Raw genomic sequence first — 72,089 nt, 5'->3', positions numbered from 1 at the left:
GTCAGTTTAGGCCAGCCCTTGGGGGCTACATGTTTGGATTTTGAAAGTCATTTTATAGTCCCGTCTTAACTTATCAGTTTAAGACGGCCCTTGGGGGCTACTGATTTGGATCTTAATGGGATAAATTGGCCCTGAGAAGCTACAAAGTGAAGACTATTATTAAGTCGAGGCATACTCAATTTTTCCCTATCCTCTAGACTTGGCGGCTATATGAATATATAAAGAAATGGGTTAATGACATACCTCAAAACGTTCCTTCATAAGGCCCACTAAACCGGCCTCCATGTCACGGCTGGTATGGAGGCGGCTTAAGTAGCCTACGTGGATGTCTCTTGTGCTGAAGCCAGCATAGCTCTCTAGGTCCAGTTTCCATTTGTCCTTGTCGGCGGTTAAAAACTCTTCCTTGGTGATGTGTTTTTCTAAGACAATAGGATTCCCCGGCTCTGTATAGCCTGTGTCAGTAATGATGATGTCTTCAGCAACCTTATGAGAAGGAGCCTCTTCAGCAAGCTTGGCAGGGCTGGACGGCTTAGTTCTTGGCGGTCAGGACTACTGGCTGGTTCGGCCTCAGTATGAGCCGGCTCAAGAACCATAACATCCACTTGTGGTGGCGGATTGCGAACATCGTCAGACTCTTGAGCTGTGGCATCGGGGATTTCTGGCATTTGTTGCTCCGGCTCAGGGACTTGAGGATTTTTTGAAGAGCCGCCCAACTTTTGTTTCTTGCCGGATTTGGCCATGCCTCTGAAAGAAAAATTTAAGGACATGAGCATATCATATTGATCAACAAATGAAACAAGTACAAGTACTCACCCAGGGACAACCTTGAAGGCAGGCATCTGAGTCTTAGAAAAGTCTCCAGATGATGGAGGTGTCTTCTGGTAATTAGAGTTGGAAGGAGTAAGAGGTTGACGAATTTGGCCGGCTAAGGATAAAGAGAATCTGGATTATATACCACCTTGTGTTGACGCTTGCGACGAACAGGCGTATTTGATAAGCCGGGATTCAGGTCTTGAGAACCGTCACTCCGGGTTGGGTGTCTTGCCTCATGTTGCTGTTTCTTCAAAATAAAGTGGGGATCCAAGTAAGCAAGAGGGTGAGAAAACCTTACTTTCCGGATCACCTGCTGAGGTTTCTGTCTTGGCAAGCGCTCTGAGTCAGAGGAAATGATATTTACCTCTGTGGAGTTTGCCTGGCTGGTCTCCACATCATCCCGAGAGGAATCAGCGTCAATAAGTTGCATAAATAAGAAGCCAAGGGAATCAACTTCTACCTCCGACTCATCGTCCAGGGCGAATAAGTCTGCTGCATCCGGTTTCTTACCTTTGGTCTTTTTCGGAGCCTTGGTTTTGGTCTTGGCCTTTTTTGCCATTTTATACTGCGATTTCTTATCCTGTAGCTTCTTGTTCCAGAAGGAAGAGCCAGCCTGAAAACACAGATGACAATGAGAAGTGATGCAGTTTATGAAAAAATGATAAGTAAAGTAAAGAATGGCTTGAAATACTTACGTCAGGAGCAGGGTTGAGAGTGCAAAAGGGGTTTAGACCTGTCTTGTTGCAGCTTTCGAGGCTCTCCCCGAGTAATGATTTGCTCATTTCATTGATATCTTGGTCTTCAAGACGTGTTGAATTATACCTCTGAGGGTCTTTTACATGACATGTGTATTCACACATTAAGCCGGGGCGGCGGCTCAAAGGCAAGATTCTCCAGGCGACCCAGCATCGGACCAGATCGACTCCATTTAAGCCATTGGCTAATAAAGCCCTTATTTTTGAAAAAAGCTGGTGCATACTTGGCTCGTTCTGCGGCACTGATCCGGTCAGGGAGTGGATGTCTCGGGCTGAGCCGGCAGGTGCGGAAACCCGGCAGAGGATTTTCACCCGCCGGAGAAGTGTCTTGGCAATAGAACCAAGTTTGATTCCAGTCTTTGGGATGACTGGGCAGCGCTGCGGCAGGAAAGACGGTGTCTCTTCGTCTCTGGATTGAAATTCCACCGAGTTCGATACAGGGCCCGTCTGTCATCTCGGTCTGGTGATTCAAATAGTACTATTCTCTAAATAAGTCAACGTTGGGCTCTTCGTGAAGGTACACCTCGCAGAAGACTTGAAAGTTGCAAATATTGGACACATAATTAGGGCCGATGTCTTGAGGGTGTAGCTGATAAAGTGCAGAACATCTCGAAAGAACTTTGAGTCGGGTGGTGAGAAACGACAGAGGAGGTGGCCTGCAAAAATTATGACTTCGCCTTCATTGGGTAGAGGCTTAGTTTCGGTCCCTGGAACTCGCTAGTGGATGACGTTCTTTGCCGGCAAGACACCATGGCAACATATTCATTCAGAGACTGTTCAGTGACAGTGGAAGCGACCCAATCGCAGGAGGTGGTAGTCTTAGTCATTTTTGCCAACTAAAACCTGAGAGTGAAGAATTGGAAGGTTGATATTGTGATGGCAAACCGCCCAATAGTTAAATAAAAAAGTTCGCTGCTCAATACTAGTTATGCGTACAAAATTGACTATTATGAGGGATGGAGATAAATAAGCATGGTTAAGCTGGCGAAGCAACAACAGGTTATGAAGTCATGATTACTGATTGGAAGATACTGGAGGCTTAAACATTTATGAATAAGCCAGCTGGCATTTGGGGGGTTACAAAGGTGTCATTTGAGCCGCCTATGCGTTAGTGATCAATACAGTGTCTATAGATCTGAATTTGAGCGAAATATCGCTAAGTGCAGAAAAAACAAGTTTCACAGTTCCTGATTATAATTTTTGATCTGTGGCAGTTCGAAAAACAGATGGAAATTGCTAAACCTAAAAACACAAAGGACGAACTACTATGTTGGGGAGTGAATCTCAGATGGAAGGAATGGATCTATGGTTGATAGCATATGCTAAAGTAATCGAAGCGTGGTCTCGGTGGTGCATCTGGATTCAACTAAGCAACATGATAGATGAACTACAATGCGAGCGCGACGAACACCGATGAACACTGAAGAACTAGGGAACCCTAATGCAGATTGGAAGCAGGGGGAGATGCGTACCTGGTGATGCTGACGGACAGCGAAGGGACGCCGTAGTTTTCTGGTCGAATCAGGTTGATGCAGCGGCCAAGATGAACTTGTTGGTTGCGGCGGCGGAGCTCCGGTGGCGTCGATCGTCGCAAGGAAGAAGAAGAAGAGGAGGAGGCGGGGATAAAAAGTGAACAAGGACCCCCCGAGCCTATTTATAAGGAAAAAGGTGAACAGTAAAATGGCATGCGCGGGAGTCAAGGAGGCATAATCATTATCTTAACAACAGAGGCGCCTCGATTCTCGGAATGGTTGATTAATGCAAAGATTTGTTGTGATGTCATATGATTTTTCCTGAGATTCATGATATGGCATCACCTTTTGTCATGGCGGGTCAAGAAGGTTTATCAGATTAAGTACAAAAAGATTCAAAAAATTCACCAACCGAAGGATGAAGATTGACATGAACAGGTTCAAATCAATCTGGGGCCTAATGTTGGGGATATAACCCCGCGGTGTGACCCGCCCAGCAAGGGCCGGTTACACAGTTGGCGACTTATAGCAAAGGGCCCAAGCAAGCCCAAGAAGACAACACCTGTAGGAGGCGGTTCATGAGCAGGCTTATCGGAGGCCCAAGACCCGGAGGCGACTCAAGACCCAAATGTGTGAGCCGCCATGATGATGACTTGCTTGGTAAGGCAAGGAGATTTAGAAACCGAGTTGGTTACGTTGTATGATCCGGCTCGGACTCTTGTAAGCCGCCGGACCTCGACCTATGTATATAAAGGCGAGACCCGACGGCGGGTTAACTCAAGAAACGACTGATCGAGAGATAGGTCAAGCGTATTCGCTCCCTTGTAATCGAAACTCAAGCAATACAACTAGAAGCAGGACTTAGGATTTTACCTCGTTTTGAGGGGCCGAACCTGGGTAAATCCTTTGTGTCTTTTGTCCCATTCAACCCCTTCGATCTAACCTACATTGCGATGGCTCCACACCTAAGTCCTTTCACAAGGGCATCTGCCATGACAAAACCACGACAGTATTCGTACATATATACATATACTAAGCCATCTACAAACATCTAGTGAAAAAAATCAATCTATGAAAAAAAAGATGAACAAAATTTGTGTGTGTGTGTGTGTGTGCACTACCGGCGGCGCGGCGGCTTCGATTCGAGGGAGGAGAGGGGCTCACAACAGGCGAGGTCAAGGCGAGGCAACGACGAGGTCGAGGGAGGAGAGGGCCGGCGAGGTCGATCGAGGCGACGGTGACGGCGAGGCGAGGCGACACAGCAGCCTGGCGGCATCCTCTGGTTCGGCGTCGTCGAGAGAATGGATGATTTGGGGGAAATTTTCGAAGTGGCCGCTTATATACAAAGACCTTTAGTCCCGGTTGAAGCCACCAACCGGGACTAAAGGGGGTGTTTTTGAAGGAAATATGCCCTAGAGGCAATAATAAAGTTATTATTTATTTCCTTATTTCATGATAAATGTTTATTATTCATGCTAGAATTGTATTAACCGGAAACTTAGTACATGTGTGAATACATAGACATAAGTGTCCCTAGTATGCCTCTACTTGACTAGCTCGTTTATCAAAGATGGTTATGTTTCCTAACCATAGACATGTGTTGTCATTTGATGAACGGGGTCACATCATTAGGAGAATGATGTGATGGACAAGACCCATTCGTTAGCTTAGCATTATGATCGTTACAGTTTCATTGCTACTGCTTTCTTCATGACTTATACATGTTCCTCAGACTATGAGATTATGCAACTCCCGAATACCGGAGGAACACTTTGTGTGCTATCAAACGTCACAACGTAAATGGGTGATTATAAAGATGCGATACAGGTGTCTCCGAAGGTATTTGTTGGGTTGGCATAGATCGAGTTAGGATTTGTCACTCCGTGTTTCGGAGAGGTATCTCTGGGCCCTCTCGGTAATGCTCATCACTATAAGCCTTGCAAGCAATGTGACTAATGAGTTAGTTGCGGATGAAGTATTACGAAACAAGTAAAGAGACTTGTCGGTAACGAGATTGAACTGGGTATGTGATACCGACGATCGAATCTCGGGCAAGTAACATGCCGATGACAAAGGGAACAACGTATGTTGTTATGCGGTTTGACCGATAAAGTTCTTCGTAGAATATGTAGGAGCCAATATGAGCATCCAGGTTCCGCTATTGGTTATTGACCAGAGATGTGTCTCGGTCATGTCTACATAGTTCTCGAACCCGTAGGGTCCGCACGCTTAACGTTCGATGACGATTTGTATTATGAGTTATGTGTTATGATGACCGAAGTTTGTTCGGAGTCCCGGATGAGATCACAGACGTGATGAGGAGTCTCGAAATGGTCGACACATAAAGATTGATATATTGGACCATGTTATTCGGACACCGGAAGTGTTCCGGATAGTTTCGGGTAAAAAGGAGTGCCGGAGGGGTTACCGGAACCCCCCGGGGGAACTAATGGGCCACCATGGGCCTTATTGGAGAGAGAGGAGGGCCGCCAGGGCAGGCCGCGCCCCCCCTTAGTAGTCCGAATTGGACAAGGGAAGGGGGCGGCGCCCCCTTTCCTACTCCCTCTCCCTCTCCTTCCTTCCCCCTCTCTTCCTTGTGGAGGAATCCTACTAGGACTAGTAGTCCTAGTAGGACTCCCTCTCCTTGGGCGTGCCCCCTAGGGTCGGCCGGCCTCCCCCTCCCTCCTTTATATACGGAGGCAGGGGGCACCCTAGAACACAAAAGTTTCTCTTAACAGTGTGCGGTGCCCCCCTCCACAGTTACACACCTCGATCATATCGCCGTAGTGCTTAGGCGAAGCCCTTAGCCGGTAACATCATCATCACCGTCGCCACGCCGTCGTGCTGATGGAACTCTCGTCCTCAACTGGATCAAGAGCACGAGGGACGTCATCGAGCTGAACGTGTGCTGAACACGGAGGTGCCGTATGTTCGGTACTTGGATCGGTTGGATCACGAAGAAGTTCGACTACATCAACCGCGTTACTAAATGCTTCAGCTTTCGGTCTACGAGGGTACGTGGACACACTCTCCCCTCTCGTTGCTATGCATCTCCTAGATAGATCTTGCGTGATCGTAGGATTTTTTTTTGAAATTACTGCGTTCCCCAACAGTTTTGGCCAGGCAGAGCGGCGGGAAGCCAGACCTTTAGTCGCGGCTGGTGGCTCCAACCGCGACTAAAGATGGGTCTTTAGTCGCAGTTGGAGCCACCAACCGCGACTAAAGGTGGTGTGCTGGCAGGCGAGGTGCGCGTCGATGTTTAGTCCCACCTCGCCCAGCAAAGGGCATCCGCACTGGTTTATAAGCCCCGGCGCGGTAGCTATTTCGAGCTCCTCTCTAAGCAGGCCTTTGTGGGCCTATTGAACCTGTGTTGCCATGTGGGGCTTACTGGGCCGTGCGGGCTGATACGTCTCCAACGTATCTATAATTTATGAAGTATTCATGCTATTATATTATCCATCTTGGATGTTTTATGGGCTTTATTAAACACTTTTATATTATTTTTGGGACTAACCTATTAACCCAGAGCCCAGTGCCAGTTTCTGTTTTTTCCCTTGTTTCAGTGTTTCGAAGAAAAGGAATATCAAACGGAGTCGAAACGGAATGAAACCTTCTGGAGAAGTTATTTTTGGAAGGGAAGCAACTCGGGAGACTTGGAGTGCACGTCAGGAAAGCAACGAGGGAGGCACGAGGCAGGGGGCGCGCCCTCCACCCTCATGGGCCCCTCATGGCTCCCCTGACGTACTTCTTTCACCTATATATACCGATATACCCTAAAACCTTCGAGGAACAGAATAGATCGGGAGTTCCGCCGCCGCAAGCCTCTGTAGCCACCAAAAACCAATCGGGACCCTGTTCCGGCACCCTGCCGGATGGGGAAACCCTCACCGGTGGCCATCTTCATCATCCCGGCGCTCTCCATGACGAGGAGGGAGTAGTTCACCCTCGGGGCTGAGGGTATGTACCAGTAGCTATGTGTTTGATCTCTCTCTCTCTCGTGTTCTTGATTTGGCATGATCTTGATGTATCGCGAGCTTTGCTATTATAGTTGGATCTTATGATGTTTCTCCCCCCTCTACTCTCTTGTAATGGATTGAGTTTCCCCTTTGAAGTTATCTTATCAGATTGAGTCTTTTAATGATTTGAGAACACTTGATATATGTCTTGCGTGGGATACCCGTGGTGACAATGGGGTATTCTATTGATCCACTTGATGTATGTTTTGGTGATCAACTTGCGGGTTCCGCCCATGAACCTATGCATAGGGGTTGGCACACGTTTTCGTCTTGACTCTCTAGTAGAAACTTTGGGGCACTCTTTGAGGTTCTATGTGTTGGTTGAATAGATGAATCTGATATTGTGTGATGCATATCGTATAATCATACCCACGGATACTTGAGGTGACATTGGAGTATCTAGGTGACATTAGGGTTTTGGTTGATGTGTGTCTTAAGGTGTTATTTTACTACGAACTCTAGGGCTGTTTGTGACACTTATAGGAATAGCCCAATGGATTGATCGGAAAGAATAACTTTGAGGTGGTTTCGTACCCTACCATAATCTCTTCGTTTGTTCTCCGCTATTAGTAACTTTGGAGTGACTCTTTGTTGCATGTTGAGGGATAGTTATACGATCCAATTATGTTATTATTGTTGAGAGAACTTGCACTAGTGAAATTATGAACCCTAGGCCTTGTTTCCTAGCATTGCAATACCGTTTACGCTCACTTTTACCACTTGTTACCTTGCTGTTTTTATATTTTCAGATTACAAAAACCTATATCTACCATCCATATTGCACTTGTATCACCATCTCTTCGCCGAACTAGTGCACCTATACAATTTACCATTGTATTGGGTGTGTTGGGGACACAAGTGACTCTTTGTTATTTGGTTGCAGGGTTGCTTGAGAGAGACCATCTTCATCCTACGCCTCCCACGGATTGATAAACCTTAGGTCATCCACTTGAGGGAAGTTTGCTACTGTCCTACAAACCTCTGCACTTGGAGGCCCAACAACGTCTACAAGAAGAAGGTTGCGTAGTAGACATCACGGGCCTGCATCCTGGCCCAACTAGAAGTTGGGTTTCTAGTCGTATGCAGGCCGTGGCGGCCCAGTAGGCGGGCTTTTTTTAATTTATTAATTTATTTATTTTTTTGTTTTCTGCTTTATTTATTTTCTTTTGTTTCTGAGTTGTTTTTTTCTTTATTTAGAGTTTCTTAGTGAATCTTTTTTGCTTTAGGTCAAAAAAATTATAAACTTTCTGTTAGTGCCAGTAGTTTCAAAATTTGAATAGTTTAAATTTGTGTGAATCACTAGTTTTGTGAATAACTTTATTTTAAAAATAGATTTTTCAGTGATTCTTTTTTCCGTTGTTTAATATTTGTGTGTTTTATCATTATATTCAATTTGGTCATTCTTAGGTAATTTAAAAAAAATGAAATGCCTTTGTAACAGATGAGTTTTCGTCCGAAACCCTGATACTTCGAAAGAGATTGTCCCTTTTATACACGAAGTGCATCCAGTTTTTGCTGTAACCCTCTCAACTTTTTAGCACATGCTAGGTGGGTGAAATGATGATACCATGCCAACTTTCAACCTTTTCAGAGTTCATTTGTAGTGCTTTTCAATTTCAGAGTCATTTAGCTCAAAAAATCAGTAAATGCATGAAAAATAGCAAATGATGTCAGAAAGGGTTGAAAATTGATGGCGCGGCTTTGAATGGTGCATACTAAATGCAAAAAAAGTCTGGAGTTGAAATACTTTTAAAAAATGAAATGCCTTTGTAACAGATGAGTTTTCGTCCAAAACCCTGATACTTCGAAAGAGATTGTCCATCTTGTACACGAAGTGCATCCAGTTTTTGCCGTAACCCTCTCAACTTTTTTGCATATGCTACGTGGGTGAAATGATGATACCATGCCTACTTTCAACCTTTTCAGAGTTCATTTGTAGTGCTTTTCAGTTTCAAGGTCATTTAGCTCAAAAATCTATAAATGCATGAAAAATAGCAAATGATGTCAGAAAGGGTTGAAATTGATGACGTGGCTTTGAATGGTGCATACTGAACACACAAAAGTATGGATTTGAAATAAGTTTAAAAAAATGAAATGCCTTTGTAACAGATGAGTTTTCGTCCGAAACCCTGATACTTCGAAAGAGATTGTCCATTTTGTACACGAAGTGCATCCGGTTTTTGCCGTAACCCTCTCAACTCTTTGGCACATGCTATGTGGGTGAAATGATGATACCATGCCAACTTTCAACCTTTTCATAGTTCATTTGTAGTGCTTTTCAATTTCAGGGTCATTTAGGTCAAAAAATCAGTAAATGCATGAAAAATAGCAAATGATGTCAGAAAGGGTTGAAAATTGATGACATGACTTTGAATGGTGCATACTGTACGCACAAATAGTCTGGAGTTGAAATAAGTTTAAAAAAATGAAATGCCTTTCTAATAGATGAGTTTTTGCCCAAAACCCTGATACTTCGAAAGAGATTGTCCATTTTGTACATGAAGTGCATCCAGTTTTTGCCGTAACCCTCTCAACTTTTTTGCACATGCTATGTGGGTGAAATGATGATACCATGCCAACTTTCAACCTTTTCAGAGTTCATTTGTAGTGCTTTTCAATTTTAGGGTCATTTAGCTCAAAAAAATCAGTAAATTTCATAGTTCAGAAGTACCCTAACTATTACAAAGATTCCGTCCGGTTTGTCCGAAGTGGGATTCCAGATATATAAGTCCGAAAACTCACTAAAGAAGAAAGTGATGATAGTGAAGTCGATCACATCCCAGAGTGGGATCTTTGGGTATAAAACTTTTTCCGCGTGTGTCCCTTTGCGTCGTAACCATGGACAATCTTCATCATTTAACTGGATGCTCGGGTCAATATTCACTATGAATGGAGCAATTTCATGAAACTTTTCATAATCTTCTGACATGTCTGTCTTGTCCTCCACTCCCACGATGTTTCTTTTCCCTAAAAAGAACTATGTGGCGCTTTGGCTCATCGTATGATGTATTCGCTTCCTTATCTTTTCTTTTTCTCGGCTTGGTAGACATGTACTTCACATAGAAAACCTACACCACATCATTGGCTAGGACGAATGGTTCGTCTGCGTACGCAAGATTGTTGAGATTCACTGTTGTCATTCCGTACTGCGGGTCTTCCTTTACCCCGCCTCCTGTCAGATTGACCCATTTGCACCGAAACAAAGGGACATTCAAACCACGTCCATAGTCAAGTTCCCATATCTCCTCTATGTAACCATAATATGTGTCCTTTGGCCTATTTGTGTTTACTGCATCAAAGCGGCACCATTGCTTTGGTCGGTGCTCTTTTTATCTTGGGCGATCGTGTAAAATGTATTCCCATTTTTCTCGTACCCTTTGAAAGTTAATATATTTGAAGATGGTAACTGGGACAGCAAGTACAGGTCATCTTCAACAGCATCGTCATGCATGACACGTGTCTACAACCAACCGGCGAAAGTCCCCATTTGTTCACGTGTAATCCAGTCGTCAGACTGCTCCGGGTGTTTGGAGTGTAGAATATTCTTGTGTTCCTTGATATACGGATCCACCAAGGAGGAATTTTGTAGAACTGTGTAGTGTGCTTGCCCCAAGAATGCCCGTCCATACATATTATTGTTTTCGGTCCTAGTGTGCCTTTTCCACCCAGTCTGCCCTCATGCCGCGATTCACGAACACCAATCGGCTTAAGGTCAGGAATAAAGTCAACACAAAACTCAATGACCTCCTCATTTTCATGGCCCTTGGAGATGCTTCCTTCTGGCCTAGCACGGTTATGAACATATTTCTTTAAGACTCCTATGAACCTCTCAAAGGGGAACATATTGTGTAGGAATACAGGACCCAGAATGGCAATCTCTTCGACTAGGTGAACTAGGACATGCGTCATGATATTGAAGAAGGATGGTGGGAACACCAACTCGAAACTGACAAGACATTGCACCAAATCATTCTCTAACCTTGGTATGATTTCTGGATCGATTACCTTCTGAGAGAATGCATTGAGGAATGCACATAGCTTCACAATGGCTAATCGAACATTTTTCGGTAGAAGCCCCCTCAATGCAACCGGAAGCAGTTGCGTCATAATCACGTGGTAGTCATGAGACTTTAGGTTCTGGAACTTTTTCTCTGCCATATTTATTATTCCCTTTATATTCAACGAGAAGCTAGACGGGACCTTCATACTGAGCAGGCATTCAAAGAAGATTTCATTCTCTTCTTTGGTAAGAGCGTAGCTGGCATGACCCTGATGTATGCCGTCTTTTTCGTGCATACGTTGCTGGTCCTCCCGTGCCTCCAGTGTATCTTTTGTCTTCCCATACACGCCCAAGAAGCCTAGCAGGTTCACGCAAAGATTCTTCATCACGTGCATCACGTCGATTGCAGAGCGGACCTCTAGGTCTTTCCAATAGGGTGGGTCCCAAAATATAGATTTGTTCTTCCACATGGGTGCGCGTCCGTCAACGTCATTCGGAACAGATTGTCCGCCAGGACCCTTTCCAAAGATTACTTTTAAATCCTTGACCATATCATCATCACCAGTACGGTGGCGAGGCTTCTTCCGGTGATCTGCCTACCTTTGAAATGCTTGCCTTTCTTTCGACAGGGATGCCTGCTCGGAAGAAATTGACGATGTCCCAGGTACACATTCTTCTTACATTTATCCAAATATATACTGTCGATATCATCTAAACAGTGCGTGCATGCGTGGTATCCCTTGTTTGTCTGTCCTGAAAGGTTACTGAGAGCAGGCCAATCATTGATGGTTACAAACAACAACGCATGTACGTCAAATTCCTCCTGTTTGTGCTCATCCCACGCACGTACACCTTTTTCATTCCACAACTGTAAGAGTTCTTCAACTAATGGCCTTAGGTACACATCAATGTCGTTGCCGGGTTGCTTAGGGCCTTGGATGAGCACTGGCATCATAATGAACTTCCGCTTCATGCACAACCAAGGAGGAAGGTTATACATACATAGAGTCACAGGCCAGGTGCTATGATTTCTGCTCTGCTCCCCAAAAGGATTAATGCCATCTGCACTTTAACCAAACCATATGTTCCTTGCGTCATCTGCAAAGTCATCCAACTTTCTCTCGATTTTTCTCCACTGCGACCCGTCAGCGGGTACTCTTAACTTCCCGTCTTTCTTATGGTCTTCTTTGTGCCATCGCATCAACTAGGCATGCTCTTTGTTTTGGAACAGACGTTTCAACCGTGGTGTTATAGGAGCATACCACATCACCTTGGCAGGAATCTTCTTCCTGGGGCGCTCGCCCTCAACATCACCACGGTCATCGCGACTGATCTTATAGCGCAATGCACCGCATACCGGGCATGCTTTCAAATCCTCGTACTCACCGCGGTAGAGGATGCAGTCATTAGGGCATGCATGTATCTTCTGTACCTCTAATCCTAGAGGGCAGACAGCCTTCTTTGCTTCGTACGTACTGTCGAGCAATTCGTTGTCCTTTGGAAGCATCTTCTTTAACATTATCAGCAACTTTTCAAATCCCTTGTCAGATACACCATTCCCTGCCTTCCATTGCAGCAATTCTAGTGTGGTGCCCAGCTATTTCTTGTCATCTTCGCAATTTGGGTACAACAAGTTCTTGTGATCCTCTAACATGTGCTACAACTTCAGATTCTCCTTCTCACGTGTGCGGTTTCTCTTTGCATTGGCAATGGCCCGACCAAGATCATCAGCGGGCTCATCTGATGCCTCTTCTTCAGCTTCTTCCCCCATTGTTGTACCATCGTATTCAGGGAACCCTTGGCCAGGATAGTTGTGGTCATCCTCTTCTTCTTCATTCTCTTCCATTAGAACCCCTCTTTCTCCGTGCTTGGTCCAACGGTTATAGACGGACATGAAACCGGACTCAAACAGGTGGACGTGAATGGTTCTTGAGTTAGAGTAATTGTGATCATTCTTACAGACAGAACATGGACAACACATAAAACCATCCGGCCACTTGTTTGCCTCAGCCGCAAGCAGAAAAGTATGCACGCCATTAATGAACTGGGGAGAGCATCGATCATCGTACATCCATTGCTGGCTCATCTTCATTACACAACACCGAAAAGACCAAATCAATACAAGTTCATACACACTTATTCTCATAAAACAACATACAAACTCTATAGCTAAAGCATTTAAATGCAACAACAAATGCGATCAAGATCGCAACTAAGGTAACAATTGATCCAACAGCATAGTGATACCAAGCCTCTTGATTAACGGCATATTTTTTAGTCTTTCTAATCTTCAAGCGCATTTCATCCATCTTGATCTTGTGATCATCGACGACATCGGCAACATACAACTCCAGTTTCATCTTCTCTTCTTCAATTATTTTCAATTTTTTCTTCAAATACTCGTTTTCTTTTTCAACTAAATTTAACTTCTCGACAAGAGGGTCAGTTGCAATTTCTGGTTCACATACCTCCTAGATAAAAATATCTATTTCAACTTGATGGGCATAATTGTCATAAACACGAAATGCAACAAATAGTTATAAAAGAGAATATACCACATCCGAATCATAAACCGGACGAGGGCCGACGGGGAGGAATATCAAAACCATGCCACTATGTATAACAAACAACGTATGGGTAAGAAAATTATACAAGTAACTATCTAAATCACACAAACATGATTTTCTTTTTATAAGAAGGATAAGAATTACAAGAGGCTCACCAAGGTGGTGCCGGCGACGGGACGGTGCAGGCGATCGACGGTGGTTAGGACGGGGACGGGAAGGCACTAAGTAAACCACACCTACACATGCAAACTAAGAAGTAAATTTGAGCTCAAATTGCATATAAATCAAATAAACTCCCACATATAAATACTCCCAAACTAAAACCCACAACAATATACTTATAGAGCATTGCAAGAGCTAATCTAGCAATGAGAGATGAAAGGACAAAGTTGCTAACCTTTGTGAACACTTGGATGGATGGGATGCCTTCAAATCTTGACAATTTTTTGCAAAAATGGAGGATGAGCTCGAGCAAGAGGGGAAGAACAGAGAGGAGAGGAAAGGGGAAGAACAGAGGGCTCGGGCTCGACGACGGGTTTATATATAGGAGCCTTTAGTCCTGGTTGGTTATACAAACCGGGACTAAAGGTGCACCTCTAGTCCCGGTTCGTGACACGAACCGGGACTAAATGTGCCCGTGGGCCCCCAGCCTGACACCAGACTGCCACCACCCCTTTAGTCCCGGTTCGTGTCACGAACCGGTACTAGAGGTTCAACATGAACTGGGACTAATGATGCCCGCCCCCTAGCCGTTGGAACCGGCACTAATGGTCACATTAGTACCAGTCCGTTTCCAAACCGGGACTAATGGGGCTCACATAAGGTCGTTTTTCTACTAGTGATATATGACCTTTCTCATGTAAAACCACATGAACACATTTGTGTTAAAGACAAGGTAACTCATTTTTATATAAATGTTACATATATTATCGTTTAATTGGGCAAATTACGATAATAGATGTAATTAGCCCTCTTTACATCTCAGTTCTAGCATTGTACTCATCTAGGTTTCAGCTAAGCCAACATGCATCATGCTTGATGTATGGCCTTATACCCTCCATCGATGGATACGCCTAGTCATGATTTTTTAGCTTTGTTGTGCTTCACTTAGATACTTTAGGAAGTTGTTAAATTAGTTCCTTAAGAAATCTTCACTATTATGGCCACTTAGTTTGTTACTTGCCTTGTTATTTTTTAGCGAGACAAAATAAAGATATGGGAATAGTTGATGAATCACCATTGATATCAACTCTCATCTCTACTATTAAAGAGAAGTCTGCATTCGACTTATCATTGTACTGGTTGTATATTAGCTTCACCACAACAATAATCCTACCCTAACAAAACCTGTTGGCATTAACTTATCGTGCTCCTCTCTCTCCTACTTGGCAACAAAACCGATCTGAATTCAGAAGAACAAAATCCTTTATCTCTGGCCGACCTCGCTCACTTGTCCCTGTTCAACACACTTCCTATATCTTTTGGCATATTCCTTCCACCGCGTGTGATCACGATGTCAGTTGAGCTTCCTTGGCTCGTATCTCCATTTCAAATTGAATCGTCTCATGCTTTCTCAAAGTTCATAGCCACACATCCTTTACACCCTGGTATTATGATGATCCTCTCTAATCTCTCCATTTTTCTCGAGGGCATTTAGTATTTGGGGAAAACCATCCAAATTCAAACAACCTCCATGGAACGCCTAATTGATGACTTATTTTCATATTTTAAATCCTCTCATTTGGATTATTTGAGTTGATGGCTTTATTTTTCATATTTAAAATCCTCTCAACCTTGTGGTGATAAAAGTTTGCAAGCATTCATATCATAATCAATGTGCATGATGAAGAAAACTGGGAGTGTGCTGGTTGACCACTTATTTTGGCCAAGAATGGCGCGTGACATGGAGTGCTACATGTGGCAATGCGGGGATTTTTTACAAAGCTAAGTTCCGTTTGAACTCTCAGGTGTTCTATGCGAGTATATTTTTATGGATTTTGTTCTTGACTTATCACAGACTAAGAGCGAGAGTGACTCCCTCTTAGCCCCGTGTTTGTGGTAGTTGATCTTTTTAGTAAAACTAGTAAATGTGTACTTGCAATGCATGTTGGTATTTATTAGAATATTAATTGCATGCTCATATTAGGGAAGATATTAATTGCATGTTAACTATATGTGATTCTCGCTCATATTAATTTGGTATGATATTAATTACATGTTAACTATATGTGATTCTCGCTCATATTAATTTGGTATGATATTAATTACATGCTAAACATGTTGAGCGCTCGCTATTGGAGTAATCTAAGTCATTAGATTAACAAGATTTGATGGCCGAGATTAGTTGGATCTGCCTCTTTAAGTCTTTTTATATTGGTATATAGATATTGATGACACATTTTATCCCATGTCGAAGAGTGAGGATGCTTCACACATTGTTGAATTATTCTTTAGGGAAGTTATGTGACTATATGGAGTACCGCACACACATCTTATATATCTAAGGAGTTCGTTCTCACTATTTTATTTATCTTAACATGCAAACTATCCACCTCATCACATATTCCCCACACATGTTACCTCCCATTTAAATGTACATGCAAGTCATCCACATCAGCAAACGCTTGCAACCAATCAACGTTTCACTTTTCACCACATGCATGCTCTCCATATCATCAAGCGTCATGGAACCATTCAACTTTCCATTTTTCACTTTCCACCACATGCAAGCCTTCCACATCATCAAGCACATGAAAGTCATCCACGTCATTAATTTTAATTTTATTTTTTTATTTTGCAATAGTAAATAATTGAGCTTGAATGTCACAAGACAATATAACATGCATCCACCTCCATTTACCTCTAGGTTGACTATGGTGCAGTACTATTCTCATATATTTTAATTTATTTTTGATAAGTTTATTTCTAAAAATTTCCACAGCAGCGCGATGGGTGTTATCTAGTTGTTTTAAATCGGGACACTAAGTTCTTGAGCTACTTTAGGGGACCTTTGTGGGGAAACTTGGAAGAAGGAACCTATTTTCCACGGCATGCCACCCACAAATTGATAAACAAACCGAATTTGTAAATTGAACATTGTCCATGATGCTAAGAGCTGTCCTAAAGAAGAATTTGGAGATCTGGGATGAGTGTCTACCTCAAGTGGAGTTTGCATATAACATGGCGGTAAATTCAACCACTAATTTTTACCCTTTTGAGCTTGTTTATGGGTTAAAACCTATTGCTGATCTTTTTCCATTTCCTGTTTTGAGAACGAACCAACTTTGCAAGTAAGAATGTTGATTTAGGCAAGCAACTTCATGAGAAGGCAAAGGGAAGAGGATGTTGTTGAGCAAGGAAATTTGGTATGGATACATCTACTGAAGGACCATTTTCCTGAGCAATGCAAGTGCAAGTTGTCGCTCACAGTGATGGCCTATTCAAGGTGCTTGAGAAGATAAATGACAATGCCTACAAGATTGATTTTCTAGAAGATTATCGTGTTAGCCCAACCTTCAACGTCTTTGATCTTTTCTTATACCTTGGCCCTTTAGAGTTGAGGACAACTCCTTTTCAAGAGAGAGATGATGAGGATGATATCACAACCATTCACACTACACCAATCATCAATAGATCAATCACAAGAAGTCACACGAGCAAATATATGATCAGGTGCAATGTCAAAGAGGGCCTGCAACATCTCAGCCCATGAAGAAACAATGTTTTATTTCGAATAAACATAGCTAGGAGTTAGGGGGAAACAAGTTTGCTGCTAAAAAAATAATGTCCCGACTCCGACGAAACAATATTTGATGATGAAATAAGCTAACTACACCTTACAAGAGAATTCTAGAAGTTACCTCATCAATTCCCTAAGCTGGTTTGGTTTCACACCTAAGCTAGTTCGATTTTCACACTATGTTGGTTCTCGAAGTTAGTTAGCTTTTCACACATATTGGAGGGTGTCCCCAATATAAATAGATTAGTGCATCCATTCGTAGAGGACTTTTGGTATTTCTATTAACTAGTAAATGAGCACGTGCAATGCACGTTGATATTAGGGAGAAAATTAACTGCACGTTGATATTAGGTAGGATATCAATTACGTGTTAATTATGAGATTAATATATATGTTAATATTTGGTATGCTATCAATTGCACGCTCAACATGTTGAGAGCTCACCATTGGAGCAATCTAGGTCGTTGGATTGACATGGTTTGATGGCCGAGATTAATTGAATCTGCCTTTTTGGGTCTTTTTATATTGGTATAGATAGACAAAGACATAAGACTCATCATGAGATTGGAGACTTATTGCTACCCTTATTCTCGAGATTCCATGTGGAGTTGCTCATAATTTGTGCTCCACAACTTAAGGGTGGTTGTGTGGGTTAGTGTTCGTGATTTCCCTTGCAAAGATTGCATCAATCCCGTGCTCCACGTCTTGAACTCGGATTGCATGCTATGGTTGGCATCCTCCTCGTTGGGCCACCATCTCTCTTTTTTGGCAACTTGCAACTAGTTATCCCTCCGTTCATCGATCCTACGTCGTGAAGAGGGGGCGATAGTTGTCCCTCCATTCATTGGTCCTACACCATGAAGAGGGAGCGACAATTATCCCTTCATTCATCAATCCCACGCCGTAAAGATTGGGTCGCCCGCTCGTGCTTCTCTTCTCTAAAGACAGTTGCGCGCCACTTTTTCTCTCTACCAAAATTATTTCGCAGGGACTTGCCGTGGTAAGAGGTCTTATGGCTCACAAGAGCTTAAGTGAGCGCACCAGCTAGATACCAAACTTGAGACATGAACTTTCTCTGTTTTTCGTTTCTTTACCTTGACAAGAACTTGCAACGTCTCCATGAACCCGACACTCCAATTAAATTGCATAGTATAGTACTGCAGATGAACATAAAGCATGTACTCCCTCCGTAACTTAATATAAGACGTTTTTTGACAGTATGATATCAGTATATAGCCAGTGAGTAACATAAAGTTTGCATGACAGCAAAAGACCCATGCATCTTTCTTGGACCAATATCTCATTAAAGAAGCGGGAACCCTGATACGAAAACAACACAAGGCATCCCTTGATGAACTGCAAGAAACATTTTGCATGGCACTAAGTAAAGTGGTGGTTAAATTTCTCTCTGTCTCTCTAGCTAGCTAGCAAATACAAAGGCTGGCATCTATCATTCATGCAACTCACCTTTGCTGCTTGCATTGGCAAATGGCACGAGCTCTTCAATCAGTCAAACACCACATTAGCATCTGACATACGTACAAAGTCCTCTGCCTTTATAGGTGTATCGTCACGTCGGTAGACGTCGTAGATGCAGTCGTCAACCACAGCACCTACACAGTCACTTGCCTCGCGGCTGTGTGCGATGATCCCATTGTTGGTGAATGACTTTGAATACACTCCTTCTCCACACAGCATCTTCTCAAACTCGATGTTGCGCCCACGGAAGCTCACCCTTGTTGGGTGTACAATCCTACTCCCATGGTACTCACAGTACATGCAACGGACTTGTTCTGCCATGCAAATATACAGAGACATCATGTTATTTATAGTTAGTTTTGGATGGTAGAGTGAACAGAAATTTACTTATACATTCATGCACAGCAATTAGTCATCGATAAGGGAGCAAATCAGGAAGCCTTTCTACACTGTTCGTGTCAGAAAATCTTTGTAATTCATGGCGCTCAGGGAGCAAGGGGTGAGCCGTGAGCGGCGTAGATGGTTGGGTGGTGGGTAGCAGCGTTCATTGGATGATGATAGAGCTGCTAATATTGTCGTCCTATAAGACTGAAATATACTTACACTTGCAGAGTTCATTGAACACTTTGTTAAAGGTGTATTCTGAAGGTGGTATCTTATAAAGAAGCCTATGCTGCTTGGTGACTGAATCGGAAACCTCATGCTGTACAGAGGATGAGCTAAAACATGTGGTGTCACACATAACAGTACTTTATAGGGATGACGACTTATAATACCTATGGTGTGTACATAATACAGTGCTTGACGATGGCTTTCTTCTAGAAACAAAGTTCACATAGGGTGCAGTAGTGATAATCCGTCTTCAGAAAGAAAGGATACTTCAGATTTTTCAGTTGGCATTGTCTTACAGAATACAGATCCCAATGGGATCACCTAGTATGAATATGAACATGATTATTTTCTTCCGTCAAAAAAAGGACCACGGCAATAGCTCGGGTGCTAAAGCTTGGTTTTCACCTTTTATAATTATCTACTAGTACTGAACTGTGCCGCTGAACTGAGCGTCTGCTATTCCATTATTTGGTTTGCTCTGTTTTGAATCTCCAGAGGCTCCAGCATGTGGAAACAGAGTTGGTGTTATTTTTGGTTAGACATCTTGCCTTTTGGCATTTTCTTGATTATTATTTTTAACTTCTACCAACTCACTTCAGTAATTACCCATTGTGTTCAGTAATCTGTCAGGACGATTCTTCCACCTCTGGTGCAGAATGAATCATTACTCGTAGCATACATACCTCTAAAGACGGACATGGCAAATAGGTGCCTGACTTATCAGCTTGATACAAGACAAGGAACTATATATCTGATTGATGGAGAACATTACTAGCAAGGGCAAAACAGCAACATACCAGTGCCTGGAGGCAGCACACGCACAGGGCAGCACAAGCGCACCTCTGTGCCATCATTGGCACATTCAGCAAAGAAGAGCGTCGGAGGTGTAGCAGCAGATTGGGCAGCAAGGAAGTTGATGTGGGAGCAACGGTAGTAGCCTTTGCCAGGCCTTGTGCACACAGGACCATCAACATACTCATTGGCACCGCAGATAACATGAAGCTTGTAACTTGGTACCTTGAATCAGTAAGACAAAAGAAAGGTTAACTGGAAACATGGATTGTTTTGCAGAGAGAGCAAAGTCTTAAAGAGAAGGAACCAACCCCGAGTTCATTGCTGTATGAGTCCATTGCAGATTTCGCCATTCCGACGAGCCTAGCATGCTGGTCCCAGAACTTGTTAATCCGATGTTGCACCCTTATGTGAGCCCACCGGTCTAGAACCTTGATCTTTGTTTCTGGCTGCTGCTGGTGTTCTGATAACATGCAGGAATACATCAAGGATTCAGAGAGGTGCTCAGCATCCTCATGGGAGAGCACGGCATCACCCATGAGACGGTCGGAGGCCATCCGCGACACTGAATTAGACGGCCTGAGAAGCTCTACCTGGTCATGAGGCTCAGGGTGTCGAGCTGCTGCAGCCGCAGCAGTGTAGGCTTGTTCGACAGTGGCAGATACCACCATATCATCATCATTATTATCATCATCAACTAGGAGGTTTGGATCAGCGAGTCGGAGATCAGCACCGACAGCCTGCAGTCGTCGAATTGCTTCATCAGGTGTGAGGTGTGTCGCGGCACACCGGGTGCAGAGAAAGGAAACAAGACCATATAAGGATCGGACAGCGATCCGCAGAAGGCCTCTGGTGCTAATCGCCGATATCTCGACATTCTTCGCTGGAGGGTAGGCTCGGTTATACCAGATGGTGTTGAGGATGATGTTGCCGACCGGATCCAGCGGGCCGTAGCAGTGCCCGGCCTGAAGCAAGCTGTGGTGGTAGTGAGATTGCAGCTTGTCCTTGGGCAGCCTAGCCAGTGCCTGAAGATAGTATCCATGGATGGTGGTGAGAAGCATACGCCAGACGGCTGCCCGCTCAAGAAACACCTTCTTCTCCAAGACGATGGGAGAGAGGTCTGGACTGAGGTCAAGGAGGCGAGCAGAGGCGAGCTCCCATGATTTCTCCAGGCTGAAAACTGAGGTGGGCTGAGAGGGATGGTTCCTTGAGCAGGGCATTGTCTACCATGGCAATGGCAGTGGCAAAGGACTCGTCAGAGTGATCGGAATTGGCCGACGATGGCAGCACGGCGGCGACATTGTTGAGATCAGAGTGCGAAAGCAACTTCCACCCTAGCGCGAACTGGCTGGGATTGGGGTGCTGGGCGGAGGCCGCGGCGCATCTTAGGGCGGTCTCGACGGCGGCCGCGGTGGTGTCTGACGCGAACCCAAAGCTCCGCTCCATGCCGCGGCGCTTGATGATGAGGTGGGCGGCGACGAGGGGATCCAGCCGGGCCTCGTTGAGGTACCAGATGGCCATGGCGTTGGTGAGGTGGGGGAAGAGGGCGGTCAGGAAGGCGACGAGGCCATGGAACGACCGCCGGTTCATGTCCCCGATCAGATCTGGCTCGCCCAGCCGCGCCCCCGGGAGAGAACGCTCCTCCTCCGCCTCCTCCTTGGCGTCGACGGCGGCGCGGGCGATGGAGGCGCCGGCGACGATGTTGGAGACGGGGTCGAGGAGGCCAAAGCAGAAGCCGGCGTCGAAGACCCCGGGGAGCTGCCTCGCCCGGCCGTAGCAGCTCTGGATCTTGGCGAGAAGCTCCGACTGTAGCCTCCCTATCTCCCCGCTGTTGAAGACGAGCTCCTCGTCCCTGAAGTTGCTCGGCCCGTAGACCCTCAGCGCGGCGAAGGGGGCTGCTGCTTCCATGGACGGAAGGATACTTCGGTTGTCCCTGTCGAGAATTTCAGAGACCGGGCGTGCGTAAGGTAAGGCGAATCGTGACGGCCGGCGACGAGGAGGAGGTCGGCGGCGGCGGCGCTGATGGCGACGAGAGAAACCCACGAAATTGTTAGGGCCGAACCAAATTATTTTAGATCGGCCCAGTTTTTTTTTTTTTTGAGAAAATCGGGTATTTGCCACTTTCAATACGAGGTTGGCTTCGCAGAAACCCCATCATGCCGTTTTTCCTTTTCCATTGTTTTTCTTTTTTTCATTTCCTATTCATCCAGATCCGTAGACCACCTAGCGGCGACTACAAACATTGAAGCGGGCCGAAGGCGCGCCGCCGTCATTACCCTTCCCTCGCTGGAGTCAGGCAAAACTTGTTGTAGTAGACAGTCGGAAAGTCATCGTGCTAAGGCCCCATAAGACCAGCGCCGCGGAACAACAACCGTCGCGATGAAGAGTAGCGTAGATCGAAAGGATCCAACTAAAAACACATGAAGGCAAACAAATTACGACGAGATCCGAGCAAATCCACCAAGGACAGATCCCTCAGAGACACACCTCCGCACGCCCACCGATGATGCTATACACACCATCGGGACGGGGGCTAGGCGGGAAGAACCTTATTCCATCTTCAGGGATCCGCCGCGGCTCGTCTTCCCGAGCAGGACACAAACCCTAACAAACGCGAAGAAACAACTGAAAAGAGAGCCCTCCCACTGGCAAGGGCCGAGATCCACCTCGCCGCCATGCCCTAAGGCCACCGAAGACGACGCGGACCGACGGCGACACTCAACCTTATCTGATGCATGTGGAATGGTTGGGGTAGGATTGCTCTGAAGTGCTCGTCCTTGTCGCCACCGTAGCTCACTGATGCATGTGTGAGCATGGAAACTCGTCGCCCTAGCTCTCCCACGCCTGTGCGAGCAACCGTAGCTCACCGTCGCCTCGCTAATGCCCCCACAGCTTGTCGTCGGTACTCGTTCATGTCAGCAGTCAGCACGCGCCGGCTCAGATCTCCCTCACCTCCCTGATGCCTCCGCGAGCCACCGCAGCTCACTGCCCACGCCCTACGCGAGCAACTGTAGCTCCAACGGCGTGATGGCGGCAGCGGCTGGAGGCCCTTTTGGTGGTCGTTGAGGAGGAGATGGATGCATGTGCAAGTGCTGAAAATGGAGAATGCAAGCCCTATAAGTCATGTTCTTAGAGTGCAGTTTGGCAATTGCATTGAGAATACCATGTCATGTTTAGTTTCACGGCCAGGATCAACTGAGCAACCTGTTCTGCTTCAAGGACAGGTGATGGAATTGTAGCTAGAAGTGGAAAAAACATGTAGATCTCAAATTTCAGTACAGTGGCAAGGGAGATGCATATAAACACTTCAACCATAGTCCATGATGCGAACAACCTGTGGTTGGATGATTAGAGGGACTGTGGTATCCCCAGCCCATCAGGGTTCAAATCCTGGTGCTCGCATTTATTTCTGGATTTATTTCAGGATTTCCGGCGATGCGCATTCAGTGTGAGGAGACGTTTCCGTCGACGACGAGGTGACTACGATGACTTCGTAAATTTCAACATGATATGCCGGCTCAGTGTTTCGGAGGTGCTCATAGGGGTAGGGTGTGCGTGTGTGCGTTCATAGGGGGTGAGTGTATACGCGTGTATATGAGCGCTTGTGTCTGTACTGATGTTAAAAAAACCATAACCCATAGATTGATGCAGGGGGGATTAGTACATTAGAAAATCAAGAGGCCAGAGGTGATCCTCCTTTTTTTTATAAAGAAAATCAAGAGGCCCACGAGAAAATCACAGGGAGAAGCTAGTTGGTTCCCAACACGACCTCGGAATCACGCCTACTTGGCACAATTAGGAAAACATGAACACAAGATTGACTTTGCGGTCGTAAACGTAAACAGGTCAAAAATCATGGTCATGTTGTAACAATGCATATATGTAGCTCAGAGAAAGGGGGAACATCAAATCATCCATTGTAGGAAGAGGAGCCATCGCCATGATAGTTATTTGTTTCTCTATCTAGCACAAATTGTTTATCACCAGATAGTTTAGGCATTTCTATAGATTAATGAAAGAATGCAAAAGGATGAGACATATATAGGCTTCAGATATCTAATTCGTGACTCCCAGAAAGTAAAGCAAAAATTTAGTGTGGCGAATGGTTAAATGCCTGTTAACCACCAAACTAAACTACTAGTGTGGCAACTAGAAATTAAGAGATGCAAAAAAATCGCTGGTGCACTTTGCCTGAATGTAATCTGTATCCAATGGTATGTACATAACACCACCGAGGGAGAACAAATCATCAGCTTGTAAAAAAGACAATATCAGTGGCGGAGCTACGTGCAATGCTAAGGGGACCATGCAGAATATAATTTACATATTCTAAAATTGTCACCGTGTACATTTTGCAGAAAACACCCCCAGCTTCCCCCGACACAATCCACACTCCACACCGCCCATTCCGCCCCACGTCGCCTTGCCCCTCCCTTCCCACCTCCTCCCACGCCGGTGCGACCTTCTTCCCCCATGCCTCGTTTGAAGCTTGGAATTTTGCCGAAGGTTGGATTTTTGCGCGGCGGCCTAGCGAGGCGTCCATCCCCGAGGACCCCTGGCCATGGCGGCCGCCGTCCATGTCTACCTCCTCCGTCAGCCTCCTCCGTCTGCCGCCTTGTCGACCCGGTCTCTTCTCCTCGCCGTGGCGCTTCCCCCCTCCCGCCTTCCCGTCTCCGCTCCTCCCTCCCCATCGGCACCTGCCAACTACCCGACGATCTGGACTCCGGCGACCCCTGCTGGCCCCCTCGTCCGACCACCTGCTCGCCGTCAACCATGAAGCCCGCCCCCTCCATGGACATCGTCGACCCAAGCACTGGGAAGCACGGGTGGTCAAGGTGGAGGAGCTCACCGCCGAGCTCGCCGGAGCACTACGCGCTCAAGGCGTCCACAACTCCACGTGCTCAAGTCCAGAGCTTGCCGGAGCTTCAGATCCAGAGTAAACTCAAGTTCATGCTATAGTTCTGAACTGAAGTTCATTTGTACTGATAGATGTTGAAGACAGTAGACAATTAGCAAATGTTGAAGACAGTAGAGAGATTTGGACTGAATTTTGCTCAATGAATATGGAAAATTATGGTGCACCAGAGTAGGGAAAATTTAGCTACTGTCTGAGCTTTTGTGTAATCTTGGTCAATGTTGAAGACAGTAGACAGATTTGGACTGATATTTTCTTTAGTAATCTTGGTCAATGTCAAAACTGTGAAAACTGAAAACAAATTCAGTAATCTTGGTCAATGTCAATAAGAAACCAGTAACTACTGAAGTCAAAATTCAGTAATTTTGATCTTTTACTGCTGGAAAGTCTGATTTTTTTTATCTTTTATGCTGCATTGCTGAAAATTGACAGTAATTTTTCATGTATTGGAGTGAAGGCTCAATGCTGCATTGCTGACTGGCACATCAGGGGCAAGCAGCAGACCATAAAATTACAAATGATTTCTCCGCGGAGCGGAAGATTGGTGGAGGTCCATTCGGAAACGTTTATAAGGTTTGGTTATTTTACTTTAACATCTTCTAACCTTTCCACCAATGTCCATTTGGAGTACTCACATCTTTGTATCTGTGGGATTAATAATACAGGGTGTTGTGCCAGATGATGGCAGAGTGATTGCGGTGAAGAAACTTCAGGAAAACGCACAGATGCTGCCTGACAAGACATTCAACAATGAGGTTCAGAACATTAGGGCATTATCTTTAGCTTTTTCTACATTTCCATATTTGGAGCTAGGACATTTTGATCTCCAAATGCTAGTTTGACATTTCACTAGCAATTCTGAAATACTCATGCTAAAGATTGCAGGAAAATGCTTTTCTCTCTATAGTTTGAGCCACATCTATAGTGTGATCATTTAAATTCAGGTCATGTACTCCTGGGAGTTGTCTGAATTTTTTTGTTAGAACTTGGGAGTCGTACATGACCTGTAGAACATCTAAAGTTCCGTTAGAAGATTCTGTAGTTCAAGGTTTGGTCTTCGGCCCTCTGTTTCTGCTATCCGCTGATCTTAAATGTGTGTAGTTTGCTCCATAGCAACTACACACACTGTCAAAACTAACAAGATGTTATACTGTTGTCAAAACTGAAAACTGAAAACTGCTGTCATTTTAACTGAATTTCTCTGAAGACATAATTGCAGTGGCTAGTCCTGGATATTGGTGAGAATCACAGTCTTGTGGTTGAAATTCTACACATGGTAAAAGTTCAGTGTAAATGTTTGAAATTTTGTTTGAAGCTTCAGTGTAAATGTTCTATTTTAAGAGTACAAGATCACTGAATACAGTTTCGTGGGGTCCTATTTTTCAGTGTAAATGTTCTATTTTCAGTGTAAAATTTTGTTTAGAAGGGCCCCTTATTTTTTCAGATTCTTCTATGATCAATGCAGAGACTAATGGAGATAATAGCTAGTGCAAAGGAGTCTATTTGGATAGTGGAAGGGGAATCAGATTGCCTCGGGGGACAAATTTGACTAAGGTAATTTATTTTGAACCTACCACTGTTGCTCTGTTGATCTGCTGTTAGTCTTCTCCCGGCTCTCCTCCCTCTGCTCCTAGTCAGAGAGAATGCCAATGTGATATGGTTTCAGTCAAAGAGCATCTGAAAATTCGTGTTGTTAAATTCACTGAAAATTCAGCTAATTTGACTTTATTGAAACTAAATTCAGTTAACTCCTTACAGCAAATTCAGTTAACTCCTTACAATAATTTGGAATTTGACCACAAGTAGCTGTCAGCAAGAATGTTCCAATGAAACATTTTTTAGATGACCCATAAGACTAACTGAAAATATTGGAAATATACTCCAGCCTTGAGTAATCTGGTGGAATCATATTAATTGTTTCCAAAATAAATTGATAGATTGTGGACTGAAATTATTTAGAAATAAGATAGCAATTGAGATAAGATAGCAATTGATCTAGCTGATTATATCCATCAACTTTCAGAAATGCATGTTCAAGAAACAGGATTGTTTCGTTGTTATGTTATCTAGAAATGTCTGAACTAATCTAAACATGTGACCACTATAATCTGTTCATCATTCAACAGCAGTGCAATACTTGAAACCACTATACATGTTTCTCAGCAGCAATGTCTGAACTAATCTGACCACTATAATATGTTCATCATTCATTCATCATTGAGCCGTAGTTGTTGTTGCTGCTACAATTTCAGCAAGCAAGCATTTCATCAAAGCCACACATACACAAACATAAGTTCATCAAGTTCATCAAAAGTTGGGAGCACATGCAGCAACACTGAATTTAAATGTGTACACTGAACTTTTACAGGCAGCAGCACTGAACTTTACCTCTTGCGGCACAGGCGGGCATCAGCAGCGGCTAGGGATGGGGTGGCAAAAGGCAGCGGTGGCGAGGGGCGGGGCTCGATCAGGCGCCCGGTCGTCTCGCCGCTGGGCAGACCCGCGTGGCCCTGCCAGCCGAAGCAGCCAGAGAGAGGAGCGGCGGCCGCGGGCGCGAGGAAGCGGCCTGGGACGTGAGCAGCAGCACGCACTCCTGGTCCAGGCGATCGACAGCCAGGAGAACACAGAGCTCGAGGAGGACGAAACGCGCGGAGGAGATCGTGGCTGGAGGGGGACGCGCGGAGGTGCTCGTGGAATGAAGGGAATGCGCCAGCGCGGTTCCTCAGCGGCGGCGGAGCAGTTCCTGGACGGCGCACGTCCTGGCCGGCGTAGGTGAAGAATCGTACGACGGCATCCTTGGCGACGCGTGGAATCGCGCAGGTGCAGGTGGGTGGCGGCGGTGGAATCAGAGGCGTAGGTGGCGGGCGGCGGCGGAATCAGAGGGGCAAGTGGGCTCGTGCTGGAGAACGGCGGCGAAATCAGTTGGGCGGCGCCTGCCCAGGCGATGCGCGGGGACAACGGAGGAAGAAGATGGAGACATGGTTCTATTTGAGACAGTTTGAAAACTCCGAGGGCATTTTTGCAAAAACACTAGTACACTACGCGGTGGACAACTTTTTCCGGACGGAGGGAGTATATAACACCACCGAGGGAGAACAAATCATCAGCTTCTAAAAAAGGAGTAAAATGCATCAGTGCACCCTAAACTTGCTGGTTAGGACCAAAACGGTCCTCAAACTCTGTAACTGCATCATTACAGTCCTAATACTTGGTCATACGGTGTGAGTACGGTCCTCGAATTTGGTCCATCGGTCCTAGAGTTCGTGCATCATACGAAATCGCTGTACAGAGCCGTATTGGGTCGGCCACGTCGTCCGTTTGTAGGGCCCACTTGTTAGTTTCTTCAGCTCTCCTCTTTCGCAGCTCCCATTCTTCATTCCTTGCTGTGCCTTGCTGTGCCTTGCTGATTATTCTGCTGCTCCCAAGCTTTTTGCCTAGCAGCCTCCTCAGCCTCTTTAAAAATTCTTTAACCCTCCTGCCTCTCAAACTCCTCTGCTTGATGTATTAGAAAAGCTGCCTCCTCCTGCTGGTGTGATGTATTTGCAAGCATTTTTTCTCCTGTGCAATCCTTCTCTTCTCTTCGGCATTTTTTTTGTTTTGCTAAATCGGCATTTCTTTTTCTCTCATCCATCATTTGCCTTTTCTTCTCTGCCATTTGAAGTTTCTCCTCTTGGGCCTTTCTCTTTTTTTCCTCAATAGCTCTTCTCTTTTCTTCTGCAGCAAGTCTCTTCTCCTCTAGTATAGCTTTTTTCTTTTCCTCAGTTGCTTGTTTCTTAGCTTCCAACTCTTCCTTTCTCTTTTGAGCCGCAAGCTTAATTTTGTCCTCTTCTTCTTTCAACTTTGCCATAGCTGCTTCAAACTTTGCTTGGTCTGCAACTTCTCTTTTCTCAGCTGCAGCTCTTAACTTTGCCAGTGCTAGAATCTCTCTTTTCCTGTGAACAACCATCGAGGAAAAGAATAGGCCTACAAGCTGATAGGAAGCCCCTCTTGCAAGCATCAAAGGAAAAGTAGCATTTCTCAAACTTACCATCTTCATCAAGGTCTAAATAAAATGTACTTCCTGAATTGGATCTCCTTAGCTCATTTGCATAGTCCCACAACTTGTTGTACTGTGCTATTTCATCACCATATATAATATTGAAAGCTAGTCCTCTGGCCCTCCCTAGTTTCCCCCTTTTAATTGTCATGTTACAATCTTCTTGCACAAGTGCTGCCAATCCCTTCAAGGTTATCTTCTCATTAGCTCTTATTTTCTCCACATACTTGTCAGCAATGTACTTGGCAGTAAATGCCCTCACTTGCCACTTCTTGCTACAATGATGCACACCATTGAAGGTTTTCACCATAACTGAATTTGTCCTTTTGTCCAATGAGGCATAAAGATACCATGGACATCCATCCTTACACTTAGCACCAATCCTAGTTTTATCATTCTTGGGAAATGTGATGCTCACTTTCTCTTTCACACTATACTCTCTGATTGCTCTTCTTAGCAAATCAACTGATGAGAATAGTTGCCCCACATGAACTTTGGATCACTGCCCCCCCCCCCCCCCCCCCCCCCCCAAGCATCATTGCTAACTGAACTATGCAGAATATAATTTACATATTCTAAAATTTTCCTAGTACAGTTGGACTAACAGTAAGCTCTCTCTGATGTGCAGGTTTATACAAGTAATGACATTACCAAAGGTACATGTTGAAGAATATGTGTAGAAGGATTGGAAACAGTAAGCTGTCTCTGATCGCCGCCCATTATTTTTTGATCGCTGCATATCACCACCCTTATAGTATCCAGTCCAATCCGCTGCGTATACCGTGCATTTCTGGCTGCAGCCTGCAGCGTCCGCCAGATCCGCAAACAGGCAGTCGTGCGGATTTGGAGCCCTTATCACCATGTTTGTACTTATCAGGTTGTTGAATCAAACCATTCTGGAAGCACCGTTTCAGTAATGGCTCTTGTTTAGTATAACTACGGAGTATGTTCTAGATACATTTTTTCGATAAAAAAAGATAGAAGACAAAGCAAAAACCTGCCTGAAATCATCCACTCCCTCTGTCCAGAAATACTTGTCGCACAAATAGATAAAATTGGATGTATCTAGAACTAAAATATGTCTAGATACATCCATTTCATCGATAAGTATTTCCGGACGGAGGAAGTACATGATTAATTCCATGTAGAAGAGACATTCTACACCGGCGTAGAGCGGCCATCGGCGGCAAGCGACGTCCAAACAATGGGCGGCGCACTTTCAAGCAATGGGCAAGCAAGAGAAGCCCCACGGAGCGCTAGAAGGAGAGCCGGTGGATCTTGGGGAGGGCTTGGCAATTTTTTTTATTTTTTTTGCGGGGGGAGGGCTTGGCAATCTGGGATACCGTGATCTCGTCGGGCGGCACGCGTTGAGTGGCATTGTGTTGAATCAGATGCAAAACAAAGTAGTACGTGCACACAGCCCAGAGTAATTTAGTCCTTTCATGTTCTAGAAAATGAAAGAAGAAAAAGGAAAGCAATGAAAATGGGAAATGACATGGCAATCAAAGTGCACAGGGGCTGGGTGGCATTTTTGCGAAGCCAATCTTGACGGTGGCAATTTTGCGAAGCCCAGTATTGAAAGTGCAAACTGCCGATTTTCTCGGTTTTTTTAGGTTCTTTCTTTTAAACAAGATTGTTCTAATGTTAAAAATAAACTTTGAAAATAAAAAATAACATTACCTCGGTACTAGAATATAAGACGTTTCTTAGGCTAAACTAAACTAGCCTATAAAACGGCTTTGATTTTGATACGAAGGGAGTACTATGTAGTAAGTTATACCGAACATCAAAACATAATTGCCCCTACAAATTGGCTTAACTATAAAAAAATTCATTACAAATATTGTTGTTTGAAATTCATTATTTTTATATTGTTCTTTGAGTTTCTAAGCATTACAAATATTATTTCAATAAATAGTAATACTTGGACAAAAATCCTTTAAATTCTCAATAAAATGTTGAAGAACTTGTTTGTTAAGTTGATTGTGTGCCCAATAGGTCGGCGAAGCAGCAACCTCTTTTAGCAAAATGACAAAACCTTTTTTGGAAAAGGAGGTCGAACCCCCGACCTCCGATGACCTGGCTTTATTAGTTCAAGGGATAAAATACAAACATGAACAATAGCCAAACAATAAACACACTTGGTAATTTGATAGTTAAATCGAAGGTTTCTCTTGTAGCTTCACCTTTCACTTGTTATTCATGTGTACAGAAGATCAAACTTGCATAAAACGGAGTAACCTCAAAGATTTTCAAGAGCCATTCACCCCATGATGACCTAAGATCAGGGACTCGGGGACACAACTCATGAAAGACACATTATCAAATTGTTACTTAATCACTTAACTATATGAAAATAAGACCGTTAGATAAAAACAAGCAAATCTATCTAAAATAAGTTGTCCATGTGATATTGAACACCATCACCGGGACACACCGAAGCACAAACGACGATCCACCAAATCAAGAGTCGATAATCCGAGGGACAAAGAAACTAAAGTAGAAATTAGGAATGAAAATAGAGAGCGAAACTTTTCGCTCCATTCCAAAAAATATGTGAATAGAGCGCAAATATGAAGACGGAAATAGACTTTTTATAGAACAAGGAACAATACTGTGGTTGAAGCAGGGGAGGATGGAGTAGGGATGGATAGCAAGACCCCATCCACCCTCTCCTCACCTACCACTTCCCGCCCTCCCCTCCCCCACCTCTGTTCCCACTCATCCCACTCCACCGCCGCCTCTTCCCTTTATGTCGATGAGCACTCCATCGTCTCTACTTCCTTCACCTGATTAATCCGTAGGCGTGCGAAGGCGCGAGGTTCGGATCGGAGAGAGCTCGCCGCAACGACCCATCCCAGGCCCACGACGGCGGGGAGGGCAATGGAGCAGGTGGTTGGGACTAATTCCCTGCCTCGGGCAGTGGACTCACATCTGAATCGACATTAGCTGCAAGGCAACGAATGCCGAGCGGGTGAAAGTTCAGCAGGATGGACAGAGCAATGCCGATGGATGCCATCTATTGGGCCATGGAGGAGGATGAATCATCGCGCGGGAGTACAAGGCGTGGAACTGCACCAATATGCTCTTCCCCTCCACAGGTTTGAGTCTCCATGGTTGGGAGACTTGGATGAGGTTCTATTTCGTGGTTTAGATACATCATCATTCTTCTTCAAATCTTGTGATCCGCTCTCTCGTTTCCGGGAATTTTCCGTTTGGGTTTGGCACTTGGCATATGGGTCTTCCTGGATGAGCTTGTGTGTTGTGTGTATCGCACATGGTCCGGACCGAACCACGTCGGCCTGTCGAAAATCGACCAACTCAGTCACCATTACATTCATGAGTTTCAGAGTTTGCAGTTGGGATCGATGGGATGAGGGGCGATCCCGGGCTTTCCCCGGGAGTCGCCGCCGATGCTACTTCAGCCCGGAAAGAGAGTTTGGGGCGAGCTGAGCGACAAACCTGCCCGCACGAAAATGACGCTCCACTTCCCCCGGAAACAGGGCTCGCGCCGGCGGCTGGTCTGTGCGTGCGGCGCCGACGCCGCCGAAACAGAGAATGTACGGCGCCGCGGGACTCGTGCCGTGGCGTGCGACCTGGGCCTGCCTAGAGCGCTAGGGTGGTTACCAACTCGCCACGTATTGGGCATGAAGGCCCGCAGTCCACAAGCTGCAAAGCCCATAGCTCAAGGTGTATTATGTTCGGGCTACGACAAGTTCATGAAAAGAGATGCCCATGAGAGATCGGCCAATCTAAATTAATTAAATAGTTGAATTTCCATTAAATAGGTTCATTGTTTGACTTCGATGAAAAAAATTTGTTCATGTTAATATGGAGCAATGTCAGGATGACAAATAGTTGATTTTCCATCAAATGGCTTGAAGGGATACTAAGATTTTAGAAATGACAACAAATATTTCATGTGTTGAAGCAAAAAATGGTTCTATTTGCTAATTGTGCAGAGAAACAAGATGTGATTATCTATATTTATATTTATTACTTGCTATCGTGGCATGTTAGTGTTTGTTATTCTAGACGTGGAAAGTGCATATGATGGCCGGGCTCCAGGGTGCCCGGTATTATTTTGCAAAGAAAATACAGTTTATAAATCTTAAGAAATTTGGAAAAGTATACACATAAGCATATACGTGTAGTATATATGTACACAATTCCATGAAGAAACATATATCTTCATATGTGATGTACAAAAAAAAGACAAATACTCCCTCCGTCCTAAAATTCTTGTCTTAGATTTGTCTACATACGGATGTATCTATTCACATTTTAGTGTTAGATACATCTGTATCTAGATAAATCTATGACAAGAATTTTGGGACGGAGGGAGTACATAGATTAAAATGAGCTTTTTCTCTGTTGTATTTTGGGCTAGATTCTTGTCTTTTTCTATATCCTGCAAATAATCGTATCATTTTGATGATTTGCACATACTTAGATAACACATATATGTATTTGTAGAAAAATAATACTCCCTCCGATCCATATTAATTGAACTAAATCTGCATCAATTAATATGGATTGGAGAGAGTAATATTATTCCCTTTTTTCTTTGTAAAACAGTTTCTCTGGAGCTCGTCCTATGAAACGCCGGTCTCATTCTAGACCACCATATTTGTATTTTATTGTGCAATATAGTGTATTCTAACATGTACAAGCTAGAATCTTCCTTTATTTTTTGGACGTATAAGTACAAATATTTTTAATTGCACATCAGCATTGCTCCAGGTACCTTAAGTAACAAAACATTCTCCCTGATACATAACTAAACATTTTTTTATTTTAAATATAAATATTTATTAATGAAAATAAAGTTTTTATCATGTGACTATACTTTTTTGTTTTTATAAACTCTATATTTAAGGTAGTTGTCCTAGGACCAAAAATAAAGTACTAGTAATAAATATTTATAATAATAAAAGTATAAATATAAATATAATTTTTTAATGTTGTTATTTTTAGTAATAAATAACAAAAATAAGGTATATGTTTTTTCATTCTTGTGGTTATGTACATGTCTTTTTTTTTTTGCGGTTGGATATTTATAACTCTGCTGTGCATGTGTTGCACGGGCACTTTGCCAGTGCAACATGATTGAAGATTCGTGCTGATTCTTTTTTTTTTAGCACAGTATTCGTGCTGATTCTGCAGCGTTCCCTGGGACTGGGATGGGAGATTCTGCGCTGCGCTGCGCTGCATCATGATCTTCCAGCCCCGTTTTGGAGCGCTGGATCCTCTCTCTCGCCTGTTTTCCGCCCCAGATTCATTCATTCACACGAAACCGTGGGCTCATTCATCGTCCCTTCCGGCTCCGACAGGTCAGCAGACCCGGCACGCACGGCGACAACCCAACCCACTGGCCGGAGTTGGCGGAAGAAAACGGCATGCAACGTCGACCTCCGGCTCTCCGCCAGCCGTACCGGAGGGAAGGGTCGGCACTCCTCCATCCTTATCCGGTGCCACGTGACCGGGCCCCACGGGAATCCCGCCGGCCACTCCCCGACCGCCACGCCGGCCGCCGGGTCCCGCTCCGGCGGGCCACTGTTCCGAGGGGAAGCACCGCGTGGCCGGGAAACTCCACGTCAATCCACATCCGAGGACCAGAGATTCCGGGCGGGGACAAAAAACGCCCAGATCCAACTTGTCATCACATTCAGAGTTAGGTGCACATCCAGATCCATCACCCCAGCCTCCATGAATTACCACCCCAGCCCAGGGGTTAAAACTTAAAACGCCATGATCAACCACCCAGCTTCTGCCACTCTTTCTCCCAAGGAATTCACTGCCATGATTCTACCAACCTTGGCTGAAGCTCACTGATCACACAGAGATATACTCCTAGATATTTTATCTGTCAGCACACTCATCGGTCGTCAAGTCAAAGTGGGATCTCACTTCTCAGCAGCACCAGTCACTCACCCGCTGGTGGGCCAGCGAGCTCTTGCCTCCCATGCAAGCATGCCAATCCAGCTCAGGTCACTGACAATGGACATGGAACGATCCCAGCACCTCCAGCTTCACTCCCTATAAATGGAGCCCTCCTGCCAGGATCTGCAAGAGAACACAGTTAGACAACATCCACACAAGAGAAGGAAACTGTAAGCGGTGAAGAGTAGCATCCATGGCGTGCATCAATACCTTGCAGAGCTGCTCCATGTTCAAAGGGGCCAAGGCTGAGGCCAGGAGGGGCAGAGCCAGCGGCGGCGGGAGCTTCGGGTGCCGGGCGTCCACGTTCATGGATGGGAGCGGGCTCCGGCTCGGGCTCGACGAGAACCCCGACGCCATCATCTCCGGCGAGTGGCCCGAGAACTTCTCCCTCCTCAGCTACGACGACCTCCGCGCATACCTCCAGTCCCAGCAGCAGCAGCAACAACAGCCACCTTCCCATGCCGGCGATCAGGTGCTTCTTCTTGCTGATCTTGTAGTCTCTCTCCATCTCCTATCTTGATGCTTCCTCTGCCTGCTGATCTTGTAGTCTCTGTCATCTCCTCTCTTGATGCCTCTTCTTCTTCTTGACCCCTTGCTTGACTTTGTACTTGGTTGGCTGGTTGCAGCAGCGGGGGCCGCTCCTGCGCGAGGCCATGTCGACGCCCGTGCTGATGGTCACAGCGGAGCAGGCGCTGGTGGAGGTTGAAGGCCAATTTCAGCTCGTGTCAGGCCTCCCGGTTGTCGACAGCGCTCGCAGATGCATCGGGGTCGTCGTCAAGAGCGATCGCGTGAGGGCTTCACATGGGGTCAGCTCAGCTCCTCCCCCTTCTCTCTTCATCTGTTTTACACGCAACTCTTGCCGCCTTTCGGGTCCGGCAGACGACGAAGAAGAAAAAGACAGAAAAAGAAAACACACCCCACCCACATATACAAGTTGCTACCTCAGTATCACCATCTTGTGTTAGCTAATCTAGTTGCTATTTGTTGCAACAGTCGAAGACGAAGATTGCAGATGTGATGACATCTCCAGCAATCACGCTATCATGCGATAAAACAGTGACCGGTAATTGTTGTTTCCACTCATCATTTATTTTCATATTTGTTTCCAGTTAATTTAACAGTACGCAATCGTGTGATGCCAACAGATGCCGCAGCTCTGATGCTCAGGAAGAAGATCCACAGATTACCGATAGTAAACCAGGACAATCAAGTAATAGGTGAGTAACAGAAAACACGACAAAACCGGCAGTAAAGGACTTATATATACTACTCCCCCCGTCCCATAATATAAGAGCGTTTTTTACACTAATGTAGTGTCAAAACGCTCTTGTATTATGGGACGGAGGGAGTAGATCTGTATCATCCCCTTAACATCGACTATTGTTTGGAGTATGTTTCAAGCTTAACAGGATATTCTAAACACTGCTAACAGGTATAGTTACCCGCGATGACGTTCTTCGCGCGTTGGAGGCCATGCTGAAGTTTTAGAGATGCAGGAGTCCATGCCCGGTACTTGTGGATTTTGTAAATATGTGTGTCCGCGGTACTTTTGAGTAGCAGGCAGATCTATAGTCTGTAAAAGTGTTGTAGCCTGTATCGCAAAAATAAGCCTGGGAACTTTTAGGAGAGCTTTTCCTTGTAAAGAAGCATGCCCGGAAGCTTCTGCTCTGTTATGTACCGTATCTGGTATCTGCGCATGAAAAATGTTTCCATGAGCAATGACTTCCACATTCCACAGTAAGATTAACTAAAAATCATAATAATGTTTCAGAAGAATGGAGGCAATATGCTTTTAAAAAGGACTTGCCTAAATTGATCATGAAATTTAATTACGTGCAGCCACGCGTGTTCATAGACAATGATGGTATAGCATATGGTTTCCAGAAGCAGTACAATAGTTTTATCACCAAAGATGTATAGCACGGTGTAACTTACTAAATAAAATATACGACTTCATGATTAACAACGAGAAGTGCAAACGAAGTTCCTTTGTCCTAGACACTCAACAGACGAGGACTATATGCCTTTGGGCACTTCATTTTTCGAAGAAAAAACAGTGCCTTTATTTATTGGACATACAACATCTTTGAGCACTTCAGGTAAATGAGTGTGCCATACGAAAACTACAGCAGGACAATGAAAAAGAAAGGAGGGGAAAAGGCCAATGAATGCCCATACCAGGGAATATAACCAATTCAAATGTGAAGGAACTATAACTATTTAAATTTCCAAGTAGAACTGAGATGAGAACGTACTCATTATGTATCTCATTGCAATCTGAGCATCAAAAATGATAAATCACACTTGACTTGTCGACACCTCTACTTGTTGACCTTCTCCGGATGCAGTAGAACTTGTGCTTCCTTCTGAATCGGAAACGATTTTCATCTCTAAGTTTGGAATTACAGGTGGCTTTATCCTCCGAGTAACAGTCATGTTCAGTCCCTTAGTTGTGTGAATCGTTGCTCCAGTTGTCATCTCGACCTACAATAGAGCTATGATAAATATATTTTATCAGCTATGATGAATCAGAAAGCTGGTGGGAAACATACCGGAGGTGCTCCTGGAGCCATCTGAAAATCAAATCGCTTGACAAGCATTGCTGTTGCCACCACAGTCTGCACAGAAATTGCAGAAAGTCAGTGACTCTCCCAATAGTCGCGGAACAAATGACTGTGTGGGCAGTGCATCCTCGTGGCACCGGAGAAAAAAAAAGTCTCATATCCCAAGAAGCAGAAAGAAAGAAGGCCTTAACACAACTAAACCAAATTACTAATTACCAGCAAAGTTCATGAAATCGCAAAATGCTATTTCAATATTATCAGCTGAAACCCCAAATAATCAAAATGGATTACCTCAAAAGTAGCAAACATATCACCTACACATTTCCTTGGCCCACCACCAAATGGCAAGTAACTGAAAATTCAACAAGATTATAATACAAGTGAGTTATAACTTAAAGCAAGTTTGTTAGGCATTAACTAAACAGTGTAGCAAGCAGATGCCACCACTATTCTTAAGAAGGAAAGCAACCACAATCACACAATGGATCTCTAAGAGTTTGACAGTGGCAACTAGGACCACAACGTTATAATGGTGCTGATGTATGTAACAGAACGTAGCGACACAGAGAAGCAAAAGCCTAAAAAACACAAGAACGTAACTGTATTGCATATTTATTTATCTATTACTAATTTCGAGATTCAATGGTATGCTTAGAAGGCGGCTTTTATCTACTAAATGGTGACTCGTCACTTCTTTATCAACCAATATGCCATTGCACAAACCCACCGTAATATTTCAAATTGTTAGATTAATCACAGCTGAAGATACCACATAGTCCATACTCTTAGAAATGTAAACATTGAGCATTATAATTTATCACCCGTAACACTGAACAATATATATAACCCATTAATATATTTCCCATTAAGGCAATATCCAATCTATAAAAAGTTACAATTTCTAATACTTTTTTCTTTATAATATCCTGTGTTTATTGGAAGAATCTTTTCTAGGACACTCATAAAGCAACAACAGTCATAAAAAACTGCAACAGAGGATTTAAGTGTGATGGCTTCTTGCTTTTGGTAAAATCTTAAGGTGAAAAATAATTGCTGCCTTGTTTGATCAGAAGTGTTATTTCCTGTTGCTCATTGGAGTAGCATTTTAATATTCATCTCATTTATCTTTGCATCATGTTCACCCTTAATAAGATCCACCTAACTATATTCCATGTTACTGTCCAAATACCTTCTGCAAATCATAGGGTTGTGGCTATGTACTAGTGTGCCACTACTATAGAAAAGTAAATATAGTATTGGGCATCGACACGGTCTCCTGTACATATATTTGACCCATTTTTATAACTATATGTTAATAAAATACATATTAACTTGGAAGCACTTTGGACGATGAATCTACTAATATCAATTGCAAATGACAAATAGAAATAATTTCATAACTATCAGTGGCTGAAAAGTTTGACTACAGCAATCCGAGGACATCTGTTTTGGAGCTGCGTAATATGTCAGAATAAGTAGTTAGTTATCTTAATATATATAAGAGTCACAGGTGGCAGCTTCATCATAGTAGAAAATAAAAATCAACAGGATTGTGTATTCGATGACCAACTTTGATCATTCACTCATTTGATCTAAAGGTTTTTTTTTTCTGACACATTCTCTAAAAATAAATCTTCTGATAAGAAGAAATATAGCTATAATGAGCAATTAAGCATATTCAAACTTTTAAAGGTTAATTCTGGCAACAGAAAGTAGAAACAACTAATGAACTTGATAACCAGAGTGACACATGGTTTACCCAAAAGCATTTTATTACAGTAATAGGGATGGAACCTGAATTTTTGGTTTGTCTCGTTTGGATTCGGTCCGTCCAAAGGCCACCTTTCTGGATTGAAAACATCTGCGTCATCCCAATGCTTTGGGCAGCGATGAAGGTTCCAGATGGATATAAAAATGTCTTCTCCCCTTGAAAAGAACAACATATATTTTCAGAACTATGAAAAGTTTAGCTTTCCATGGAAATCAGTATCACACATATAAATACCCAACAGCAACAACTAAGCAAATATGGCTACCAGCAACAGCATAAGGACAAAGCAGAAAACAGAATCGGTTGAGTAAAATAGTCGGCACAAGATTGGGAAAATGCTGGAACATCCTTAATACCCTATGCTAATATATTACTCGCACAAGTATTTAAGGGAAAAGGATGTGGAAAAGCCCAAATAAGACAAAAAGAGTAGAACTCCCATGGTAATCAAGGTGGTTTTGTGACAAACTAATAAACAGCCCTTACTCCTTACACTTGACTAGTACTAAGCTGACCTTTTCTTTAGTGACTTGACAGATGGAATTCTGCTGGAAAATACTTACTTGCCGATAGGGTACTCCCCTAGCATATCATCCTCAAGGGAGCGGCGAATTAAAACTGGCGGCTGTGGATATAGTCTCAAAGACTGCAACAACAGCAATGCTATCATTCAGTGACGAAACTCATTATGTGTCAAGGTAACACTTTTTGGTACTTACTTCATTAATAACTCGAGTAGTATACTTAAGTTTCTTCACATCATCAATTGTTGGTAAACCATCTCCTAGAACAGCATCAGCCTGTGAATAATTGAGCAAAGAAAAGTCAGTTGGCATTTGTACGATTCAGAAGTGTACCTCCATGGAAAACCCGCATTAAGGATAGAAGTTGAGTCTACCTCAGCTTGGAGCTTGGACATCACGTTTGGATACTGCAAGTTAGCAATAGAAAATAAAGTAAGAATAAGTAAACATATTGATGGTTTAATGAATATGAAGATGAACAACGCGGTATCATTTGACATTGCTATACTACGACAGCATTGAATTTTGAGTTATTTGTAGTATCGCACCTTAGATAGAAGATAAAATGTCCATGTCAAGACTGCTGCAGAGGTCTCATGGCCAGCTATGAGCATTGTCATCAGATCATCACGTAGCTGCTTGCTGGACACCTAGTGTAGATGGATTGAACAATAAAGCAATGTGAATATCAGAATATTCAAATATCTAAAAGACTTTGTAAGTGCAGCTCTGTCATACATCATCTCCAGACGCCAATAGAAAGTGAAGAATACTAGGATCTTTCTCATTCATGTATTCCTCGTGAAACTGCAAATCTTCTTCATCTACCATCCTCTGCAGTAATTGTCCAGTGTCATGATTTTTCTAAACACAATAATTTCTACTCGTATTTACTAATGTCAAAGTATAAGAGAAGGCTTACCTTGCATGTAGCAATTAGTTCATCGAGAATATTATTTATCAGTGCAAGCGCTTCATTAACCTTCCTCTGCCGAGGGGAGATGTCTTTCCATATGGGTATTTCCCAAGTTGGAATAGGAGATGTACTCCGCATTTCCGCTTCCCGTAATGTTACATACACAGCCTGATGATGAACCAGCAAACCGAATAAGTAAAGTCGACAGAAAACATAAGCAAATGAACTTTCATAATGTACTCAGGAATACGACAAAATCTGAGCAATAACCTCAACTATTCCATTATCATAGGATAATGAATCAAAATCATAATTGAACACTGCCTTCCCGATGACATCCAGCGTTAGTCGAGAGAAGAGAGATTCCATCTCCACATCCTCCCCGTCGGATGCCGCCTTGTCCAGCTTCTGGCAAAGCCGGTCTGAAGCGTTTCCAAAGAGACCTATCATCGCTGTCACGTACTGCCGAACACAATATTCAAGTGAGTAAAAGTGTAAAACCACACTAGAAAGGAAGCAATACACACAAAAATTTGATTGCGAGTAGGAAGCAAGAACCTTCTGATGCAATGCTGGTACAATGGCACGCCGTCGAACACGCCAGACCTCCCCATCGGCCGGGATCAGACCTGTGCCCATCACAAACTCCAATATTTCCGCAAGGATACCCTGCACCCACCACATGATCAAACAAGGACTGAATCAAACAGGCATTCTACTGATTTCTGAAGCCTTCTGAAACATTTCTCTACTGATTTCTGAAGCCTTCTGAAACATTTCTGTGCTGTTTGAAAATGAGTAGAACCAAATTAAGAACCAAACCTTGGAATAAGCCTTGGAGTTGTCCCTCAGGATATGCTTAGCTACATCCGGATCAGAGACGATGAGGAAAGACTGGATGAAGAAGATGAAAAGAAAGGTGCAGAGCATTAGCAACATGGCATGGTTTAATAGGACTGCAATTTTGGGGGCAATTCGATGGATGACTCGCTGACCTTGGGCCCGAAGTTGAGGCGGAAGACGCCGCCGTAGGTGAGGAAGAGGTCGTAGAGCGGCAGGAAGAAGGCCTCCCCGGCGACGGACGCCAGCGACCCGACCGCCTGCGGCAGCTCCGGGCCCCTGCGCTCGCCGCCCGCTACCTTGGTGAGCAGCCCGGCCGCGAGCTCCCCCGGCGGGCCGAGCTTGGCGAGCCTCGCCGCGACGGGCGCGAGCCATCTGGACAGAACAATTCAAGCACCGCGCCTGATCCAATCAGCACCGGAGCTGCACGAGGAGAAAGAAATGCGCGGAGAGGATAAGGGATTGGCCGGGGAAGTGACTGACCCGGGGCCCTGGGCGGTGAACTCGCCGGAGGAAATGCGGGCGGTGAGCTCGGCCCGGCGCTTCTCAAGAACCTTGTCGGGCCCGTCACCGCCGGACGCGGAGCAGCGGAGGAGCGGGCTATTACGCCGGCTGGCTGCCGGAGCGAGGCGGAGCCGGCCCTGGCCGGAGCCGAGGTACCGGGGCGGCGGGGTGGAGGACGCGTTGCAGCTGCCGGCGGTGGTGGCCATGGCGGGCGTTGCCGCGGCGCCGGCGGCGCAGCAGGGGTGCAGCGGCAGCGGCATGGGCGGACGCTGCCGCTGTGGCGGGGCAGGGGGGAGAGGGAGAGGGGATGAGGTGAGGTGCGTGCGCGCGTGCGTGGAGAGCGGAGAGTGGAGAGAAGAGGAGGGGGGACGTGGGGTTGGGTGCTCCGTCTGTTGTTGTTGCTAACGGATACGAGGCGACGACGACGACGACGGCGACTCGCCGGATTTTGGAGGCTGCCGTAACGGAATCTGTCGCCCGGGGGTTGGAGGCATCTCTCCACGGTATCTATTTCTCCGCTACCATACCGTAGTACAAACAAAATCCACACAACATGTGAGAAAAAAGACATAGAATAAAATCCACACAGGAGAGGCTTTCTTCGTATTATTAATATATATTATATTCTTCCTCGATTCTGAGCAAGTCCTGCCATCCACTTGCCACCTCCTCTAGGCATACAAGGGTGTATGGTGCGTCGACGAGCAAAGTCCAGGAGAAGTTGTGGTCTTCGGAGGTGCCCGACATTGGTCGTGATGCGGTGTTGTTCTCAGTTAGGCCAGACTATTTGCTTGTAGTTTTGTTTGGTCATCGATGGCTGTCAGTGGACTTGCCCGGGTGTGGTGTGGTGTTCTTGCTATGCTCGTTGTTCGTAGCGAGTGTTAATGTTCTTACAATTCAAATTTCGCTTTCTATAAAGCTATGATACACATAGGCGTACTCTCGAAAAAAATTATTAATATATTCTTCTGAGCTTCCACCTATTAATATTTTTGAAAAAAGATCCAAATCTATTATGTATAAAAGTTCATCATCAAAAGTAACTTTTAGTATTTCTAGTGTTCGTTGTACTTCCATGATTGAAGGTGAATAGATCGATATTTTCCCGCAAAAAGAGTACAAAATCACCTCAAACATAATACTCCCTCCTATCCTGAAAATTCAAAAATGTGTTACATCCGGAACTTTTTTTAGAAATGAGGTTTGTGTCTGATTTTAAATTAATGAAGCCCTTACAACCAACATGACAACACAACACAAAAGCACAAAGCAAAAGAAAGAGCTTCTTCAAGATACTGAAGCCCTCAGACATGTCGAAGGACCGATGCTGCAAATGAAGCCGGCTCGAGAACGAGATCAACCGACAGAGGTGGCTATGCCAATGCCATCGCCTGGGCGCCCAACAGACCAGCGCCGTTCCATCGCCAGAAGGAGCCCCCAGCTCCTCGACCCGGCTCGAGAGGCACCGCATCATCAGGCGATGGAGAGTTCAACACCCTAGAACGCGGATGGAGACAAGGCCCAAGACAACAAAGGGAGGTCTTCGAGCACAACTACCTCGCTGAACCTAGCTCCGCATGAGAGCACCACCGTCGAGGCAGGATCCAACACACGACGAGAAGAAGCAGCCATTCATGAAACTCACCCCAGCAACAAGCAACCTAGGCCCTTGCTCATGAGACAAAGCCTCCAAGGAGGACACGACGCCACAATTTTGCCGTCATCTGGTCTAGAACCAGCTAGACCAATGGTTTTCACACAGGGCCCATGGTGAATGGGTCACCCATGATGACACCTCTACGGAGGAAAATGACACACAACAGTTTCACTATCACCGACACTGACACTGTCGGGCAGCTCTTTTGCTTGGGACTCAACCCCCAACAACCATGGTCGGCTAAGGAAAGTTGCACACAACGCCCGAAACAGGCCTGGTGGCAGCGAAGACCACACCCGCATGATGGACACCCCCGGAATGAGCCACCTCGCCGCCCACACGGCCGAGGCAACACGAGAGCACCCCGCGCAGCAACACACGCCGGAATGGTGTCGCCGTGCCCACCGTCCGAAGTTGTGGCTCCAGTAACCGAGGGGATCAACCCTCACCTACCGATCTGGTATGTAGGGGGGCGGGATCTGGTCTGCTATGCCGGTCAGGGAGAGGAAGAACGCCTGAGGGGCAGGGAAGGGGAGAAGGAGATGGAGGGAGCGCCCTGCTGCCACCGCAGACGGCAGTCACCTCGTAGGTCGCAGGGATGCGAGGGAGTGTTGAAATCTAGCGAGCAATGTTAAAAAAATACACATCCTGAAAATTGCACACATGTTCAAATTTTAATTTTACTGTTCATCCAGGAGCCTGTGAGCTCCAACTCCCGTACTCCATGTCCCTTTTTATGGGCATCTTTTTGTAATCGGAAGAAGAAGATACTGCATGGGTAAAGACAAATGATTTTGCAGGTTAGACAAAGTAGCCGATGGCAACTACGAGGTACTCCTAGCTGACAAAAATCGTTGGTGGTAAAGGTAAGCCAACAGAAAGGCTTAAATGAGTACTTTGCGTTTGGCCTTTCCTGATACTACTACTAGACACGTGGCAGTACTACCGTTTAACTAAGAGAGCATCCCGCTGGCAGAAGTTGGGCACGGCTGCGAGGATAACATTGAACTGCATTCCCGGAGGACATATTATTCAGAGTTGCACAAAGTTTTGATCATAAAAACACAATCCCAATCGTGAAACCTCAGCACCTAAGCTGAGGTGGCCAGTTGCAGCCGGCTTGAAACCACGAACAGCTCACTGATAAACCACGAAAATTCTTATGCTCAAGCTTGGGCGTAGCAGCAACTCGTCGCCTTTTTTTTTTCTCGTGATGAAGATCCACTTACAAATATCGTAAACAATATTTTACTAATTTATATGAAAATTAGGCTCAAATTTTGACTGCTCACACAGATATAATGGTTAGATACGGTTTGTAACTAGTTGGTCGGTTAAAAGTTGGTGTACTTCATGGTTCTAAAGAAGTTGGTGTATATGATGATCCCCTAGTTATGTTGTGTGGATGCACTAAGCACATTTTTAAATGTTTCTATGATCTATTTTTTTTGTCAGTAAGCTTGTTTCTTGATCATGTCTCATCCAGGGTTTTAGATAATTCTGACATGTTAAGCAGCCCCATCCATATCTTGGGTTCTGATCCCTCTTCTGCAATTTGTTTCCCCTTCAATTTTTTGATCTTATGACTTTCTTCATCTTCATCCATCTTTCCCCGGTTGTTACCGGTGGCGGCTAGGGAACGGGTGCTCTCGATGGCGTGGGGAAGAAGAGGTTGGCGTGGGGGACGGAGCTAATAATTTTCTTTTTTTTTTCTTTCATATCCATTGATTCATTATCTAATGAACCAAATTCAATGTGACCGAAGCATAAGAAAATTTCAGATACCTGACATATATAGATGCTCGAAAAGAAAAATGAAGAATAGCACCAATCCCTTAAACTAGCCACAGTTGTATAGCTAGTTTTTGTGGAGAATGGCGTTTTGGTTCTCGGCCTCCATGGAAGCCGATTTTTTGAAAAAAAAAATTAAAGAAAAAATTGGTACAAGTAAATAAGGATGTGAGGCGTATGTGTGTAAAATTTCGGGATGAAATACGTTGAAATGCGACCTGTATAAAAAAGACAAATTCATGGTCTGAGAGGATGAATAGTATCATGTGTTAAAAAACTTTAGATTTGTCTTTTTTTGCACGGTCCTCATTTCAATGTATTTCGTTCTGAAAATGTACACACTTGTGCACTATGCCTTCATCTATCTTTGTAAATTATTTTTCCGAACTTTTTGAGATGTAAAAAATATGAATTTTCAGAAATTTGGAATTATGCATTTGGAGGCCTCCATGAAGCTCGGCCTCCAAAAGCAATTTCCGGTTTTTGTGCAGTTAACTCATTTGCATTTGCATCTATCTCATTTACAGGCTTCTGTTGCAAAAGCTGCGTCCTGCAACTGCATTGTAACAGTACGTGGCCGCCTGATGGCCAATCTCAGTAAAACCACGCGGATGTCATGTGCGTGCACGCACCGTCGCCAAGCCAGCCACAGCCCGCGAGAGCGAGACACGGCCACCAAATCCATCGAGGCGTCGACCGGCCACGGATCAGTCACCGTTCAAAGGCTGGCCCTGCTGAACCCGATCCGTGTACGTCCGTCCGTGTTAATCGGGACGCGCATACCAAAAAAACCAGCAGCCAAGCCAAGGAGTGACCGTGCAAGCTGCGCGGCCTCGGCGGCGGGTGGAACGGCGCGACGTACCCGTGTGGCCGTCGTCCTCCTGCTACCCTGGCCTGGCGCGCCCGCCGCCGCTGCGGCTTGGTACGCTCCTCTGGCGCAGGCTCCGGACCACGGCCAGGGCTACTCATCGGTGCCGCGCGGGTCGGAGTCGGACACGAGTACGTCGGATCGTCATACCAGATCGAGCACCAGACGACGATGGCATATGCATATGCGTACTCCTTTTGTGGTGGTAGTAGTATATCTCCGTTGAGTTAATTATCAGCTGGTCTTTGATCGGGTAGTCCTAGTAGACTAGTAGTAGCAATCCAGCGAGCAGCTACACTGCTTCCTTTGTTCATGTGTATTTTTGCGTTGCCCTTGAGTAACCGAGCTCTCATTGCATATGAAAATCGTTGGAGTTGCTCCACTCGTGCTTGTCTCGGGTCCAAAGTGTTGCTGTCCTGTCCTGCCCCCGTCCGGTTATCATAGGAAGCAGGCTTCCGCGCCCCTCGAACGATTTGCACACATTCCCTCCCTCTGTCTCGACGGATCGATGGGAAGGCAACGCAGCAGTGTTTAGATTGCGATGAGAAGATGCCAACTAGACGATCGAGCTTGTCCGGTGGGGAACTAATCAGAGTCAATCTGCCTCTAGTGGTTTTGTTGTCTCCTTGTGAACAGAGGAGAGACTGTATCCCCCACCCAAACTGTTAGAGTTCTGTCGAATATAGTGTACAAGGTAGGTTACAGTTGGACTTGTAGTTGCATTGTGTTTAGATAGGATACGGAGTCGTGTCCAAGTAGGACACTTGTATCCTAGGCCTCTCATATAGCGGGGGTAGACACACGATGTAACCTATGCCAACATAATAGCACCGGAACGCAGGGGAAGCCGGCGGCATGTGCCGGTGTCCAGGGCGACCGGATGCGGTATTGTGACGGTGTCACGGGGAGGAGCGCCCGTAGTCAAGCCCCAGGGATGTAGCCACATCGGTGAACCTCGTTAACAAATCTCGGTGTCGTACGTGCTCGTGTGATTGCTTGGTCCTCGAACGATCGACGGTATGCCTCGGATTTATTCTAACACATACGTATCGACTGCAAATGCAAAGCATGCGGGGCACGCACACTGTCAGTTGGGTTCAGAGGCGGGCAGGCAGGCGGAAGCGGCCAAACCTGAAAACCAGATTCTTGTTGTTGATAAGTGGAGTACAGTACTTTTGTTCCATCCATCTGATCTGCTGCTTCTTTTATAGTAGGTAGTGCTTCGGTTCGCTCGAACCGGCACAAGGCAGGAAGAAGCCAGCCAGCCAGGCCCGGCCGCGAAACGATCCGCTAGCTGATTTTCGTCGTACGTGCGTAAAACACGGCACCACATTTAAAATTCAAACTTATCTAAAAAAATAGACAGCAAGTAGGGTTAAGTCAGTTCAAGTAGTAGTAGCCATACGGTGAACCCGATGAGGATTTGTGACGCGTCAAGAAGACCAATTGAAGGCGAACGAGAGGTGAACTGCTGGCCATTCTGAGGAACATCATGTTGGTGCTCGCCATCTGCTGCCTTTATTCAGTCTGCCTGTTTCATTTTGCTACATGTGGCTTTTGCTTATACTTTGTCCACTTGATGCTTTCTCACCGTTATCCTGGCTTGTAATAGGGCTAGTCTGCTATGGTGTTGTCTCGGTTTTCATCCCATAGTTTTCGCTCAGATATCGGGCAAATGCAGCCGGTTCCCTAGCGGTGCGTTGAACTCGCTATCCCATCTTTCCTGTCCCCCGTAAGTTTATGGAACTGTGTTGTTTTCCGTTGAATGGAAAGGGGGCTAGCCCGGTTTAAAAAAATAAATATCAACCGGTTTAATTGAGTAGTGGTAGTAGTAGCAATGACAGTCTGATACTATATTCGATCGAATAAATAGTCATGGGAAGGCATGATGGTACATGGTAACAAAACAAATCATGATGCAAAATACAATGTTTAGACAATGACAACGTGCGATTGTAAGCGTGCTTGCCTAGTGCGGAATTAAACTGAAGGTTGCTTTGTAGTATGATCTCATCTGAGGAAGGAAAGCATATTCTTCATTGTTAGTAAGTAGTACTTCTATTCGTTCGATTACTACATCTAAAGTATTTGAGTTATTCGCACCACTCTCGTGCGCTAAAAACCCTCATCCTTACATTAGTGAATGATGTCAGAAAATCCTCATTTTGGTAGGAACTTGATTATGGGCTACCGAAATATCATTACGACTCAGAGTACAATGGAATCAACAAGAAGCAGCCTCGTGAGCATCTGGTGAGCCCTGCTCGTCGTGTTTGCAATGAGGGAGATGACACGAGTAGGAGGTTATTAGGTTCCCAAATAGAGGTTATTTTTGCTGCAATGGGGGATTGTTAAGTGAAAAAAAAACACATACGTTGTTGCTTATCTATTGCAAGCACATATGTGATAAGTCATGATACTTATATATGACAAGTGGTACTACTTATATGTGATATGTCAGGTCACTTACAGCAGAAAGGCAGCATTACGGCAAATTTGACAATTTTGATCTCGGGACGAAACTATTTCACTCTCCTGACCCTTTTGTGTAGCGCCCGCCACGCCGGCGCCACACCCTACTGTGCAGCGCCTAGCGCAGCGGCGTTGCACTCCTGTCCACCGTGGCAGCCCCTCACCCAGCAGTGCAGCGCCTCCGAGCTAGGCGCCACACATGTAAAGTGCAGCGCCTAGCGGCTAGGCGCTGCACTGTGACTTATCCAGCCACTTGGCTGGCCCCCCTCCCCCACCCCCCACACCACACACTCTCCCACTCTCTCCCTGAGCTTTGCCCCCTCTCCCACTCTCTCCCCCTCTCAAATCCTCTCCCAAATCTTGCAAATTTGAAGAATTTGTCCGTGGATTTCGAAGTCAAACCCTCCCTCAAGGTAATATTCTCCGATCCCCTTGTTTTGATCCAAGTAAAGTTCTCCCATTGCTCATTTGTTGCTAGTTTGGGGAAACCCTAGTTTTGTTTGGATCTAGAGATTTGCATGGAGATGTGAGATGTTTGTTTGCCAATTTCTATGATTAGGCTTTGTTAGTATGCTAGGGTTATTCTTATGGGTGTTCTTATGTTGGTGCTAGGGTTAGGTTTAGGGCTAGGGTTATGGTTATGGTTATGGTTATGGTTAGGGTTAGGGTTAGGGTTGTTGTTTGATATATATATTAGGGTTTGTATTCCGTGTTAATCCTTGGATTAGTACTCATGGAAGCAATGTTACCTTGTGTTCTTTGAATGCTTATAGGGATGGGAAGAACATGTGTGTTTGTTCATCATGGGGACAAAGACGCACTACAAAAAAAATACACTTGCGTGATGATACGTGTTTGTCACAGTAGGTCGCGTTTTTTGTCATGCATGTACATCCATGACGATTTTATGACAGAATCAAGATAGTCATACCTGTGCTGTCGTAGAAGTGTTCCATGACATTACCAAAATTATCATCACGGAAGTGTCCACTTCCATGACGATAAATCGCGCGTCACAGAAGTGCTTTCCTCAAGGGTGACCGACACGTGGCATCCACCGTAATGGAACGCCGTTAAGCTATCGGGTCGGGTTTTGGATCCGATAACCCGTTAACAGCCCCGACCAATGAGAAATTTCCACGTGTAAAATTCTTATTGGCCGGACGAAATATGTGTCAGCTCGTCAGTGGGTCAGATAGGCGCCTATGATATGTCGACACGTGCCACGGCCCACCACTGGCCCATTTAGCTTACAAAGCCGGCCCGTTTGACTTGGTCAAAAGTTAACGGGCTGGCCCATGAAAAGCCTGTTAACGGTCTCTTCGCAAATAGCCCATTTTACGGCCCGTTAACTCACGGCCCGTTAGGCCCTAAAGGAAATCGACCCAACAACGTCATGTGGGCCGTCGAATATAACACCAGTCCATTTCACTTTCGGCCCATGTATGGCCCACGACGTCTTTCGGCCCATATGAGGCCTTCGTATCTTTCGGCCCTTTACAGGACCACGGTGACTCTAGCCCATAATGAATAGTAATTTTCTTTATACCCGTTAATGGCCCGTGATTTACATGGGCCGTTTCCAGCCCGTGTTAGCTTTCGGCCTATTGACGGCCCATACGTTCTTGGGCTCCTTTTCGGCCCTCGATTACTTCCGGCCCGTTACTGGCATGTTCCCCTAATGGGCCAAATTCGGCCCATGGCAAGAGTCGGCCCGTTACTGGCCAGTTCCCCTAATGGGCCAAATTCGGCCCATGGCAAGAGTCGGCCCGTTACTGGCCTATTACCCTAATGGGCCAAATTCGGCCCATGGAGAGTCGACCCGTTTCTGGCCTGTTAACCCGTTGCGCCGTTTCCAGCCCGTCCTATATTCTGGCCCATTAACGACCCGTTATGCCTGTGACAGAATTAAGCCTTTGCTGTCCTACGACCTGTTAACGGCCTGTTACCGTGCTGGGCCGATACCAATTACGCCAGATTACGGCCCATGTAGACCCATTTATCCGACGACCCGAGGCCCACCGATTACAGGCCCATTTATCGACGGCCCGTAGGAGACCCATGGATCCTACGGCCCGTATATGGCCCATGGTAGTTGCGGCCACTAGCAAACCAGGGAAAAAGAAGACTAGGAAATAAATAAGGCCGAAACTAACGCTAGGCTATTAAGGCGATTGCACAGATTACATCCACTCGGCATCAAATGTCGCCACCAGTGCAAATATAGGGAACACCCTACACTATACAAAAATGGCTTGCTGTTTTCTTCAGCCGGTGGCTGCACGTTAAGAATAAATTTTGTATCGCACCAAAACAAATTACAACTATATAACAAAAGGAAGGTTGGCATAAAACTTAATAGTCTAGCAGATAAATGCACCACCAGAAGTTCAGAAGCTCAGTTCATTTGACCTGACTGTTACGTTTTCATGTTGTATTGTCCGATGGAGCACCATAACCCTCGCCTTTATTTCCCCTAGGCTCCTGAACAACATAGCAAATGTCTGATAGTCTGTTTTCAAAACCATGCATATCTTGACGACATTGAGCAATGTTTCTCCTTGTTTCACAAAGGGTCTCTGTTAGGGAATGGACTTGTGTCTGGAGCGCAGATACAACATTGCTTTGAGCTTGCATATCTTGATCATGAGGCAGTTTGGACGATATTGCCTTAACAACCAACCCAGTATTACGCAGGAACGTGCTTTTGGCACTGTTAGTGGACAGGTACTGACCCACTGCAGCAAGAGCTGACATTGCGGTTATAGTTGCCTCGCCACCTTCAGAAGGTGGCGGTTCCACCATTTTTTCCATAGCTCGCTGAAAAGTTGAGGTTTTACATTAGTAGTACCAGAACAGAAGATATTAAGGAGGCAGCAAAACCAAACAAAATAGCTTTGGTCTATATACAGAACTTATTCTGGTGAACCCATGTAAAATATTAGTTGTATTTTATTGCAAAGTACATAATAAAACCAGGTTCCAAACATATGACCATGTACCATCGGTAATGTATTGTCTATTTCTTCACATTGTATTGCGGGCTAAGGATAAAGAGACGAAGTTTATAATACGGTAAGCATAGTATGACATCATTCATATCACAAAACAACTGAGAACAGACAAACAGGCAATTGTAACGTTGTGTGGGCAAGTCCAGCACAGAACTAGATTACGGGTCAAGATCAAAGGAACATCACTCCTCTCTTTTAAACCTTGTAAGGTGCAATGGTACGCTAAGACAATTGTGTATAAAATTGAAAAGAGTAATAGACATTGGCTGCAAACCATGCAGTTCAAGGCACAAGTCAGAGTAAGTAGTAGTTAAAAGGCATGAGGATTAAGGACTTACAACATCGGCTTTGACTGGTGTAGTCATGCCCTTCTTCTTGCTGGTGTGACAGTCCTTGAAGATTTCCACAGCAATTGGTTCAGGTACTTTTTGGTCCTTGCGGGCTTTCCTCTGCATTTCGAACAAGTCAATATAGATCTAATAATATGGTACAGCGAAAAGAGTGAAACAACAGCTAATTACAAGAGCCTCGCAGTGTGCAATATAGCTACGAGATCCTTCCGTCTGTTGGAATTTCACTTTCGTACGGTTGGCCTTGTTCTTTGAACAGTTCACCTACAAGAAGATAGATTTGTGTGGCACATGCGTAAATAGGACTTCAACATGTGATCTGATCACATATATATAATGTACCTGATACTTCGGATCAGACCAGTGTTTAACAAGGCCCCTCCAGTCTTCATCCGATATATTTTCCACTGGAGATGTTTGGGAAAGTTCACTGTTAGCCTTGCCTTCAAAGTGAGTTTTCCTCAAGTTATACCGATACTGTCGCAGAGCAGACTTGAAAACATGGGTGCAAGCTTGTCTGGTTGCATCATCTTGGCTATCCAACTTGAACCTCATCTGTTGAAAATTATGGGAGTCTCATTATCAGCAACCTAGAAAGTATGGGACAGAGCAAGACGATATTACTAGTTTCCATACATAACCATACTTACAGATAAATGGTCGAGGAAGGTGCTGAACTGGGTTTTGTCTTTGTCATTCCTGTACTGAATCCATGTTGGGAGGATACGTACATGACACCTAACGGCAACCGCTGCCTCTGATACTAACTTGGCTGACTCTGTAGCATCACGTGGCCTTTTTAAACCTGCCTCAAAACGGATCTCCATTCTTCCTCCTCTAGATTTAGTTAACCTATCGAGCATTATCCCTGATGTTTGTTTCCTCTTGCGCCTAGGTGCTAGTCCAACAACGAACATAGGAAGTGTTAGTGTACATCAAACTGTGAGACTACATATAAAGAAGCATGCAACTGTAACTTGACTCCAGCAACTACCTTCTTGCTGTTGAAGCTCACAAGGTTCATCTGATATTGCCAACTCGTCTTATGTCAAGAGTGCTTGGGAAGTAGTGCCAGGTGGCAAGGGAGCTTGGGAACATGCTGCTAGCTCAGTTGACGCACGAGTAAGTCGTGCAGCTGGTAGTACTGTGGTAGGTGTTGCAAGAACTAGGGTTGTCTCTGCTTGTTTGGTGGCAGCTATTTGTTTCTCTTTGGCTTTTTTTGCAACTCGTGTAGCATGGGATGCCGTGTTTGTAGAATTTTTCGCTGGACTTTGACCTTCTATTGCACCATCAGTACCAGCAGAATCTGCAGGATTCATCAACTTCTCATTCCCTGCCATTATGTGTTTCTTCCTCTTTCTCTGTGCCATGTTAGGTCAAGCCGACAAGAAAAACGAATAACAATTTAGTTCTTCAGAACAAATTGATGTGTGATGCAGACGAACTGAACTTTGATGTTAGACAACCACATGATAGGAGGATGTAATATGTATGAAAAACAGGACGAAAGAGATAATCAGAACTATGATGTGTAAACTAAGAAGACATTTCACCAAATTAGAAGCAATGCAATGGAAGGTAGACACCATATGAAAGATGCTACAAATATCGCTCTGCCAAGTTAACAGTGTCTCATCATAAATGGCGTTTAAACAAATGTGAAGCAGTACAAGAAATAAATCATATGCAAGATGCAAACAACATCACACTACCATGTTAGAGGTCTCTCGTCATTAGTGCCATTGCATATTCACAGCATTGCATATTCATAGCTTATGATGTGTAAACTAAGAAGAAGGCATTTCAACAAATTAGAAGCAATGAAAGCTAGACACCATATGAAAGATGCAACGAATATCACTCTACCAAGTTAAAACTGTCTCGTCATAAGTGCCATTTCAACAAATTAGTAGTACAAGCTAGAAAAGAATGTGAGATGTAACCTATATCACACTCCGAAGTCAAACGTGTCTTATGATAAGTGATTGTTGCAGGTTACACAACAGTAGTAATTCGATGTAAGAACATGGTGTGATATACAGATATTGTATGTTCTAGAAACAGGAACACGTGTCTTATTCAAGTATAATGTGTAAAGTAAGCAGATGGAATTCAAAAAATTAGAAGCAATACAAGCTAGACATCACACATAACATGCAACCACATATAACAGTGCCAAGTTAGAGGGAGCACCGGTGATGCTGCACTAGGGGAGACGTGCTCATCATAAATACAGCTTTGTTGAGTGTCTATGCATGTGTTGTCTTGGAAATCATCTTGGGGGTGTGGAGGAGTAGAAACTGTAGAGGCCCTCCGTTCGGAAGGAGCACCTTTATCTGCTGCCTTGCTAACTTCCTTCCGCTTTATTGATTTTGAATTGTCAAGTAAAACCGACAAGAAAAAGCAATAAAATTCTCTCTTCAGAACTCATTCATGCATGATACTGACAATCACTACTTTGATGTAAGGCAAACACATGATACCAGGATGGAATATGTACGAAAAACAGGACGGCATGGCATGTTCATAACTGTTTGTGTAAACTAAGCAGAAACCATTCCAGCAAATAAGAAGCAATGCAAGCTAGACACCACATGAAAGATGCAACCAATATGACTCTGCCAAGTTAAAAGCGTCCCATCATAAATGGAATTTCAACAAATTAGAAGTAGCGCATGCTATAAATCATATGAAAGATGCAACTAATATCGCACTGCATATACTAAAGGTGTCTCGTCATGTTGATTGATGCGGGATACAAAAAAACAATAGTTTTATGTAAGACATGCTTAATAGACAGATGTACTATGTACTAAATACAGGAAGGCATGTCACATTAACAGGTATAATGTATAAGCTAAGCAGACTAGCACATGCAGTTTAACCAGATTGGAAGAATTACAATCTAGACACCATATGCAACATGCAACCACATATCACGCTGCCAAGTTAGAGCAAGCACCTGCGATGCTAGTGTAGGGGAAATGCTGTAATCAACTACAGAGCTACGTTCACTATCTTCATCTAGCATTTCTGTTTCTTGAGAATCATGTCGGGAGGCTGATGCTGCATTCTTTAAATAAGGAGTAGTCCCCTTGCCTGCCTGCCTCGTCATAAGTGATTGATGAGGGATACACAAGAACATTAGTTTGATGTAAGAACATGGTTAATACACAGATGTACTAGTATGTACCAAAAACAGAAAGGCATGTCATATTCAAAGGTATAATGTGTAAGCTAAGCAGATGCAATTTAACCAAATTGGAAGCAATACAAGCTAGACATCCGGCTGGAGTGGTGAGCATGATCATCTAGGACCTGAGAGCCTGGTGGGAGGCGGGCTGCTTCGCCACCATCGCAGCTTTTTAGTTGGCTTCCAGGTGATGCCTATCTTTGCTGGGCTTGTCACTGGCTCGGCCAGTGCCCTGACTAGCTATTTGTCTTCTGGTGCTCACGGGATGGTGGTTCATGTAAAAAAATATCTTTCCTTATCTTACCGACTTCGGCCTTTCGAATACAAGCTAGACACCATATGGAACATGCAACCACATATGACACCGCGAAGTTAAAGCAAGCACCTGGGATGGTGGTTCATTGCGAGCGAGGTCATCAACTCCAGAGCTACGTTTACTGTCTCCATCTACTGACACTGCACCCTTTATAGCGCTGTAACGTGTCTTGCCTACCTGCATACGAAGCTGGAGCGACTTCTCTCTTTTCTTTTTGGCTTCTCTCATGGCAGCAGAGTCTGAAATACCCTTGCATAAAAACACAATAGTGAGAGTAAGGGTGAAGTGTGTGCAGAACTAGTGCACTGTAAAAGTAGCAGATAGCAGGTGGCTGAAAAATGAATGACAGGAGACATATGATAGCTCTACAACATTGCATGGCAAACAAAATTAGATTCTACTCCGTATGATTTTGTAATATATGAGCACAGGAAATGCAGGTACTCCTCCAGCACACCACCACATGTGGTCATATCTAAGATAACAGTCGACTGAAAATAAATAGGTCAGTCGGTTTTTTAAATGAACCGTCCGATCTATAAGGAACGGGCAGATGGCCTTCGTCTACCTCCCGCCAGTCACTATTGACGATCTTTCTCGAACCGCCAGCGACCATCGGCCAAGACCCCTGCCTCCGCCGCCCTGCCCTCCCATCGACCTCACACCACCACCGTGCTTGGCAGCGCCCCCAGGCCATCCCTTTAATCGCGGCCGACCTCCAGATCGGGTGCCAGTAGCTCTAGGCCGCACACGCCCCTAAGATAAACACCAAGGCGCTGCTTCCCCGGCGTAATATGCGTACTAGTGCCTGTTACGCCAGGGAATGCTTCCGTTAATTGGGAATCAACTGGCCAGAAATTGTAATTCAGGGGGGCGACGGACCTCTAGCTAAGGTGAAATAGTATATGAGGAGAAACCTTGTGCATCGCGAGTTACTAGAAACATCTAGTATCAAGAAGAAGCGGTCAACTAGTGTCTTCTGTGGGATGAATACCGTGCAAGCAGAGACGTAAGATTTGCACGAATAAGGGAAGAGGAGTACCTTTTTCGGTTGCCGGTGTGGTCACCTCCACATGTCGCGACGATCTTCTTCTTTTTACCAGGGAAACTAATGTTCTGGAGGGTGCAGGCTTGGACGAACCCATGGCCAAATTGTTGACTGTGTTGCCGTGGCCGTATGTTGGCGGAGGGGAAGCAGATCCGAAGCGGCGAAGGACGGCGTAGCAGGAACAGCTCCGTTGCGGTGGAGGGTGGCGACGTTGGAGCGGCAGCGGTGAGGCGCAGGACGTCGTGGTTGAACTAGCTCGGGTACGGACGGCTCGGCCTCAGCTTCAACTACTAGCCGTGGAGGGCGTTGCGGTTGAGGTTGCGGTGGACGACGACATCGGGGTATCGGCTCCGGCGTGATGGAGGAGGGCGGCGGTTGATGGGTGGGATGGGGTGGCGGACGGAGGACGCCGGGGTTTCGCGGCTGGTGGACAGGTAGTTTTGGCGCCCACGGAGTACGAATGGGGAATCAGACGGGTGGGGGGGGACCATGTTTTGGTCTGGGACGCGCTTGTTTTTGGTTTTTTTGAACAGAAGATGGGACACGCTTGTTTGAAATTTGGGGAAAGTACAAACTTTGCCCCCCTCTTAAATTTCGGACCTACTGCGGGTCGGGGGTAGGATGGTAATCCTAGGTGTCCCAAATAGTGGGCGGGAGCGATTTCGTCCGCGCGCATGTGTGCTTAGGCGGGCATTGTGTATGAATGTTTTTCGGATGCGGTTGTGTGGCGTCTAGATGAATCTACAAACCTACCCCGGTTAGACCTTTGGATGTCGGGCCGGTAGGTTTCACGGGTCGGAGTTATTAGAAAAGTAATTTCCTTGTACTACCAAACATTGGTCTCACACGGTTTCGGGCGAGTAGAGGCTCTTTTGGCGATTCGTTCGAAATTTTGAAACACAAGCATTCACGTTTAGAGTACTCTTGAACTATGAGGATTGACCTAAATAGACAACGTTATATTTGACCTTGTATGTTTGAAAACCTCATTAAATTATCCGCTTCTTTTTGAAATTTTGACACTTGAAAATCCTATAACTACGATTATTTTGGAATGGAGGAGCTAAATTTGAATCTATTTTGTACACGACTACATATGCTATTATGTACAAAATCAGAGCAAAGATTGGTGCCCCCATAATTTAGGTATGGTTTACAAATGCCATGATATCAAATTCAAATAATTGAATGGACTTCATGTTGAATTCATTTTTTTAAACCACCTTAAGTTGAATTCAAATGTATGCTAGTTCATAGGTAGCTATTTATAATGTCCATTGTGTAACTTTCGTATGTATAATGTGCTTTACACACACAACATGAACTATACTCACGTTTATATTCGAATTCTAAAGCGATGCATTGTCTGAAGTTCAAAATACTAACTATGTGGATCAACTGTGTCGAATAATAACATAGACATGCTCAAATTCGATAGAATCTAAATGTCTGGTGGATCAATGACCGCTCCTTACGCGAATTGCAAATATCATGATCCCATCCTAATATTTGGATACAATTTATATCTTTAATCAATGTGTAGAGCAGTCTTTTACGTGTAGTTTCACTCTCCATCGGTGGTCTCTCACACATGCTCACACACTCTCTCCCGAGGTGTCTTTCTCGCACACATGCTCTAGATATAACCCTCCCTCCCTCTCGTAACCATTTACAACTGTTTTCACTAACCTTTATCACAAGCACTCTTCCTCTCGCAAACATACACATGCACAATCCTCATCGACCCTTTCTATATACATGGACCTGCCTACGTGTCTCATGTACGCACATTATCTTTACGCCTGTCTCTCACGCATTGTCTCACACATCTCTTCCTAATCGACGAGTATGATTCTAGCAGGGCATTCTGTAGGATGCCCCTTAAAGTTAGGTTGGATGAATAGTAATATCAGAGATAAAGGGGTTACCTTAGTCCGAGAACCTAGGGTTACAAATCCTAACCGGCTTTGTCAGTGGACACAGAGTCCTTCACAATTCTGCTATCTTTGTCTTGTATGACTAGTCATCCATGGGTCTTCCTAAATGCGTCACGGGCCGACCAATGTGGCGCAGGACGGAACCGAACGAAGGGCCTCACCTCGACCCACCGGACCTCACGCGGTGACACACCCTCTGCCCCCACGTCTCATTATCTTCTCACACCCACACATACCAACACAAACACCACACACACAGAAAATTTCTCCTGGTGCCTCTATTCCCTCCCCCCTTGCATATACACACTCAAGGGAATGGAATCTCTTGTCGTGACGTCATATTCGTCTCTCTCTCTAGACCACTCTCATTTCTCGTGCTATCTCTCCCACGCCCCCCCGTCGGCCCCTCTATCCATGCCTCTCTCGAATACGTAATACACACACATACCTCTCTAGGCCATGCCAAATGCATCAACTACACATTCACACATGTTACATCACGTACCCCATTGATCTAAAAAGCCCTCTCTTCACGTTTATTTCGCATACAACATTCCTTTTGAATAAAGTGTGGCCAAAAAATTATTTTAGAGTTTCTACATATATACAACATTACAAGGTTATATGGAGGAGTACGAACGCTAATTTGCATTGCATGGTGCCCACAATGATATTTATTCCGCACTGTGAATTTGTATATTTTTATACTATATACAAAGTTAGTCATAATAAAGAGAAACGAAGAGCATCTCTCTCTCCATCGCATACCCCCCTGTACGCCCCTTTCACGTATGCACACAAAACTATCTCCAGGTCCTCTAAAAGTAAGCCCCCAGAAAACTCACGCATGTTTCATCTTTCTCTCGCGATATATGCAATGACGATCATTGTATTTGAAGCGAAAGCACGATACGTACATTGGACTTCAGAATCCACTCATTACGGTCATCATTTACGTTTAGTGGTTATTATACAGTCACGGGCTCACCGTACAACTCTGTATTTGCTCATGACATGACTAGTTGACCAGTTAAACGCTCCACGTGGCACCTCTAGTGTTGCATCACATTATCTCACTACCATCGTGCCCACCTGTCGACTTGTATCTACTCTACATCTACACTCTTATAAAATACATAAAATACACTCTTATAAAAAACAGAGTTGGTGATGATGGTGTGCCTGCCATCCTGCAATATAGGCCGTCGGATTTATATCTGACGGATAGGAAAGAAACTATGGCAATTTTGCAAAAAGGTACCCACACACCTCTCCACATTTGCAAATAAGGCCTTCCCTCATTCATCCTTTTCTCTCACAAGATAAACAAGTCATACAAATGCATCTTGATGTTACGTGCAACGCACGGGCATCTTGCTAGTAAGAATGAAAACAAACGACAAAAAAATATTTGGACGGTGTTTCGAAGTCATGACCGCGGGCACAGCGGACAAGGTGGCCTTGTATTGGTATGCTAAGCCATCTGTTTTAACACACAGGAGCTGGTGTGGTGATTATACACACACGTACGCATGCACACGAACTACATCCACGCAACACTCACACAAACACATGCACCCACGCACGCACGCAACACTCACACACGCAGCCACGCACGCACGCAACACTCACACGCACGCACGCAACACTCTCTCACACACACGCACGCATGCATGCACACACCAGTACACCACACGACCAACACACACTCTCACGCTCAAGTGCTCAACCTACACGTGCATGCGCACACATCAGGCCCTGACAGACACATACACAACCAGGTGATTCCCGCGCATGGGTTGGAGCCTTGTCGCGCCTGCGTAAATTTGTGTTTATCTGACCTTTTGCCTATGCGAACTGACAGGTGGGACCCACAAGGAACGTGGTCAATTTAACTAGTCAACATGGTGCCACGCAGACTATTTGGCCGGTCAACAGAGTGCAATCCGATGCTGAACTGTGAGCAAGTGACCGTATAATCACCGCAAAACGTATATAGTGACCGTAATCAGCTTATTCTGAAGTTCGGTGACCGTATTACGCTTTTCTCTCTGTAGGCCCTCCAAAACTACATCTCTACACGTTCTCGCATGTTACATCTAACAACTATGCAATACAGCACTACTACTACACTCTAACACAATAAATCATATGTGTTTTTAGTTTTACTAGATATCATATTGTTACTTATAATTATTCAGTTTGCATACATTAAAATTGCCTTTGAAATGTATGGCCAGTATCATCTACCGCGCGGGAAAAATCCCACCCTTTCCTGTTTAATCGGGTTTGTATCGATGGATCGTGCGAAACAGCAAAACTATAGTACTATACAGTACAAGTGACAGTTCCCTAGGCCGTCGTGTCGTCTACTCCTCCGTCGTAAAAGTGGAGCGCTCGCTTTCATATATCTTCTAGTCCCTTTCGCCGACATGTGGGACATCAAGCTACCGGGTCCACGTGCCATACCGGAATACAGTGCAGAGCAGCCGGGGTGAAGCACCCCAGTCATGGCACCGGCGTAGTAATGAGCAATGAGGCGTCAAATCACAAAGCTACACCTTTCCCATAGTTAAGTTGGAGGGACGAAGCAACCATCATTTCACTCGTTGCTGAATCCGCTTCTCCCTCATCTTCTTCAACTTAACCACGTGTTGCTTCTGCCGTTGTTCTGCCTCATGTGGGACGCGGATCGGCTTGGTAAAGCACTGACACGTGGGACCGCATGTTAGCAAACCGCCAGGACAACGTCCTCCAAAAATTAGAAGCCTAACCCTAGACTTACAAAGGGCTACGTAGCTGCTACGTATACTTTCCATCTAATCTATATATGCCCCCCCTGATTTTCAGGTGGGGTGGGCCTAATCCTCTCCTTTAATCCAATCAAATAGTCCCACATCACATCAGTTCATAACTTTATGTAAACCATTACGTGGATGTAGCATTGCTCAAATAAGAAACCTCCCCCGCCATCCGCGCGGCAAAATCACCTCCTTTTTACTAATCTTGATTCTATAATTTTTTAGATCAATATAATTGAGATTTTGTATAGATAGCACATAGGAGCAAAACCAAGTGGTACGGTTAAGGGCATCCACAATGTGTAGCCAAATGTGAAAATAGCTTTTGGCATCGTGGGAACCATTGTGGACGGTGTTGCCAAAGCCAAAAAGATGGAACCGAAGCTCCCTGATTGATTGATTGAAAGAATAGAAAAATGCAACGTCTCTCCTCTTTCTCCCATGCTTGGACACATGTAGTACAATATAGAGCACAGAGTCTACTCCCCTGTCCCTTCTATCACAAATCACAAAGCAGTGAGGCATCAAATCACAAAAGCACGGACGAAGCAACCATCATTTCACTCTTCGACGACTCCGCTTCTCCATCGTCTTCTTCGAGAAACCATCTCACCGCACTAGTACTCCTAGTAGTACTAGTAAAGGACTTCCTGGATGCAAATAAGGCGGTTGTCTCGGCTTGCAGGCGGCAGTTGCGAACGAATTACCGTGGTCTCCCTCAATGGTGTTCTCCGTCGAACGCACTTCGCCAAACCACCAAAAAAAAGATATCCTCGACGTCACCGCAATGGGGAAGGAAGTCAAATATAGTTACTACCTCCATTTTTTTGTACACAAGGCCAGTATATCAAAATTACAATTTGCAAAGGACCACTAACACTAATCGAGGCAAAATTGATGGGGTTAGCAACCAAGGATATTAATATCCCCTGCATGCATGCGGAAGTGAGAAGGTTGGTTTGCATGGCGCTGCATTAATCAAGCGATGAGTGAGATGGTTAGCTCTTTGGTCTTTGGAGAAAAAAATATGCATTAATTGACACGTGAAACGAGGATTTGTATCAATTAAATCCCGCGAAGGAAAACCCCACCTTTCTTTTTTAACACTAGTACTCCTAGTACGTACATACTTATCCTGTTTGGGTCTAGGCCTTGCATTGCCAAACTTTGCCACACATTTTTGCCAAGCTTGCCTAAAGTTTTCAAAATGAGAAGGAGGTACACTTGCGCACGGCTGTCGCGGTCGCACCGCACCCTCACACGGTCGCTCCTGCACGCCGCGGTCGCACCGCACCCTCACGCAGTCGCTCCTGCACGCCACAAACCCAACCAAGGGAACGCACCCTCACTGACACGTGCTGTCGCATGTGAACAAACCAAACTCAGCCATCCTATCGCTGACACATAATTTTCGTTCATAGAGTATGTTTATCCAACCGCATGTTGGGGAGTATCCGTACGGCCTGTGCGGTGGTCTGTTGGGGAAGAAGAAGAGGTGAGGAAGAAGGAAAGAAGGGTTAGGAGACGTAGGATATTCATCCAACCGCCTGAAATGGTAGACTGGCCCAAGTCAGGCGACTTGCATAACAAATATATGTTTTTACACAGCAAAAGATCCATAAAAACAACAACACAAAGAAAAACTATCACTGCTCGCGCAAAGAGACGGCCTCGTCGTCTTTGGCTGCCGGCGCGAACCAGCCGTCGCTGCCGACGTGTGTCTCCGCACTGTGGTTGTCCTCGGCCTCCAGCTACTCGTTCAAGCGGAGCGTGCAGGCGCTCTGCACGGACGAGAGCACAACCCGGTTCAAGTCAAGGACGTCCGGTTCCGCCTGCAGGAGGGCCTCGATGGCAGCGGCATCCGCGCGCTCCGCGTTGAGTCGAGCCTCCGCCGCCCGGTTCAAGTCCAGGACGTCCGGTTCCGCCTGCAGGAGGGCGTCGATGAGAGTGGCATCCGCGCGCTCTGCATCGAGTCGAGCCTCTGTCGCCCGGTTCAACTCCAGGACGTCCGGTTCCGCCTGCAGGAGGGCCTCGATGGCAGCGGCATCCGCACGCTCCGCCTCAAGTTGAGCCTCCGCCGCCCGGTTCACATCCACGACATCCGGTTCCGTCTGCAGGAGAGCCTCGATGGCAGCAGCATGCGCGTGCTCCACGTCAAGTTGAGCCTCTACCTCCCGGTCCTCCTTTAGTATCGCCATGTTGAACCGCTGGTCCGCCTGCACCATGGGGGACTCGGACGCCGGCACGAAGTCGACGTCCATCGTGTCATACCCATCGGGGGCCTTCTGCGCCGCGACCTCTGCCATGAACATTGGATCGGCTTCCTCCTCGTAGCTTGGCTCCAGAGAACTCGGGGATTGGCCCGCCGCAAAGCGAGCTTGGGAACGGAGGTCTGTGGCGCCGACCGCCGCCGCGATTTCTGCACGGCGCTCCGGCGTCAGCATCTTGTAGTAAGGGATCTTGCGGCGCACCATGGCTTTCTGGCGAACTAGGGGACGCTTGATGCGGGCTAGGGGATCGAAAGGTGGGGGAATGGGCTGGAGATTTGGTGCGGTTTTAGGGCAGTGGCTGGCGTAGGCCGAGCATCGAAGGTTCTGGTGTGAATAGTGGTTCCGGTGACGACCGGTCAATCGGTTTTGACTGTACATCGCTCTTGTCGTGTTCGTGTTGTAGCCCGGCACGCTGGACCCTCCACGTCGCTCACCGAATGGAACGTGCTTCGTCTTGCGTTTTCGCTCGCTTGTGGGACCGCGGTTGAGAGCAAACCGACGTCCCTCCCCCTCCCCCGCCCGCGTCATTTATTATACCACCACTCCCTACGTTTTATGTGGAGTAAATAAAAACAAAGGGAGTATACTACGGATGAGGATCCCCTGACGTGGCCGAACCCATTGAGTAACTGACATGCGGGGCCTAGCAAGCATGGGGTCCGCCAGTAAGTGACTGAAAGGGAGGGTAAGGCAGGGATACCTACGTCAGAGGATCCACTTCCACTATACTACTTTGACCAAATGTTAGAGTAATAATATATGACATGCAACTTACACAAATGTTAGAGTAATAATATATGACATGCAACTTACACAAAGCATACAGGGTCTAATGCGTTTTTCGAGGCTAACTTTGACCAAATGTTAGAGTAATAATATATGACATGCAACTTACACAAAGCATACGGTCAAATTCGTATGTGAAAGGAGTTTCCAATGATATATTCACATTATACATCTTATGTACTATTAATCTTGTCAATAGTCAAATTGGAAACCATCTCGAGTACAGATCTAGGAGTACGTACGAATCTAACAATATTGATTGGGCGTTGTTGAATGTTGATACCTTTTTGATCAAAGTAGAGATACTTTGACTACACATAAAACTTATATGTAAATTAGAAAGGATAGGGGGAGTATATTGTACGTTCAAAAACGAAACGAACATTGAATACCCTTTATATATGATTTGCGGATGCTATGATCACCGGTTCAAAATTTTGAATCCGCCTTAGGTATCACGTGCCCCCACTCGTTCCCTCTCGATTTCATCTCGGGGTTTGGAGATCTATTGAAAGAGGACTAGGGTGGGTACATGCGAATGATACTCGGCGGAATGTTCAAATGAGGCATGCGGGAGGATGGACTCGACTGGAGGGCGACATGATCGATGGAGAAGAGGGTTGGAGAGGAATGAGAAATAAGCAAACGCCACATGATTATACTTGAACGGCTCAAATAAACAATAAGTTGTCTCGCTTGTCCTACATAGTGAAAGGCCTAATGCGCAACGCGGAGCACTGACGCTCGAATATGGCCGGGAAAACAGGGAAACCGACATGTGGGGCACACCCGTCGGGACGATGTAGCGCAGACTAGTCCAATGGAGGAGCTGGCCCATGACCTCCTCGCCACCGACAACCGTTCATGTGGGTCATTGGGGCCAACAACGGGGCGCAGCTCCAGCACCGCCTCTGGACACGGCGACCACGGTGAGCGACACGCTCATATCGTCGCTAGACACGGTCGGTTTCAGTGTGCCGAGGGTGGCGTTAGTGCTGTGGCACGACCAACGGTATGTTTGGTTTGTGCCCAAGGTTGCCCCATCAAAGCATTGGGTAGCCAAAATTTTGGTTGAGGTATTGGTTGCCCATGATTTGGCCGACATTGGCAAGAAAAATGAACTAGAGTTGGCTACAGTTCATTGGCATGCCAAAGAAATGGCAACCATCCAAACAAAGACCAATCTTTGGGTCATGACCAAAATTTTGGTTGAGGTATTGGTTGCCCATGATTTGGCCGACATTGGCAAGAAAAATGAACTAAAGTTGGCTAGAGTTCATTGGCATGCCAAAAAAATGGCAACCATCCAAACAAAGACCAATCTTTGGGTCATGACCAAAATTTTGGTAAGGTGCACTTTGGCCACAATCCAAACACACCCCAACACCCGGCTCGTCGAGGATGCACGGGGTGCCGCGACGCGTCCGCGGAGTGGTGTAGCGCGGCCAACTGCATCCTCTGGACCTGAGACCATGCCGGGTCGTCTTGCTTTTTCAATGACATGCGGGGATCGCATGTGAGCAAAGGGCATCTCCAATGTTGCCACGACCGCAGCTGACTACCCTGGCACACCAAAACCCTCGTCCCTTGCGCCGTCGCGCGGTGCGTTCCCAGCCGGCGCCAGCTGCCCGCATTCATGCCGTCCGTTCGTATGTCGTTGTTAAGAGGCTCGGTGCCCGAGGAACCAACTCCGGCGACTTAATGACGCACCCGAACGCTTGGCCTCACCGGAATGCGCTACTTAAAGCGGCAACGCCCAGCTAACCTCCACACCATAGCGCATCGTCCTCCTACCTGGCACCACATCCGCCATAACCGCAAGTGCGAACGCTCTGCGGGAGAGCTTGTCTTCGGGGATGAAGCTCGAGGTCGCCGCCCTCGCTCAGGTCGCCTCTCGCGACGCAATAGCGGCGTAGCCGGACGCGGACGCGACCGCACAAGCGGTGGCCACGCTGGCGGCCGACGACGGGAGCACCGTCAGCCAGGCGTCCTACTTGCCGCCGTCCAACATTCGGCACCGCCGAGGTCGGGGACTCCTCCGAGGATGAGTAGGGCATGGGAGGCGGCGGGGCATGGTGTGCCAACTAGTCGGTCCGTATCCCGTGTTCTACTCTTCCTCGCCGGAGACCGCACCTTCACTTCACGGGTCTTGAACCCCGCCCCCGTACATAGAGATCGCAGATGGAGGATGTCGGTCGCCGCCGTAGAATAGGTTTAGGGTCGGGTTTCTTTTATTTTTCTGTCCTATAAAAGTTCGAAATGTAATGAAAATCTGCCGTGTTTGCATTAATCTCGGCCGGTGTATATGAACTTTCACAATAATATACATATTGTAGGAGTACTAGCAAGATGCCCGTGCGTTGCACGGAAGATCAAGATCTTGTGGGAGAAAAGGATGAACGAGGGAAATGTTGGAAATATGCCCTAGAGGCAATAATAAATTGGTTATTATTATATTTCCTTGTTCATGATAATCGTTTATTATCCATGCTAAAATTGTATTGATAGGAAACTCAGATACATGTGTGGATACATAGACAACACCATGTCCCTAGTAAGCCTCTAGTTGACTAGCTCGTTGATCAATAGATGGTTACGGTTTCCTGACCATGGACATTGGATGTCGTTGATAACGGGATCACATCATTAGGAGAATGATGTGATGGACAAGACCCAATCCTAAGCCTAGCACAAGATCGTGTAGTTCGTTTGCTAAGAGCTTTTATAATGTCAAGTATCATTTCCTTAGACCATGAGATTGTGCAACTCCCGGATACCGTAGGAATGCTTTGGGTGTACCAAACGTCACAACGTAACTGGGTGGCTATAAAGGTAAACTACAGGTATCTCCGAAAGTGTCTGTTGGGTTGGCATGAATCGAGACTGGGATTTGTCACTCCGTGTAAACGGAGAGGTATCTCTGGGCCCACTCGGTAGGACATCATCATAATGTGCACAATGTGACCAAGGAGTTGATCACGGGATGATGTGTTACGGAACGAGTAAAGAGACTTGCCGGTAACGAGATTGAACAAGGTATCGGGATACCGACGATCGAATCTCGGGCAAGTAACATACCGATAGACAAAGGGAATTGTATACGGGATTGATTGAATCCCCGACATCGTGGTTCATCCGATGAGATCATCGTGGAACATGTGGGAGCCAACATGGGTATCCAGATCCCGCTGTTGGTTATTGACCGGAGAACGTCTCGGTCATGTCTGCATGGTTCCCGAACCCGTAGGGTCTACACACTTAAGGTTCGATGACGCTAGGGTTATAGGGAATAGATATACGTGGTTACCGAATGTTGTTCGGAGTCCCGGATGAGATCCCGGACGTCACGAGGAGTTCCGGAATGGTCCGGAGGTAAAGATTTATATATGGGAAGTCCCGTTTTGGCCACCGGAAGAGTTTCGGGCGTCACCGGTAATGTACCGGGACCACCGGAGGGTTCCGGGGGTCCACCGGGAGGGGCCACCAGCCCCGAAGGGCCCTATGGGCTGTATGTGGAGAGGGACCAGCCCCTTAGTGGGCTGGGCGCCTTCCCTCCCAGGGCCCATGCGCCTGGGGGTTGAGGGGAACCCTAAGGGGAGGCGCCCCCTTGCCTTGGGGGGCAAGGTAACCCCCCTGGCCGCCGCCCCCTCCTCAGATTGGATCTGAGGGGGCCGGCCCCCCTCTCCCTTGCCCCTATATATATGTGGGGGGTGGGAGGGCAGCACAACCCCAAGTTCTGGCGCAGCCCTTCCCCCTTCCATGTCCTCCTCCTCTCCCGCGGTGCTTGACGAAGCCCTGCAGGATTGCCACGCTCCTCCATCACCACCACGCCGTCGTGCTGCTGCTGGACGGAGTCTTCCCCAACCTCTCCCTCTCTCCTTGCTGGATCAAGGCGTGGGAGACGTCACCGGGCTGCACGTGTGTTGAACGCGGAGGCGCCGTGGTTCGGCGCTTAGATCGGAATCAACCGCGAATTGCTACGAATACGACTCCTTCATCCGCGTTCTTGCAACGCTTCCGCATCGCGATCTACAATGGTATGTAGATGCACTCCCCTTCCCCTCGTTGCTAGATTACTCCATAGATTGATCTTGGTGATGCGTAGAAAATTTTGAATTTCTGCTACGTTTCCCAACAGGAAAGCCTTATCTGCAAATGTGGAGAGGAGTGCGGGTAAATTGTCATAATTTCCTTCTTATCCGTTAGATATAGATCGGACGGCCTATATTGCAGGATGACAGGCACACCATCATCACCAACTCTGCTTTTTATTGAACCGAGACAAATCTAACATGCGAAGTAAAATAAACACATAGGGTCTATACATACACAAATTATCTTAGGCACTCCAATAGTACGTCCACTCCACATTCACGCTTTTCACATATTTCTACATCTACGGGAACCTACGAAAGGGTTAACGTAAATTGCCTCTCTCTCTCCTCCCCTGATTTTCATGGTGGTGGGCCCCTCCCTCCCCCAATCTATAATCAACAGCTTACACGTTTCACATTACGTTAATTACGTAATTGGGATTACGTAGGTGTAGCATTACTCATCCTAAAAAACCCAACTAAGCCAACCTCCCAGCATATCGCGCGGGAAAAGACCCGGCCGCGCCATTTTAGTCGGGATTACCGGATTACTAGTAGTAGTACCGATGGATCGCGCGAGGCAACAAATTTTTTTTTTGAGGGGGCGAAGCACCTAGTTTAAAAGGAAAAAAGGCGGTACACTCACATCACTCCTGTCGCGGTCGCATTGCACCCCACACACGTTCGGTCCTGCACATGACTCATGCAAACGGAACGCGCTTCGGCTTGCCTCTTCACTGACACGTGGGACTGCACTTGGAGAAACCGACCATGCGCCAAACTCCCCCCGCCCACCACGCGAAAATCCTCCCCCCCACCCAAAAATTCCCCCCAAATCCGATTCAACCGCCCTTCGGCCAACTAGCCAATATTATTCCCCAAACCCCCCTCCCCCCTGTCCCCCTCCACTCCATTCGCTCCGCCAAAGCCGCCCTCCCCGTCGCGCCGATACGTCGGCGCCGCGGTTCGGCGATCCTCTCGCTCCCACAGTACGCTCTCGTAGACTGCCGTCCTCTAGCCGCGCCGCCACCTCTGGCTACGTTCTTGTGGAGGCGCACAGCGGTCAGCGCCGCCACCGCTGGCGACGTTCGTGTGGAGACGCACAGCGGTCAGCTTCTCCCACGGTACGCGCATTCTAGACTAAGGCCCCGTTCATGTCGGTGTAGCGCTGAATGTTAGCCGATAGACGCTGTTAATCTCATTGTTTGCCGAAGTAGTTTACTGTCAATATGCTCTGCTTAAGAAGCTTCCTTACCCTGTTCTGCACTCAATCTGCTTAGCTGAGATGGCATGCCAAGGCCGATTAGTTGCTAAAATATCCTGCCATATATTTATTGTGACGTAGATTGCCATGGTCTAGTAGCCAATCTGTTAGGTGAAATAGCTCTACACCGTTTTATACTCGATCTTTGTTGCTGCGATGGCCTTCGATAGTTTGATGGCTGTGTGCTCGGCCTCATTGACTGCTGAAACAGCCTGCCATAATTTGGCACTCAAATCTGTTTGCTAAATTAGCTTTACATATATTTCATTACTTAGATCTGCTCGTCCAAATATCTTGCCATAGCTTTAGACATCGACCTAGGTATTTTTTTCTGGACTTCATAAAAAAGCATATATGTTTTTCCTGTAATATCTAGTAGAAGAACTAATTTGTATGTCTAACAGATGGACAGGACTTGGATAACTTCTGCTCGAAGATTCTCCGCTGCATATGTCGAGGGGGTTGAAAACTTCATGAACTTTATCAGAGCTGAGTACGGTGGTCCGAAATCAGATGTGCTCTGCCCGTGTAGCAGTTGTATGAATTCAGTTACAAGACCCCAGTCAACTGTGCAAAATCATCTACACTTGTATGGGATGTCGGTCACATATACTAGGTGGGTTCATCATGGTGAAGCTGTGAACGTCAATGTTATTGACTACGTGGAAGCAACAGATCACCATCTTGATCTGCCTGATGCTCGGGTGGAAGAGGAGGAGGAGGTGGTGGTGGCGGAGCCAGTGAGTTTGACCAACATTGAAACAATGCTACGAAATGCTCGTGCATTCCGTGAACTTTCACCTGCAGAAGAAAAACGGTGGGCCCTCATGTTGGAAAAATGCAACGTTGCTGTCACCCCAGGAAATAAGCTGTCAGTATTCTCAGCTATGGTCACCTTTCTTCAGGTGAAGACATCTGAGCGGATGACCAACAAATCATTCGATGCGATGTTGGCTGCTTTCCGCGAATCTTTCCCAGATGCGTCTGAGCTGCCACACACCTACAGTAAAATGAAGAATTTCCTTCGTGCAGTTGGAATTGGATATGATATGATCCATGTTTGTAAGAATAATTTTGTTCTGTTCCAGAAGGATTATGCCAACTTAAGTGAATGCCCGAAATGCAAATCATCAAGATGGAAAGATGGCGATGCTGTGAAGAGGATTCCTCATAATGTTCTGAGACATTTTCCAATTACACCAAGATTGCAGAGGTTGTTTCATGATGCTGAAATAAGAGAGGATGTACTATGGCATTCTAGGAACCAGGAGTATAGAGATCAGAATGTAATGAGCCATCCATCTCATGGTAGTGAGTGGAAAAGCTTCAATGATAAACACAAAGAGTTTGCTGCTGACCCGAGAAACATTAGACTTGGCTTAGCTTCAGATGGATTTAACCCATTTGGCCACCAGAGCGCCACATATAGCATGTGGCCAGTGCTTGTTATCCCTTACAACATGCCTCCAAATGTCTGCACCAAAGAATCAAACTACATGATGGCCTTGCTCATCCCAGGTCCAAAAAGTCCTGGAAAGGATTTTTATTTGTTCATGGAGCCTCTTGTGGAGGAACTTCAACATCTATGGAAGGGTGTTCTCACTCGAGACCTATATAGCAGCCCACCAGCTGATTTCTTTCTGCGTGCTGTTATAATTTGGTGCATCCATGATTATCCGGCTTTGGGCACTATGTCAGGGCGAACGACACATGGTTACAATGCATGTGTTCGCTGTGACAGGAATCCGCTGTCATACACAATACTTAGCAAGATCTGTTACATTGGACACCGCCGTTTCCTTGCCAAGGACAAGCCGCATCCTAGAAAATACCGAAGACATGTGTTCAATGCAAAGCATGAAAACCGTGATGCGCCAAAGAGGCTCACCGCCGATGAGTTGCAAGTGGAATTAGAGAAGGTCAGGCATATTACACCAGGAAACCATCCTGGTAATGGTAGTGGGAAAAGG

General features: G+C 45.7%; 2 protein-coding genes, 1 long non-coding RNA gene and 1 pseudogene across 4 annotated transcripts; 2 read left to right on the top strand and 2 right to left on the bottom strand.

Moving 5' to 3' along the window:
• Positions 1–18,552: 18,552 nt before the first annotated feature.
• On the bottom strand, positions 18,553–22,320 carry LOC109779858 (uncharacterized; annotated as a pseudogene).
• Positions 22,321–24,634: 2,314 nt separating this feature from the next.
• Positions 24,635–28,377, top strand: LOC109779879 (uncharacterized). Of its 2 annotated transcripts, none has more exons than XR_006665706.2 (5): positions 24,635–25,181; positions 25,618–25,733; positions 25,826–25,915; positions 26,626–26,714; positions 27,529–28,377. It is a non-coding gene; the product is annotated as an uncharacterized lncRNA (long non-coding RNA). The 2 variants fall into 2 exon arrangements; XR_006665707.2 differs by having other exon boundaries at positions 24,700–25,181; positions 27,563–27,803.
• A 3,492-nt stretch (positions 28,378–31,869) lies between these two features.
• Positions 31,870–36,858, top strand: LOC109779886 (uncharacterized). The gene is made up of 6 exons (XM_020338497.3): positions 31,870–32,297; positions 34,343–35,611; positions 35,766–35,945; positions 36,133–36,202; positions 36,285–36,356; positions 36,572–36,858. The coding sequence occupies exons 2-6, from the start codon at positions 35,333–35,335 to the stop codon at positions 36,625–36,627; spliced, it is 657 nt and encodes a 218-aa protein (XP_020194086.1). The 5' UTR covers positions 31,870–32,297; positions 34,343–35,332; the 3' UTR covers positions 36,628–36,858.
• Positions 36,306–42,737, bottom strand: LOC109779885 (protein LUTEIN DEFICIENT 5, chloroplastic). The gene is made up of 16 exons (XM_020338496.4): positions 42,238–42,737; positions 41,910–42,129; positions 41,737–41,808; positions 41,473–41,583; positions 41,185–41,376; positions 40,921–41,082; positions 40,737–40,832; positions 40,547–40,648; positions 40,373–40,405; positions 40,194–40,274; positions 40,038–40,120; positions 39,498–39,629; positions 37,995–38,055; positions 37,692–37,757; positions 37,395–37,623; positions 36,306–36,829 (listed from the first exon to the last, which is right to left on the bottom strand). Exons 1-15 carry the CDS (start codon positions 42,516–42,518, stop codon positions 37,438–37,440), a joined length of 1,878 nt encoding a protein of 625 aa, XP_020194085.1. The 5' UTR covers positions 42,519–42,737; the 3' UTR covers positions 36,306–36,829; positions 37,395–37,437.
• Positions 42,738–72,089: the final 29,352 nt, after the last annotated feature.

Source organism: Aegilops tauschii, chromosome 6 (assembly GCF_002575655.3).
Source record: "Aegilops tauschii subsp. strangulata cultivar AL8/78 chromosome 6, Aet v6.0, whole genome shotgun sequence".
NCBI classification, from domain to species: domain Eukaryota; kingdom Viridiplantae; phylum Streptophyta; class Magnoliopsida; order Poales; family Poaceae; genus Aegilops; species Aegilops tauschii.
This window is presented reverse-complemented; position numbering and strand designations above follow the sequence as displayed.

Coding starts and splice junctions, on each gene's coding strand:
- LOC109779886 (XM_020338497.3), top strand. CDS start 35,333: ATGGCGTGCATCAATACCTTGCAGAGCTGCTCCATGTTCAAAGGGGCC. Junction 35,612..35,765: donor CTTCCCATGCCGGCGATCAG/GTGCTTCTTCTT, acceptor GGCTGGTTGCAG/CAGCGGGGGCCGCTCCTGCG. Junction 36,357..36,571: donor CCAGGACAATCAAGTAATAG/GTGAGTAACAGA, acceptor CACTGCTAACAG/GTATAGTTACCCGCGATGAC.
- LOC109779885 (XM_020338496.4), bottom strand. CDS start 42,518: ATGCCGCTGCCGCTGCACCCCTGCTGCGCCGCCGGCGCCGCGGCAACG. Junction 38,056..39,497: donor GAGACAAACCAAAAATTCAG/GTTCCATCCCTA, acceptor TTGAATTTTCAG/TTACTTGCCATTTGGTGGTG. Junction 37,624..37,691: donor TGGCTCCAGGAGCACCTCCG/GTATGTTTCCCA, acceptor GCTCTATTGTAG/GTCGAGATGACAACTGGAGC.